General features: G+C 38.5%; 1 protein-coding gene and 1 pseudogene across 1 annotated transcript; one reads left to right on the forward strand and one right to left on the reverse strand.

The window, feature by feature from the left end:
• Positions 1-6,087: 6,087 nt before the first annotated feature.
• ADSS2 (adenylosuccinate synthase 2) lies at positions 6,088-37,911 on the reverse strand. The gene is made up of 13 exons (XM_032466546.1): positions 37,613-37,911; positions 28,799-28,901; positions 27,757-27,825; positions 25,802-25,852; positions 19,006-19,072; positions 18,625-18,732; positions 17,354-17,435; positions 16,531-16,657; positions 15,084-15,238; positions 13,788-13,912; positions 12,425-12,522; positions 8,579-8,728; positions 6,088-7,235 (listed from the first exon to the last, which is right to left on the reverse strand). The coding sequence occupies exons 1-13, from the start codon at positions 37,793-37,795 to the stop codon at positions 7,183-7,185; spliced, it is 1,371 nt and encodes a 456-aa protein (XP_032322437.1). The 5' UTR covers positions 37,796-37,911; the 3' UTR covers positions 6,088-7,182.
• A 6,972-nt stretch (positions 37,912-44,883) lies between these two features.
• Positions 44,884-50,375, forward strand: LOC102513979 (annotated as a pseudogene).
• Positions 50,376-57,552: the final 7,177 nt, after the last annotated feature.

The raw sequence follows: 57,552 nt of genomic DNA on the forward strand, positions 1-57,552 counted from the left end.
TTATAGCATCATGTCATTGTGATCAAAGAAGATATGTTGTAGGATTTTAATATTTTTAAATCTGAGATTTGCTTTGTGACCTAACATATGGTCTGTCCTGGAAAATGTTCCATGTACACTTGAGAAGAAGGTATATTCTATTTTTGGATATAGTGTTCTATTAATGTCTATTAGGTCTAGCTGGTTTATAGTGTGGTTCTATTTCCTTATTGATCTTTTGTCTATTCTATAAATTATTGGAAGTAGGGTATTGAAGCCTCCACTTATTATTATTGTAGAACTATTTCTCCTTTCAAACCTGTGAACATTTGCTCCATATATTTGGAGACTCTGTTGTTTGGTGAGAACATGTTTATAAATGTTACATCTCAATAAATTGACTCTTTTATCAATATATGTCTTTCGTCTCCTGTAATAGTTTTGACTCAGCCTATTTTGTGTGATATTAGAATATATTTTTCCATCCTTTCACTTTCAACCTATTTGTGTCTTCGGATTGAAAGTAAGTCACTTCCAGATAGCATACCATAAGATCACTTTTTAAAAGATCCATTCTGCCAGTCTTTTCCTTTTGATTGAAGAGTTTATACGTTTACACTAATTACTGATAAAGAAGGACTTACTTTTGCCATTTTGCTATTTCTTTTTTGTCTAATACCTCTTTTCATCCTTCATTTTCCTCCATTACTGTCACCTCTTGTTTAGTTGTTTTTCTGTAGTGTTCTGTTCTGATTCTCTTATCAGCTTCTTTTGTGTATATTTTAAATATATGTTCTCTTAAGGATTTTTATAGTTTCATTCTTACATTTAGCTCTTTAATATATTTTGAGTTTATTTTTGTGTATGGTGTGAGGAAATGTTCCAATTTCATTCTTTTACATGTAGCTGTCCGGTTTCCCATCACCACTTCTTGAAGACACTGTCTTTTCTCCATTGTGTATTCTTGCCTTCTGTGTTGTAGATTAACTGACCATAAATTTATTTTGGGGCTCTTTATTCTGTCCCATTCATCTATCTGGGTTTTTTTTTTGCTGGGGTGGGGTGGGGGGCAGTTGATGTATGCCAGTACCATGCTATATGCCTCCACTGTAATCATTTATCCTAGACAGCTGTGGGTCTTCACTTGTCTTACAATGTCTACTCTACTTTCCACCCTAGTTGAGTTCCAAGTTAGGCAAAACAGAGATGAATGCCTTGTGTTAGTCCTTCAGATTACCTGACAGGTTTAAACAGAAACACACAATAACGTACAGATAAGGTCTGCTCTACTCCTTTCCAGAACCAAGGTCCAGGGTCCCATGCTAGAAACACAGGTTGCTGTCTTCAAGACTGTCACTTAGCTGGGGAGGAAATGGGACAAGGGCAAGTAAAAACACTACAAAGTTCTCCTATTTTTAATTTGCCTTTTTCCTGATTCAGTGTTTTCTTTGTTGCTTTAAATCTGCTTTCCATGTTCTGAAAAAGCTCTAATAGCTTTTTTTTTTTAATGTTTCTGTGGATGTTTGGAGCTGTGTGTTCTGCCATTTTATTGACATCACTTCTAATCCTAAAATTTATATGGAATGCAAAAGACCTAGAATAGACAAAATAATACTGCTAAAGAACAAAGTTAGAGGATTTATATATCCCAATTTCAAAACATACCATAAAGTTAAATTATCAAAACAGAGTTGCCAAAGCAGATCAATGGGATCAAGAACTGGTATCCAAAATATTTAATAATCTCTTACAACCAAAAAACAAATAACGTAATTCCATAATGGGCAAAATCTTTGAATAGACATGTCACCAAGAATATACATGAAGAGATGTTGGAACATCATAAGTCACATTAGGAAAATGCAAGTTAAAACAACACTTCACACCTCGAATAGCTACAATCAAAAGATACAAGTATTGACTAGGATATGAAGAAGCAGGAAGTCATAGACATTTGCTGGTGGGCGTGTAAAGGGCTGCAGTCACTTTGAAAGTTTCTTCAAAAATGTAAATATAAATGTACAATATGATCCAGAAATTCCACTCCCGGATATCTACTCAATACAAATGAAAATGTATGTCCAAAAACTTACACACAAATGCTCACAGCGGCATTTTCCATAAGAATCAAAAACTGGAAATAATCCAAGTGTCCCTGAACAAATGAAGAAATACATATAATGAAAAACTATTCAGTAATAAAAAGAAATGAAGTACATGGTGCAGGCTCAAAACATTATATTCAATGAAAATCGCCAGATGAAAAAGACTGCATATTGCATGATTTCACTTATGTGAAATGTCCAGGAAAGACAATTCTATTGAGACAGAAAGTAGATTTGTGAGGTGGAAGTAAGAAAGAGGAGTGACTGCAAATGGGCATAAAGGATTTTTATGGGATGATGAAAATGCTCTATAAGTGGAGATTACGGTCATGGCTGCACCATTCTGTAAACTTACTAAATCATCAAGTTGTATTCTTTAAACAGGTAAATTTTATGGTATAAATTAGATCTCAATAAAGTTGCTTAAGTAAAAATCATATGTATGTTTTGATAAAAAATAAAACAAAATCAGGAGACGAAGTCTCCTAAGGAAGGCAAGGAAGAAAGATGGACTGATGCTGGGCATAGAAGTGATACAAATCTTATTTTCCTTCTTAGGCAGATACTATGAAGGCGGATGCTGTTCTAAATGAACATCAAGGCTAATGGTATATGTTGGTGCTTTCAAACAAAACTATTCTTTAAGTGAGTGAACGAATGAATAAATAAACAAACAGTGGGAAACTAGTTACAGAGCTAATAGTCTCCCCAAAATTCCAGAAGCAGTTTCCAAACAGGCAGCTTATATAATATGTAACTGCCGAATCTAATGAAAGCATAGTTTTCCCTTCTTTCACAACCTTTGTGTTCACTGTGGTTGTTCACTCACAGGGTTTCTAAGATCAAGCCTTTCAAATGATGTCGAATGCCAGCATCCCAATTGTATTTATGTAAAGTGCTGATACATACTGATTACAATGTGTGATGTGGACTTCTAAAATTATTAATCACTGAATATACTCAGTTCTCAGGTATACTTGAAATGGCAATTTATTCTCAGTAACTGGTAAAACTCATTTCTTGAGAATACTTAAAATTAGGGGAGGGTATACCTCAATGTTAGAGCACACGCCTAGCATGCATGAGGTCATGGGTTCGATCCCCAGTACGTCTGTTAAATAAAAAATAACACAAACAAACCAACCAACCTAATCCCCCCCAAAAAACAAACAAAAAATACTTTAAATTATACGCTTAAAAAAATCAAAACAATACAAAGATGTATAAGGATAATCACAAAGTCCTCTCTTAGTGACCGGTGTTGACTGTTTGACATATAGCCTTACATACTTTGTCTTAGATTTAGACCAACAAATATAGTTTAAAATTTTCCTCCTCCCTCCCCCACTCCTTCCAAATGGTGTCATACCTAGAAAACTTGCTGTGTTCGTGTCAACATGTCATGGTCATCTTTATAGTCAGTATGCATATATGTCTTAAAGGTTTCATAGAAGACCTTGCTACACTATTAATGGATATTCATATGATCTAATTACGCTATTACATGCTAAATAGGGGGTTTTCTCCCTTGAAGTGGGGTGGGGTGGGGTGGAGTGGGGTAGTGGGATTGCTGGTGGGTCGAAGGATTTGCAAATACAAATTGTAATAGAAATTGCCAAATTGCTTACCCGCAAATAGTAGTGATTCCATTCTCACTAGCAGTTTATGAACGTGCTATTTCTCCGTACCCTTGGTAGTACTGATTTTATTTTTCACACTTACCAATCTGAGGGATGAAACGTGGCATCTCATTGCCTTAACTTAAATTTTCCTGCCTGTAAGGGGAAGGTGAACACCGTTTCATGTTTTGGGCCATTTACATTTATTTTTCTTTGGATTGACTGCTGTAATTTTGCCCATCTTTCTGTTAGTTGTCATGGTCTTATCTGTGCCAGCTCTTTGTGTTTTAAGGTTATGTGTTGAAATATTTTTCCCAAGTTTGTCTTTTGCTTTCTCAGGTTGGCTTTTTTTTTTAAACTTTGTCCCTAGTATTTTTAAAACTTTGAATTTGGTTAAATCTGTACATTTTTCTTTAGGGTTTCCAAGTTTCCTGCTCTTCTTTAGAAGGCTCTTCCTAAGATTCTATATTTACCTACATCACTTTTATTAATTAAAACTGTTATAATTTAGATTTTTATTCTAGGTTAAGTTCATATTTTGAGATTGTTTTGCTATCACTTTTTAATGTATTCTTTTTCCAGTGAAATGAAATATCCATTATTAAGTTCCCCTATATACCGCATCTATTTCTGAAATGTCTAGTGCATTTCCTTTACATATTGTTCTTCCCCATGACAATCCACATACTTTGATTATAATAGCTTTACAATGTTTTAATATACCTAGTGGGGAAAACCCCATCTCTCCACATTTCTTTTTCAAAGATATCTTAGGAGTTTTTGCTCATTCCTTTTTTCACCGAAGCTTCAATATAATTTTGTCCAGTTACGAAGAATCTGACATGGTAATTCTGATTGGAATGGCATTATATTCATATACTCATTTGTGAAGTACTGGCATCCCCATTCAACTGTACACTTGATTCATATATGAGACGTATATACTAACTAGGTCCGCTCCCCACTGAAATATCTTGTTCTGTCATTCATTTCCCTCCCACTAAGTTTCACGGGGGAGAGTGCACATTTTGTTTCAGCAGTTGTTCCGTGCTCTTGCTACGTCTCCTGAGAATACTTACACGTTCTGGCCTACAGTCCTCTTCTTTCATGCAAAAAACATGGTTTGGTTGTTTGGCTTCGCCTTCTTCCAATTTCTTGCCAACCTCATCGGCCTCACCAGCCTCACCAGCCCCTCACTCATTTTGCTCAGTTGCTCAAACTTCCCAAATTCTTTGCAGCATCTGGGTCTTTGCATATTGACTACTTTGTACTTCGAATACTTATCCTTTTGGTCTCTTCAAATGCTATTTCCACGAAAGGCCTTCTTTGACATTTTCTAAATTTAGATTAGTTTCTTCACAGCACTCTGTACTTTACCATCATAGCCTATAAAATGTTTGTTCAGCATGCTGTCCCCACTACCATAAATTTTAGGAAGACTGTATTTGTCACTACCACATACACAAAACCTAGCAGAATCTAGCATGTATACTTGTTCAACAGAGATTATTTTGTTGTCTATGATTTTAAAAACTGAACTGTATCTGAAGAACAGAGCCTCTCAACCAACTGGCAAATAGCTCACTTTTACAGAGAAACAGGAGAATCACTCAAAATGAAAATGTGTAAATGTCTATCAACATCAATAGGAGAGTTACCCATTTTTGGTACAAAAATAAGACCACTTCTAATCTGAAGAATGGGTTTTTTGCATTTACTTCTGGGTCATTATTAAAAGTATATTTCAATAATGCAATGTTTAATAAGAACGTGAACTTTAAGATACTTGCTTCTTGGGGGAGGGTATAGCTCAGTGGTGTAGAGTGCATGCTTAGCATGCACGAGGTCCTGAGTTCAATCCCCAGTACCTCTAATAAACAAACAAACAAACAAACAAACCTAATTACCCCTTCCCCCCCAAATTAAAAATAAAACAAACAAATATATTTGCTTTTAATAGAGCTTTAGCTCTGGGTAGCTAATCTAATTTGAAGTCCAAATAGGAAGATGAAAGAGTAACGAGACATAAAACCCCCTTCACTTTCCATTAGAATAAATAAAAATTATTTATTATATATTAAATATAAATTATTATTTTACATAAAGGTCATTATTGATCAGTAGTAAGCTTGTAAGATCATCTGTACTATCCTTTTTATTTATTGAATCCAAGGCTGCTTCTATTTTATACTTTTTCTTAAACTAATTATTAATAAAAATATATCTAGTGAAGATAAAAGGTATTTAGATCCTTTCAAAGATTATTTTTGATCTCTCCACACCTTATCCCCACAGACTCTTTATGGGATAAAACTCCTCCTTATATATGCTAGTAGTATTACTATTACTTCTCTTATCAGAATAAAAACACAATACACAAAACATACTAGAAATAGTTGGTTCTTTTTAATCAGCTATTGATGGCATAATAAAATAAATTTAAGTGGCACCTAATTTAAACATTTAAAATAGTTCGTTGAAGGATAATCTACAACACAATATGTTAAGCCTAATTGTCAAAATAACACCTTTTTTCAAGAAAGACAAAATAAAGGCATGATCAAAATTATGACCAATAATTTGGGTTCATCTGGACACTTATAGATGACTTCATAGGCATACTGGCAGGCACAATGTTGAAAAATCAATCCACTTGACTTTGAAATAATGGTTAAGATAAAAAAGGAAAACTATACATTTCAGAATATTAACGTCTGAAATTAAAGAAAAATATCCACCAAATATCACAACAGATCTTTTAATGATGATTTTTTTTTTTAACATTAAGCTTGTTGTTTTAGGGAACATCTTTTCTCTTTGAACATTTAACTAAATGTTCTATGTGTTAAATAATTTACAGAAAGAAATAAGTTTTGTGTTCTGTACAAATTAAAGGACCCATGAACATAACCCCCTCCCACCACCAAAGCTCAAATCTGCAATGGTCTCAGCAGAAAATAAACAGTTCACAATTTAAACAGAATTTATAGAATTACAAAAGTTTACAGGACTCCTCTCTTACCACTTTTTTCTAACAGCAGAGGTTACAATGACAGAATTGAATGATCAGAATGTAAAAATATTTGTGCAAAACTGCATTCATTGTTCTTACCATTTAATAGAGGTAAAACCTATGAATACACAATGACAATAATGAAGAAAAACTACATTGAAAGTAATTCTATTTTAGATTTCAAACAACATTGATTATACTATGACTAAACATTAAAAGAAAATGTGGCACCATGAGCAGCAGGAGCAACAAATGATTTGGCAATTCTGCCAGCTAAGGAAGCTGACACTGGAAAATGCCAAAGTTTATCTCCACACCAGCCATCCGTCTGAAAAGACTGGAAACAACTGTAGGGCTGAAAACTCACTTCAATGTCTTTATTCTTGAAGTTCATAGATCATAAATGAAATATTTAAGAAAGTCCTTTCCCCCCTTCAAGGAGTGCTTCTTGCATCACTGGAAATCCTTAAAAAAGCTGAATCATAGACTCTCTGGATTTACCTACACCAATCCATCTAACTGGGAGTGGAAAAAAAGCATAAGAATAGTATTAATTCATTTATAATGTTCAAACTTTGGGATTAACAGATCTCACACTTTGCTTAGTGTCACCATTTAACTTTTCCCCATGTGCCTTTTGCTATCTTTTTGCTCTATTAGCAGATTATGCCAATTTCTAAACAGAATATACAGTTAACATCCAGTACAGGGTAGTTTGCCTTACTGTTTCCTGTTTTAATCACACAATATTTACAATTCTGTAATTCCTAATAATTAGTAGAGTAAAACACTGGCCCAAACCAGCAAAGATCTAAGGCACTTTTGATCAAGTTCTTAATAACTAGAAAAAATAAGCATGTTTGAAAAACGGTTGATGCTAAGAGGACACTGAAGTGTCACTGCAGCTTTCATATCTCAAAAAAGGTAGAAATTATCTGGAAGAGAATACTGCTTTAACTTGCACAGCCTTAGGAACTGGCTACTGTACCAGCCTATGGGAATCTCTAATCACCTGCACCACATGGGTAAGCGTTTAAGGTATTTTACAGATGTCATTGTTAAATTCGCTGTTGTTTGTATTTCAAAAGATGTGAAAAGTGCAGTGAGCAAACATGCTTACAAAATTTATCAAGCTGGGAAGCGCAGCTAGCAATATGGAAAACAAGATTCATGTTTGGAGATGAACCACAAACACAAATCAACCACAATACAAAATCAGATTAAGTGCGTAATAGATTTATACAGAATACACTTGCCACTCACTTCACTTTTTGTCTCTGAAATCTCCAACAGCACAAATAAAACAAAAACAAGCAATGTGTTAAAAGACCTCATATAACTAGTCATAGCCATAACTTGGTTATGCCTAACTCCTTGGCCAGCTTACATTTATTTTTTAATAAAGAAGCTTTATTCTTTATTCTTTTATTTTTTCAAATTGGATTTCCTATTTTCTATACCTATTACTTCCTAATATCTAGTCAAGAAACTCCTCTAACTCTCAAGGGTGGTTTAACCCCAAATAAAAAAAAACACAAACCATTTTTGGTGGTAGTAAAGATACAAAGGATTTGTTAATGAAGAGGGAGAAAGAAATAAGAATGAATGTCACAGGGTAAGAAACAGACTAACAGAAAATTAAAACAGGGTCAAAAGTGTGAGAGGTCTCATGCAAGTGAAGGATTAAAGAGAGATGATTATATTTACTCTAAGGGATAAAATTATTTAATAGTTTTCTGGGAATTTGTTCAAATCAAGCACTCAATACAAAATAACCTGTTTTTCATCCTATTTCAAAGGTAGACAGTTAAGTCAAAAGTAGAAAAAGTAAAGATGGTTGTTCATAAAGTATTTATATTTACCTGGAATTTGAAGCTCATCTTCAATAAATCGAACATAATTTTGTGCATTAACAGGTAGTTCTTTAAAAGTCCTTGCATTTGATATGTCTGTGTTCCATCCTGGGAGAGTCTTATATTGAACTTCAACTTTATTTAAGACTTCTTGGTTTGCTGAAAGTTAAAGAATAAGTATATTTGTTTGTGGTGTCCACTGTCTATTGCCAAACAACTTTTTGATATGTCATAGGTTTACAACGTCTCATACTTGGAATTTTTCAAAGTTTAGAAAGATAAAGCAGTACATATACCATCTAGTTTTTTATAATCAAACATATTTCTGCAGCAACAGGTTTATTCAACCTAAGTGGGTAGATTATTGTTCTAATAACATCAGCTCAAGTCAAGTTTTGCTGTCAAATGAGTTTTGCTGCCAAACTTACAATTTGCAATTTTTAGAGCTTTTTAGATTTCCACACTGTGGATTAGGGATTGTGAATCTGTGTAATGGCAGCAATCTCACAGAAAGGTTTGCAGACTTGCTCCCATCTGAGAAACCTTCTATTGTTTTTGTGACTACATACAAAGGCTTAGCTGGAAATTTTCTTCATTATCTCAACTAACCATTTTCTCTGTATTTCCTAAAAGAAACTGAACATGTACAGTTTCTTTGACTAGAGACAGATAGCTGGATGCTGTAGTACAGTCCAGATTTCCTTCTTCATGATTCAGACCCTCGTTCCCCACCTATGGGAGTACTGCCTGCGGAGAACGCACAGTTCAGAATCCCCTAGGAATTGCTCTCCACTGAAGGGAGCTGTCACCCTGGTGCAGCCCATTTCCAATGACTTGCCAACATGGTGATATAAAGGACCTGGCCACTTACCTTAGTTGGGGACAACTCTGAATTCAGCCCTATAGCTCCCCATGGCATCAGCTGAGAGCTTTTTATGAAACTACTTGGCAGGTCACCTTGTCCCTCTGCCTCGCCCTGCTTCTTCTCTCACTCCCTTACAGATACTGCTGTTCAGAGCACTTATAAACTACCTACCCGCAAATCTCTGTATCAGAGTGTTTCCCAGGGAATGGAAAGTGAGACAGTTGGTGCCAGGAGTGGCGCGAGGAAGAAGGCTCTAAGACGAGATCTTGGAACTGGGTCACTGCATCACTAGTGGTGGAGAGAGTATGGACAGTCTCTGGCATGCTGTAATAGTGCAACTATTAAAACTTTCTCATGGGAGGTGAATTGGGATGCCAGGGTGCAAAGTAAGGCTCTGGCAATATCTGAAGCACTGAGAAATGAGCACAATGGAGCAATGGAACTGAGTGACTCTAGATCAACGCCATTCATGAACTGGAGAACGACAATGAAAGGCAAAGTGTGAAAGTCAGAGGGCCTCCTTGGCAGCAGCATCCAGAGAATCTCACGTCCTACAGCAGGGAGCAGGAAGAACCGAGGATCAGGCTCAGGACTCAGTCATACAGACAGCAGAGCTCCAGGGAGAGCTGAATTCTCAGATCCAGCAAATCTGCTAAGACAAGGCCAGATCCCTTTTTGAGAAAAAAGTGGGACCCTGAGACTTTGGATGAGACATCCAGGATGAACCCCTAGATTTGCTGATGGCCTGCAGAATGGCCTACTACTTCCTGTTAAAGGTTAGGGCTTCCCTTCGCTTGAGGACAATGCAGAGGCCTCTGCTTTACAAGGCAGGACCTACCTCTATCTCCCCTCCTGACCAGCGAAAAGTATCTAGGGTCAAGGTACAACATAAGTTGGCTAAGGAAGCACTGGGCCTGCTATAGGAGGAGAGGGACTACACTCTGAAGGATCTGCGGGATCAAGCCAACATTTACCAGTAGGAGCCAAGGAGTATGTATGGAACTGGATCCTTAAAGTACTCGATCAGGTGGAGCTGTGGGTGGTGGAACAGAAAGTTTAGTAAGAGAGTACATTGATATGGGAGTGCTCTCCCATTATTCATGATCCAAACGTGATAAAAACATGACACTAGGTATGTTCTTGGACTCTTATAGAAAGTGATGGACCACACTAAGCAGGTATGTCAGAGCTGCTTGTGGTAGACAGTAGAAGAATGAATCAAGACACTTCTTGGGGCTTCTACTTCCAGCCATAATGGAGTACATGGTTCTAGACTAACTCTCCTAGCATAAACAACCATAAAACTGGACAAAATATATGACAACTCTTTCCAGGCAGTGGACCATAGGCAGTGCAAACTATGGTTTCTGAGTGAAAGAAAACTCACAAGCAATTTTTGAAACTACTCCACTCTCTGCCTCGGGACAATTTCCTGATCAATGAAGTCAGGACACTGGGGTCAGCAGAGAATGGTGGTCCCACTGACCTTAGACGGCAGATATCAGATTTCATCAGGAATGCTAAAGCAGCTAGAATCATCGAGGTCAAGAGTCAGAGAGAAGGGAGCTATATAAAGAGGTTACTCCTCTCCCAGAAGTCTGTGTGAAAGTCCATGGTTAAAGCTCATCCATATATGCAAAGAACTGGACCATCAGAGAAAATGACCAGGTAGCAGCTGTCAAATGGTTGAGTGGAACAAAGATTCCAGAGGTCAAGCAATGCTGGTAAAAGGGACGGGACAGGGGACATTGGAGCTCCAGCACTGCCAGATTGCCAGGAGCGGTCTCTCTATACCTTGTTAACTCTTCTGGCATCCAGCTGAGACACCAGAAAGCCTGCCCATTAAAAGTAAAAACCACAACTTAGACTGAAATCTACTGCAGACCACCCATAATGAAGCCTAAAACCAAGCTCTGCCAAGACCCACAGAGGAGACAGAATTTGGAGACTGTCTCATGCTACATTAGACAGGTGCAGGAAATACCTTGAGCTCTCCACATAACTATACTAACAGAGCATAAAATCAAGCTATACAAGGTTCAAGATGATCAGTCAGTAATTCAGTTGTCCCCTAAAACAAAAACCAATACTCTGCAGAGTAAGACAACAGAATCCAAGTCTCTACAACATATTATCCACAATGTCCACTATTCAACAAATAGTCATTAGACATAGAAACAGTGATCCACAATCAAGGAAAAAAAAACAAAACCAAACTGGAGACGGCTCAAATGTTAGACTTAGAGATAATGACTTTAAACATCTATCTAAGAACTTGCAGCTATCCTCAGTTCAAGGACTGGTCACCATTAGCAAGTTACAAAACCTACCAGCCTACCAAGTTCCATCAAGCTAGTCAACATTCCTTCATTTGGCATATTCCCAGTCTTAAGGATGATTAGACAATTTAACAGTTTCTATTTCTGGAAGCTGGAAATATTTTTGGAACTTCCTGAGTAAATGAAGAAATCATTTAACTAAAGATACTAAAGCTATGCCTGAAAAATACATCGCCTCAAGTAGGAAATCTCCCTACATCCACCCACTTTAGACACAGAATAGAAGTTAGGAAAAAAATCATTCCTGTGGCTTGAAGGACAGAGTGTGTTAATGTATTAACAGCCTGCTTACCCTGACAGGCAAGGGGCTCTTTTCTCCTATCCCACATTTCTCAAGGAAGGGAGAAATACCTACATAGAAGTTACTTTCAAAGTAGGGAAGATGAGATTCAGGAGCAGCATAACTGGGCTCAGTGGTACCATGTTTCTTTCCTATTTTAAGTTTGAGCACATGATTGCTGCAACCCAGCACCCAAATGCATAGCAGCTATGGAACAAATGCTAACAGTAAGTGAATGTACTTGCCCTAGTCACAAAGGGCATATCAAGCCTATGACTATGTATAATTAATTATATAGAAGTGCTTTATAAATTGCTCTAAGACATTCATCTAATAATACTCTTTATACATAGCCACCCCTAAAAGAGTACCTGGGAAATGAGGTATGATTTCACCATCTAACTTGTATGCAACTCCAACTTTGATTTCCGTAAACATGTCCAAAATATCCAATTTGGTAAGTGCCAACCTAATTTTGGAAGAAAAGGCAACATTAAAACAGCAAATTCTTAAAGCCCTTAACAACTAACTTGATGAGGGAGTAAAGGAAAATTCATACAAAGCTAAAAGTTCCAAAGCAATTCTGAAAACTGATTAGAATTATATTTTAAAGCACACCATGCATAAACACTACAGGACAATATACTGATGTATTTTCCTCATTAAAAAAAAAACTTTACTGATCTACTAGTAAGTTATTTTTCTAATAATTAAATACATTTTCACTGACTGATCCACACCCTCCTGATTAGCTTTCTCAGAATCAATCAACACATATCCATACACATCCATAGGAGGGCTGCCTAGAGGAAAGGATACATTCTGCAGGGGTGGACACCGTAAAACTGGTCCACATGAATGACATTTACACATATCATCAACCCTCATTTCTTCACTCTGCTTACCATCACCTCCACCCTTGGTCAGAAACTCTCAAAGGAGAGTGAGGAAACTACATTAAGGGCTTCTTCATGATACAACAAAATCTCCCAATAAACTGACTGGAGAACAGTTTTAAGGGGAAAATCTATAGAAATTAGATAAAACCCTAGGTTTGGGATTCTTGCCCACAGATGATTTTTTTATCCTTTATTCTGTTATTTGCTAGAAGTTAAGCCTAATTAATACAAACATGAATGCATTTATTTACGTATTTATGTATATATGGTAGTAACTTTTCCTGAGCATTCTTAGCAAGCCAGTCAGCATGGTATATGCTCTCATCTAGTTTTCAAAATATCCTTTTGAAGTAGATAATACTGTTATCTGGATTTTAAAGATGAGGGAGAAAAAAATAGAAAGATTAACTTGCCCCAAGTCACACAGCCTAATGCATGGGTCTGAGATTTGAATCCACAAGTCAGCTCTCAATCAAGCCCATGCACTAAATCGCTGTTACATTGCCTCCCCTCTGTACACATACTCTGTGTTGCTCCGTCTATCTAACCACCTACCTGTCTTACTTCCCTCTATACTGTTTCGCATATATGAGTATCATGATTCTTTTCTCCCAACTTGGGATGCCTAGGACGATAACCTGGGTCCCTCTCCTTATGTACCCTTCCCTTATATCTTGGTCCACTTCTACCTTGAACTGCAATTTCATTCTAAGGCTAAAGAGTGAAATTTCTCTATTAGGGCCCTACCTCAAGTGTGCACTCCACAAAATTTAACCTGTGGTCAGGAATTGTCATTTATGTCATTTATAAAATAAAAGTTTCCAGAAATACTCACGCAGTAAATCCATTAATCATATGAGCATATTTGAGCAAAACAAGGTCCAGCCAGCCACACCTTCTTTTCCTTCCAGTAGTTACACCAAACTCCCTACCCCTCGTTTGTAATAATTCTCCAATTTCCTAAGGAACAGAAAATAAAACTTCCCGATTAGAATACCAAAGCTGTAAATCGAGTAGAATTATACTTAAGATAACAAGTCAAAGTTTCTTAGAGATTAACAGCTTTCAGAAAATAACTAAGTTGAAGATAGAATTCCACAGAGATGAAGGGTTTTATGTGAGGGAGGCATTATTTGAAAACATCCAACTTTTGGCTTCATTTTTTACCATTATTTTAAAACCAATTTTTTAATAGTATATAGATAACTTCTTAAAATTTAGATTAACATATAAAAATAAATGCTCTATATCAAAAAGTGTTATTAGTAAGAATTTATTAAAATAGACACATTAAGCTAATTTGTTTCAAGAACAGCTAATGGCTTGATGATTTTCCTGAAAACCATAAGGCAAACTCATCTAATAAAAGCAGTTTTTATCACAACATCCCTTTGAAGACAATTAAGACTGAAAACAATGCTCGGAAGTTCTAGGCTACAGCCATTCCCTAGAACCTAACTTCCCATCTATGATCTATCTATTCCTTAATTTACACCTTCCTGATTAAAGCCATCACTTTATTACCTCACATATTCTGACATCATTACAAGTATGTATTTTTCTAAAATACTACTCTGTGAGGTCTGAACCCCAGCCTTGTCTGTCTATGTGGCCTTGGGCAAGTTACTTCGACTCTCCGTGCCTCAGTTTCTCATGTGTAAAATGGGGCTGGTGGTGGTACCCCACTCCCTGAGTTGTTGTGAGGATCCAAAGAACTTCTAAGTTTACAGCAATTAAACAGTGCTGAGCCCAAGGTCACTACCATGTAAGTGTAAGCTATGATGAGACAACGTCTGGAGATCACTTTCCTCAAACATGGCTCCTAATAAGCTCTTAGTGAAAGGTAGTTGTTATTTTTAACTTCTTTCTCTTCCACTACCTTAATTCCCTTCATACACTCACCTTCACTTAGCCTTGCAATTACAGTTACCTTTGAGTACTAATCCCTCCTCTTCTGTTGCCAGTCTGCTGCCACTGACAACAAAGGGGTATACAATTTTTTTTTAATGTTGCTCTGATCAATTTTGTAAGTTAAGTGAAATGCACAGAAGACAAGAATTCATTAAGGGAAAAAAAGCTGAGTGTTTATTTTAAAACGTTTTCAATTAGATTTACTGAGAAAAAGGCTTACATTGTCTTGCTCTGTCGGAAAGGCACCAATACCAACTCTCGTTGTATAAGCTTTCACAACTCCATACACTTCTCCAACATTCTGAGGGGGCATACCCAAGCCAGTACAAACACCTCCAACTGTACAGTTTGAGGACGTTACAAAAGGATAAGTTCCTAAAAATAGAAACAAATGGTAAAATAGACACAAATGATATGCGTTATTTTAAAACAGAATTACTATGAAAATTTGAGTATATTTAGGTATTTGAAAGACTTGAGTATAACTGTAACTGCCTTTTCAAAGCCTCAATGGTTTATTCCTGATTCTTTTTGTCTGTAGAGAGGTAAAAACACCTCTAGATGGTTAGTGCTATTAACTGCAGTGCTTATGGTAGAGAGGCTCCTTGAGTACATGCCATTACTCAGCTGTCTGGCAGGCACTCACCTAATGGACTGCTAAATAATTTAATGTCAAAACTCTGGTGTTATTCAACTGTGTGGATTTGCAGTCTATATATTTTAACAATCACCTGTCAGCTTAAAACAAATTTACTTTATTCCCTTGATATATATATTTGAGGTGTATCAGCAACCTGGAGTGACAACAGTACACTAAGAATTCTGTGGCCTTTTCTAACCTCTTGATCTCTACTCAGGGAATAATCCCTGAAATGACAAGAGTAAGTGAAGAGCGGTGTACTTCCCAACCCTTGCCCCAAGATCCTCTTCATACTTAAACTATTCACTGTGCTAATTAGACACGGCTTTCTTTCCAGATTGGATATTATGGTATCAAAAATACATATCTACTATATAGATAGACTCTTTCTTTAATTGGCTTACTTGGAGTCAAAAGCCAATGAAATGTCAATAAGAGCTGAGAACAATTGGACTTATCCTGAGAGATCACGTTTAGATGGAAAGGCCAACAAATTAACGGGGGTGAGTTTGAAGACGTTAGGCATTAACTTTTTGAAGATGGATGAAATGCTCTAAATCCATTCAGAATCTCATGCCCAGAAATTAATTAAACAGATCCACAGATCTTAGAATGTGCATGTTTAATAACAATGTGTATTAGTTCTTGATATTTTAAAAAAAGCTGAATTAAAGGTCCTTTCATAGGATTCATCTAATCATCTTACAGTTCCAAGGAAATGAGGTTTGGAATTGAACCACAAACTAAACAATTTAAAAAAAAAAATCACAGTTTATACAACCCAAATCCATTGACCCAAATAGTGATTTCATTTTTCTGATGAACTACAGAACTTAACATATGTATTATGTTTTCCATAACGATCCTTTAAAAAAAAAAAAGTTAGTATGAGATGACAAACTTTCATCATTCCTGAATATACAAGCTAAAAGCCTTATTTTAAAATCCATTAATGCTAACATTAATTATTTATATCTTAAGCACTTTAGGGCTCAGTTAAGCTCCCCATAAGTCATACCTCACTTACCAAAATCAATATCTAGTAGCGCTGCATTTGCACCTTCTACCAAGATTTTCTTTGGTGGTCCATGGAGAGCCTCATATAGGAAATAAACTCCATCTCTCACCATTGGTTTAATCCTTTCCATATAACCCTAATCCAAAGACAAAAACCAAGGTCAGTGTATACTAACAAATTTACAATATAACCAATGTGTAAAAATTGCCTGATTTTGACCGTGAAAACTGACAAATGCAAAGTAGAAAGGGGCTGGTGATGGTGCTCACCCTACCGCAACATTTGGATTGGCTGTAGTCTCTCATGCTGATGAAGATTCTTAATAGACTCAAGAGTGTTGTGCTAAAGAGACTGACCCTATGGGGTACCATTCCTAAATGGGCTGGTTAGCTTTAAAACATATCATCTACCACTTGTCCCTTTTGTTGATCTATCCTCCAAATTGCTATGAGTCATATATTTTCAGGTACTTTACTCCTGCACCCTGCTCCCCACTCTGTATTTTGTTTAAGCTACATCATGTAAAGTTACTCAGACATGCCAAGTTTTTCTAGGCCTACATGCTTTTGGAGTTCAAAAGTACAAACAATTTACTTGATCAGTTCTGACCTATAATACGTTACACATATCTGTGTAGCACTTAGTATACTATTAAGCTATTAATGTGTATCTTCTGAGTCATAATGTAGCTCTATAAAGGAAATTAAAGACTACATGTTCTTCATTCTTAAATTTTCAGTCTCTAACACAAAGACTGAATCAATGAAAGATCTAGATGTCAATTTGGCAAACAAGCTTTTAAAAGGACATTATAAAGGTCAGAAAGCATTACCTTGAGTTTTTGTAATTCACCTTCAATGTCTATTTCCAAAGTGGGGTATATAGATTTGTACTGGTTAGCCAGAACTTTGAACCTGAGAAATATAGGTAAATCAAGACATCAGCTCTGTTTAAAAATATACTGAATAAGATCATTCAATTCAAATGGTTTCTGAAGATAAGTGGTCTCACTAACAACCCCCAAACTGAAGTTACACTCCGAGAAACAGAATCTAACAAAGGAGATCAATCATATGAATAAGCAATACACTTAAAATATTTTTTACTGAAGTTTAGGAATATCAACAATATCATTAAGGTGATGTGGGGAAGGGCGAGGAGCAGGGAATGAAAGAAATCTGTAACCATAAAACTTACATCTGAATTAACTATATTATACTGTGTGACAGACAAAAGGGGACGGTCTGCATGATGCTTTAAGAGACAGAGGCAGACATTAGCAATTTGTCTCTATATTCCCATGGAGGTACTGCGACAGTGCAGACAGACAAACTGCTGACTGAAAATGGATACAGAACATGATCTTTGATACCACCTGTTATTAGATGCAACCAACTAACTCCCCATCACTGAGTCACCATATAATTTTTTTATGATTATTAGGTTTCCCATAGAGATTTTTCTATAGAAATTAAGTGTTAATGTAGCATTTCTATATTTCAGGGTGAGTTTGATACACAATAGTTCACCAGTACCTGAGAGCCTGATTATTTCTAGGTGGGAGGGCACAATGGAGTCTTTGAACCTAAAAACCCGAGGATCAAGACCCCAGGATCTGGTGACCCCACCACAGCACTGCCATCTCCCCCTGGAAACATCTCTATTTCTCAGTAAACAAATCCAAACTCCAGTCCTTAAATAGAATTTTGGCTTTGTCTTAAGGTACTTACATAATATCATCATGTTACTTTTCATGCAGGTAAAGTGAAATTAAGGACCAATTAAAATGTAATAAAAGGGGGGGAGCATATAGCTCAGTGGTAGAGCACATGCTTAGCATGCACAGGGTCCTCGGTTCAATCCCTAGTACCCCCATTACAAAATAATCATAATTAAGAAATAAATAAACCTAATTACCTCCCTCCAGAATAAAAAAAAAATTTTAAAGAATGTAATAAAAAACAACTTTAATATTTCAATTGAAACAGAAAAGCCAACCACTACTACTCAACCAGAATACTGATTTTATCGATTTGTATCCTGGGTTTTAAAAATTCTAAAAATCCACTCACTTTTCCCATTTTTCAATCACAAGACAGTTACCTCTCAGAGAAGCCATCAAAGTCAGAAACAAGATCACACATCCTGAGTCCGCTCCGAGAAGCTTTGGAAGAATAAACTGGGCCAATGCCCTTTTTTGTAGTACCCAAACTTAAAAATGAATCAAAACAAGCTTTGAGTTAGAAAAGAAAGATACATCTTATGATCAGATCATCACAAACAATAAACACTGTGACTATTTTCTGTCTATGTTATTTCCTGGTTAAGTTTATTTTCACAATCTTACTGAGTTTCTCTGAAAACTAAACAGGATATTCTAATACTTATTTTTCTTAAACTCATGGCCTAGAATTTCAACATAAAAGTTTGGGCATGCTTAAACTGCACGCGCGCACGCACACACACACACACGAAAAATCATACTTTTTCCCTGCTTGTTCTTGTCTCTGTTGTTCCTGGATTCCATCAGCTGCTTGATGAAAATCAAATACTGAGGGGGAAAAAAAACAAAATTACAGTTATTGTTGAAACAAGTAATACAGGAAAACAAAAGACACTGCATTTTAAATTACTGAAGTTACAAATCCCTTCCGCGTAATTTATGACAAATTGAAGGTAGACATTTTAAAAAGCAACAATAATGGTAGGAGTGAAGGTTATAATGCTAGCTGGCATATTAATATGAAAAATATGCCTGATCATTCATTCATATCTATTGCAATATATACTATGTTTAAAATCAGTCCTTAAGAGAGTAATTTTGGAAAACCCTACCCTACAGTTCTGTAAAGCTCGTTTGCCAAGATACATTCTTCAAGTTCAGGACTCCAGGCCATCCCTCTCTCCCTCACTGTTCCCAAGCTTCCATCATCTCTCACTATAACTGTAGCCTCCTAGTGTCTTATTTCCACTCTTGGACACCTCTAATTCATACTGTTTAATGCAGCCAAAGCTATCTTTCCAAGACACAACTATGAGGTCACCACTCCCTTGTCTTTAAAACGCAATGTCTTTCTATCACTTAAAAGAAAAAGACAAAACTCTTCTACATGGCCTCCTTGCATAGTCTGCCCTTTCACCTTACACTATGCTCTGCCCCCTTTCTGCCCTCCCCCTACACAGGCATTCTTTTAAGTCCCTGGCTCCAAGGCACATGCTTCTCCTGTCTGAATATGCCTCTTCTATGCTTCCTCTCTCTTCTCTCTCCCTCTCCCTCCATATTGTTTCCCCTGTGGCTACACAAATTTAAATTCCCACCAACAGTGCACAAGGGTTTCCTTCTCTCCACATCTTCACCAATACTTGTTATCTCTTGTCTTTTCGATGACAAACATTCTAACAGGTGTGAGGTGCTACTTCATTGTGATTTTGATTTGCATTTCCCTAATGATTAGTGATACTGAGCACTTTTTTCATGTGCCTGTTGGGCAGCTGTGTGTCTTCTGTGAACAATGTCTGTACAATTCCTCTGTCCTTTTTTTATTTGGGTTTTTTTTCTATTGAGTATATGAGTTTTTCTTATTTATTTTGGGTATTAACCCCTTATCAGATATATGATTTGTAACTATCTCTCCCATTTTGTAGACTGCCTATTCATTTTGTTGATGGTTTCCTTGCTGTGCAAAAGATTTTTAGTTTGATGTAGTCTCATTTGTTTATTTTTGCTTTTGTTGCCTTTTAGTGTCAAATCAAAAAAATCACTGCCAAGACCAGTGTTAAGGAGCTTATTACTATTTTCTTCTAGTTTTATGGTTTCAGGTCTTATGTTTAAGTCTTTAATCTCATTTTGAGTTAGTTTTCATTTATGGCATAAGACAGCAGTCCAGTTTCATTCTTTTGCATTTGGCTCTCCAGTTTTCCCAACACCATTTATTGAAGACACCATCCTTTCCCCACTGTATATTATTGGCTCCTTTGTTGTAAATTAACTGATTATATATGTGTGGGTTTATTTCAGAGCCCCCATTCCCTTCCATTGATCTTTGTGTCCGTTTTTATGCTAATACCATACTGTTTTTATTACTACAGCTTTGTAATATAATTTGAAATCAGGGAACATAAAGCCTGCAGCTTTATTCTTCTTTCTCAAGATTGCTTAGGCTATTTGGGGTCTTTTGTGGTTCCACACAAATTTTACAATTTTTGGTTCTATTTCTGTGGATAATGCCATTGGAATTGCATTGAATTTTAATGCAGTTGAATGCACTTGATTTCAAATGCACTGAATCTGTAGATTGCTTTGGGTAGTGTGGACATTTTAACAATATTAATTCTTCCAATCCATGGGCATGGAATATCTTTCAATTTATTTGTGTCTTCTTCAGTTTCTTTCATCAGTGTCTTATAGTTTTCAGTGTACAGGTCTTTCACCTCCTTGGCTAACAGAGTAGCCTTTTAGGGAACTAGAAGGCTCTGCATAATAAGATTGATGGTGATTAAAGGGAGAAAACATGCATACTCTCTGTGTAGCACTTTGCTATATTATGTGGTACATTAAAATGTTCACTTATTTCTAACACATAGATTCTAAACCTTGGCCAATAAATAGCTATCACAAACTATAGGGTTAGTTTTTTGTCATGTTCCTATTTTGGTGCCCAGCCAACAGCCTTCCTTATCTACTTTTGAGAGGCCAGGATAGCTCTTGAGAGCTGTTTCACTAAACTCAAACACTGCAAATCAGTTACAGCAAGATTGAGATCTTGGAGTACTTATGTTACTTCTCTTAAATAAGAAAAAATTTGCATTTCAAAATCATTTTATTTTCTATGTTCAAAGAAGTTACAAAGGCAACGGGCAAACCACAAATAGTTGTTAGAAAGCAGGTGAGCCAAGTACCTTGTCATAGAGCCAATGTTTTCTTGGGTTTCTCTAGGCTCCAGGAAGCTATTAGCATAATCAAAATAATTACTTTCATAAAGCTTCATCATGACATGGAGCCTTAATACCTCCACAATTACTGGTTTTGAAAGAACAGTCTTTGTCTGAAGTTGCTGTTAATGCCTTTTACATTTTCTACAGCCTATACATTGAAACCAAAAAATGCCACCTTGGGGATTCAGTCTAATTTTTTAAATTAAAGATAATTGTGCACCTCCAGTAATTAAGTTTCATTAACATCATCTTATTATTTTTAATTATTACAGTTAATTTTTATTAACATTATTGTTATACTATATTGAAGTGTCCAGTATAAGCCTCAGGACATGTAATATCCACTTCGCTTACTTCTCATACCTCCTCAGGTCTTTATTTTATTTTTTCCCAAAGTTTTGTTTGTTTTTGTGGCCACTTAACATGAGATCTACCCTCTTAACAGATTTTTAAGTCAACTATACTTGAATTTAAATAAATAAATGAATAAATGGATGTAAAAGATCTAATAAGCTTCTAAGGAGACTAAAAAAGAGAGCAAACTAAAAAAGAGCAAAAAAGTAGGAAGAATGGCATAAGAAAGAGCTGAAACCAATGAAATAGAAAACAAATACAGAAAATAAACAAAATCAAATGCTTATTCTTTGGGGAAAAAAATCAATAAAATGGATAAAGCTTTAGTTGGACTGATTAAGAGAAAATGATGGGGGGAGGGTATAGCTCAAGTGGTAAAGTGCATGCTTAGCATGCATGTGGTCCTGGGTTCAATCCTCTAAAAATAAATAAGCCTAATTATATCCCAATTCAAATTAATAATACCAGAAATGAAAAAAAAATCCAAAAAACGGTTATCACTGCAAACTCTACAGAAATTACAAGGACAATACACAAATATTAAAAACCTTATGCCAATAATTTGACAAGTTGGATGAATTGAATACATTCCTTAAAAAAACATGAATTACTGAAACTGACAAGAAGAAACAGAAAAACCTGAATCTCTCCATATCTATTAAAGAAATGGAATTCATAACTAAGAACATTCCCTCAAAGATTCTATCCAACATTTAAGAAGAAATAATACCAACCTTACATGACTCTATCAGAAAAACAAAGGCACTAAAACTAAAGAAAACTACAGAGCAATATCCCTCAGGATGAAAAAGCAGTACCTCTTGACCACGTGGGCTAGGGCTGGGCATTTTTATGAACAGAACAGATAAACTTCTTTCCCTCATGGACACAACCTTGTGTAAGGTGTCGTGTTACTGTTGGGGGCGGCGAACTACTAATGCCTGGAAGATAAATAACTTGCGAGAAGACACACAACCAACATTTGGATCTAGATCCCTCAAATTCCAAAGCCTGTAATTCTATTAGACTGTACTCCGTATCACCCATCATACTTTGTACTGAATTAATCTCGTGATTTTATGAGAAATTTTTTAAATTCTTGAAAAGAATTAGTATTTTTAAGCTTCTATGTACCAGACTAGGTCCTGTACTTAGTCTGAAATGAGAGCTCTAATGCCATAATTACACCGGAGCTTAGAGAACTGTCCTTTCAATCCTATGGTAAGAGAAGATCCTGAAGAAAAAATTTCACAGCAATGATTCTCAGCAATTTTCTAGTTATTTGATTTTTTGATAACATTATTTACTTCTTTTCACCATTTTGTAATTGATAGTACTAAAAATACATATTTCTGAGACATTTTAATAGCACTTATTTTAAAGAATATGTATATTATTATACATTTTACTATTAACATCTAAATTTTAATCTGAGCTATCCTCTCTGGACTTATCCTCGATCAGAAATATTTTCTTTTAAGAACATAAATTTATAGAAAAAAATCATTATTAAAGAAATATAGTAAAATTATAAATAATATCATAGGGATAGATGGGATTTCAAAATTGTAGAATAGATAAACAAGATTATACAGTATAGCACAGGGAAATATACACAAGATCTTATGGTAGCTCACAGAGAAAAAAATGTGACAATGAATATATAAATGTTCATGTATAACTGAAAAATTGTGGTCTACACTGGAATTTGACACAACATTGTAAAATGATTATAAATCAATAAAAAATGTTAAAAATAAATAAATAATATTATAAAATTAACTCACATTTGCTATGGTTTAAACCATGTTACTTTGGTATTACTCTGGTCCTTTGACCCCCCTGCAATATTTCCTTTGGTCTTTGTACTCTAAAATACAGTTAAGTAACTTGCTTAACTACTGCACTATATTCAAGGATGCAAATTGTCAAGTAACAGACCCAAAGCACTTGTCATGAAGAAGAAAGGTGGAGAATCCAGACAGGAACACAGCCATCTCTTTTAACCCTATTTTCTTTCCAAAGATTGATTACCATCAGCATATATTTGTATCTACTCATTTGATTATGTACATTAAGGTTGTAAGTTACTCAAAGGGTCCATACGAAGTATTATCCTAATTTGCAATTCTAGATTGTGGTATTAAGATATTGAATTTCACACAGCAGATGACAGAGGAGCATGACAAAGTTCTGAAGATAAGTAGCGACTTTCACCATACAATGCTTTGCTTTATCAATAAGACAGAGAGAATGAATACCAAAAGGTTGTATGTAAAAATTATGAAGTTAAAAATGACTTATGGTTACAGAAAAAAAATCCGTATAAGGATAATGATTAGTGAGTACAAACAGACAAAAACACTACAATAGTAATGTACAAAAATAAAATTTTCATTACATACCTAATGGACTGTCAGAAAAAATATTAATAACACAGTATTGCTTTTTATAATACAGCATTATAGTGATTATACATAAATGTTTAAAAGTACCAAGATAAGGTAATAAACAAAAAATATTTTAAACTATATTGGTGACAGGATGAAAGGATGATTTCTTTTTTAATCAGAAGCTTAAAATGACCAATAAATATGACAGATTTACAACCGCCTTCCTCAGAAAAGCAAAATGAAACACTTCTGTCCTCACTCAAATGACGTGCTATTATTTGGGACTGCAAAGCTTATTTTTTCCTTTTTTTTTTTTTTTTTGTCTTGTTATACATCTATGCTATTAATCACTCTGGAAATATAAATTGCAGTTTTGCTATAAAGAAAAAACTATGAACTCTTCAAAGAAAAAGTTCAGTTTAAATACAAGTATAACGAGTAGTTAATATTTTCATAGTTTAAATACAGTCATGTGAAATACAAATGACTCACAAGCTTCCTGTGTTTTATGAAAATACAGAAGCATGTATCTACATATTTTGTCTAGTGACACTCACAACTGGCAAAGTCTTGAGCATGGAGAATACCAAACCTACTAATAAACATATAGGATAATGTGAATTAATGAAAAGTGTTTGCAGTGGTAATCACAAGCTGTTCTTTTCAGATTTTATAGATTAAGAAGCCCATAGCAAACTATGTAATGAGAAGGGACTTTTCACATAAAAGCTGTATGTCGATACAGTACAGTTTACTTCAATTAAGTTACTGTATTGGGTTCCTAAGATTATGCATAATATTCAAATCTGTGATTGTTATTCGGAGGTCCTGTTACTTGGTTGATAAACACTCTTAAGAATTTTGATGGGACAGCCTCTTAAATGAAGGTCAATGGGAAAACTACAGCAACTACTGCCGCATGAAACATATCCAAACACAATGCAATAGTTCTACTCAGTCACAGAAGTTTCTTACGTGGTTTATAGTTCTTTCTCTTTTCTGGTTATGACTTCTTAATCATGTCATTGACAATTAAAAATTCTAATTCTATCAGAGACAGAATTCCAATTCTAATTCTAATTCAGAGATAGGATGATAGGGGAACAAACTTCAAGTATGTTGGCAGTGGTTGAAATTCATTTTAGAATCCAGTTTATTCTAGCTAATGGAGGAGAAGGCTGGTCTGAGTAAATTCCGCATCACTTAAAAAGCAGCGCTATCACATTTTAGGTACAGAGAGTCACTCTATAGATTTGTCAGATGGTAGAATTACTTTTACAGGAGAATTAATATGTGCAAATAAATGCTCTCTGTATTTCAATATAGCTTTATTTTTTAATAGTAGTAGAGATGTCTTGTGAAATACTGTTTATTCATTTGATTAGCTAATTATTTCTTCAGAAGTCAGTAAATTTTAACCTAGCCCTTATCAACATCAGAAGAAAAAAATAAGATTTCATGTATTTGAACCCAATTACTACAATCCATCCTACTTAGCTTTCACTAAAATTAAAGACAAAATTGGCTACCAAATGCTTTCACATGATAAGTTTCTAATAAAAAGATGGTTATAAATAAATACATTATGTCCCCCTTACCAATATGAGCTCTGTCAGAAATGATAAGCCTTTTTTCCCAGCCTTCCAGACCTAGACGAAAAGGGAAAAAAAGATACATTAAATTGAATATTTTGTATAATAATTTTTAAATCTTAATTTCTTTAGAAATACAGTTTAAAATTTTTTTTCACTGAAGTAATCATTTCAGTATCTTTTCCTTGCACAGGAAATATGTTTAACAAGAATTTTCTCACCTGTCACTCTTTATACAAACTCATTTACAAATTCTATCTTTCTAAATGTTTTGCTCTAAAAAGCCAAAACTTAAACCAGCCATAGCCACGTAAAACACTTCTAAGAAATTAAAAATGCAATTGGTAGGAAATATCATTCTGATGGAGGCAATAGGTGGTGAGGGGTGAGGTGCCACACAAGGGGAGAATTTCAAGAAAAGGGAATTGATTTGGGAATGGCACCCTTTCACAAAAGACAATTATAAAAAGTGACTAAACTAAGATAATGTTCTCATTAATTCCTCCAAAGTAGTATCCAATACTATACTTATCACAATGAATTATAACAAAACATATGTAGCTCCCCATTTAAGTGTAAATGCCTGAGAGCAGGGGCCATGAGTTTTCATCGCATGGGCCCTGTCATCCAATAAATGTTCAAAAAAAATGTTGAATGAATAGATAAATCAATCTAAATCTTTTTCTTTAAAGATAGTACCTTAGTAGGTTATATGCATTCTAAGTATAAGCCACCAAGCCATATTTTCAAAACAAATATTCAGATATTAAAAATTAGTTGTTAATTTTGATAATATCCAAAGATTTGCTTTAAAAGTTATTCCTTATAGATTAAAAAGGAGAACTTTCCTGGTAAAGTGCTAAAAGATAAACTGGAATATTAAGCCTCCCGCTCTATAGCTGTTTTTGACATGTAAACACATACATATTCTAAAGTTAGTTTAGGGAATATTGTAAAGAAAATATTACAAAGAAACTCAGTAAAGTGGATTCAGCTGGGTTAGACAGGCCAGAAGGAAAAACAGTAGGGCAAAAATTGCAAAGGGGATGAAGGACAGCAGAGAGCAGCATGGGAGCCTCAAGCTGACCAATTTAAAAAGCAGATACAAGCAACACACAAGTAAAAATGAAGGGTGGACAGCAGAGATGGCAGCAGACAAGATTCTGTGAAGTCAGATTCAGTTGTTAGAACACTTGAGGATGGACTGCTACTTTTAAACCTGGAAAATAAACTTAACAATATAACAGAACTTAGTACTTTTAAATATGAGCTAAGGGGAAACTCACACTAATGATTTTCCTCAATTGTGTATTATTTGCATTGCCACATTCCCCTCAAACCCTAGCAAGGTACCCAAATTGAATGTAAACAGACTTCCAAAAATGCAAAAGAGATTAGGAAAGGCAGGAAATGAAGGCTTCTTTTTTTTTTTTTTTAAGATGGATGTGGATACACTGCATAGAAGGAGCATTTCCTTCATTTGGAGGCAGGGACCTACACAATCCTCTTTTACCCCTGGAATATAGCAACCAAGGGAGTCCCAGATCCTCTAGGAAACGAGACTAACAGTACACACAGTAGGCTTCACTGGCTTCCTGACTGCCTCAAGCTAACTTTTGGTTCAGGCAGAAGGGGATGCTAACTTGAGCACAAATGACAAAATAAACTCGTGAATTTCCTAGAGTTTTGCCACCAAATAAATAGTAATTCTAGCCACCCAAAATTTGCAGATGACCAATGTGCAAAAATTCAAGACTTACACAATGACCCTGTTATGTTCACCTTTTCATTAAAATACTGATGAATAAAATTTAGTAACTGACATTAAAAATATTGTCCTACAATAACCTGCAATTTTAAAGCAGAAGACAAAAATGTTACATTTGTCTGGAACAAGATCCCAGTAAAACTTAACAGAAAAATAACTGGTTACCAGACAAAGTAGACTCATTCTTTCATACCTTTTCCTTTTTGAACATTTTTCTCTGCTTCCTCAAACAATCCAGGTAGATGAATTACCACACCATTTCCTGAAAAAAAAAAAAGAAAGAAAAAGAAAAATTAAAATTATAAAATAAATTCCAAACTTAAACATGTATATTTATAATATAGACATACATAATGATATTTAAATAAAGACATTTACAAAATACCTTTATTTAGAATAGTAGAAGAGTGAGGTACTTTGATTAATAGGACATTTTGATTTATCAAGAAGTTACCACAGAAATGATTCCAAATTTTAAACAGCAGTATAACGTAAATACATAATACAACATAATACATAGAATATAAAACACTGTAATTTGAAATTTCTGTGAAACTGTTATTTTGAAAGTAACTAGTTATATAGTTTTAGGCAAATTGAACCAGATTATTGTATATTCTAAATCAATGTCCTTCAAATTGGGGAATCCCAACCTATATTAGTGGTCATAAACCCATTTTATTGGGTTGTGATTAGCATTTTTTAAAAATAAAAGACAAGGTGGGGAGGGTATAGCTCACTGATAGAGCACATGCCTAGCATGCATGAAGTACTGGGTTCAATCCTCAGTATTGCCACTAAAAATTAAATAAACCTGATCACCTCCCCTCTCCACCAAAAAAAAAAAAAAGAAAAAATTAAAGACTAAAATAAAAAATAACAGATTGCATCATATGTCCAGAATCAATCCATGAAACAGACTTCTTGTATTTTTTACCATGTGTCACAGTGTTTAGAAAACTGATTTGATGATCTAACATTTCATTATAGAATTAAGATTGTCAATGATCAGAAATAAATGCAAAGTAATCATTCCCAAAAGTATTAGTGCTAAAAGATCTGAAAGGGTTGTAAAACAGCCAGTTAGGTATATTCCAGAAGGTACCACTGTCAAGATTAATAAGCAATCAATGAATCATTTGATTAGTAAGAGATTAAATCAGCTTAGATAATGAGAAATGAACACTATTATCATTTGGCAGGAAAAAATCCCTAAGTTCAGTTTATATACTTACCAATGAATGCAGTAACATTTGGATTAATTATTCCACTGGGCAAAAGATGAAAATCATATTCCACAGAATCTACAACAACTGTATGGCCGGCATTATTCCCTCCCTGGAATGCAAGATAGGGAGAAATGAACCTGACAATCAATACGACAAATAACATATCTCCTTCCAAGGTGGATTAGTGATCTCTTGCTAAAATGTCAATACAACTTAAGTGTTTGCGATGAATACTTACTTTAGAGGCTTTACAATGATTTTCTATCCTCTCTCCTTCCCCACTATCGCACACTTAGAGTGGTTATTCCTGACAGGATACCTACAGGCAGCATAGTACTCGACAGTGAAAAACTCAAAAGCTTCCCACTAAAATCTGGGACAAGACAAAGATGCCCACTATCACCACTTCTATTCAACATAGTCTTGGAAGTCCTAGCCACAGCAATCAGACAAGAGAGAGAAATAAAAGGGATCCAAATTGGAAAGAAGAGGTGAAAGTGTCACTATATGCAGATGACTTGTTACTATATATAGAAAACCCTAAAAAGTCCACACAAAAATTACAAGAGTTGATCGAAGAATTCAGCAAGGTAGCAGGTTACAAGATTAACGTTCAAAAATCAGTGGCATTTCTTTACACTAACAATAAATCAACAGAAAAAGAAAGTAAAGAAACAATCCCCTTTAAAATAGCACCCAAAGTAATAAAATACCTAGGAATAAACCTAACCAAGGAAGTGAAAGAAATATATACAGAAAACTATAAACCATTGATGAGGGAAATTAAAGAAGACTTAAAAAAAAATGGAAAGATATCCCATGCTCTTGGATTGGAAGAATCAATATTGTTAAAATGGTCAAACTGCCCAAGGCAATCTACACATTTAATGCAATCCCTATCAAATTACACAGGACATATTTCACAGCACTAGAACAAATCATAATAAAATTTATATGGAGCCATCAAAGACCGAGAATTGCCAAAGCAATACTGAAGAGAAAGAGGCTGGAGGTATAACTCTCCCAGACTTCAGACAATACTATAGAGCTACAGTCATCAAGACAGCATGGTATTGGTACAAAAACAGACATATAGACCAACGGAACAGAATAGAGAGCCCAGAAGTGAACCCACAAACTTTTGGTCAACTAATCTTCAACAAAGAAGGCAAGAATATACCTGGAATAAAGACAGTCTCTTCAGCAAATGGTGTTGGGAAAACTGGACAGCAGCATGTAAAACAATGAAGCTAGAACACTCCCTTACACCATACACAAAAATCAACTCAAAATGGATCAAAGACTTAAACATAAGACAAGACACAATAAACCTCCTAGAGGAAAATATAGGCAAAACATTATCTGACATACATCTCAAAAATTTTCTCCTAGAAGAAATAAAAGCAAGAATAAACAAATGGGACCTAATGAAACTTACAAGCTTCTGCACAGCAAAGGAAACCATAAGTAAAACAAAAAGACAACCTACGGAATGGGAGAAAATCTTTGCAAATGAAACTGACAAAGGCTTGATCTCCAGAATATATAAGCAGCTCATACGACTTAATAAGAAACAACCAAACAACCCAATCCAAAGATGGGCAAAAGACCTGAATAAGCAATTCTCCAAGGAAGACATACAAATGATCAATAAGCACATGAAAAAATGCTCAATATCACTAATTATCAGAGAAATGCAAATCAAAACTACAACGAGGTATCACCTCACGCCAGTCAGAATGGCCATCATTCAAAAATCCACAAATGACAAATGCTGGAAAGGCTGTGGAGAAAGGGGAACACTCCTACACCGCTGGTGGGAATGCAGTTTGGTGCAGCCACTATGGAAAACAGTAGGGAGATTCCTCAAAAGACTAGGAATAGACTTACCGTATGACCCAGGAATCCCACTCCTAGGCTTATATTCAAAAGGAACCCTAGCTCAGGATGACACCTGCACCCCAACGTTCATAGCAGCACTATTTACAATAGCCAAGACATGGAAACAGCCTAAATGTCCATCAACAGATGACTGGATAAAGAAGAAGTGGTATGTTTATACAATGGAATACTATTTAGCCATAAAAACCGACAACATAATGCCATTCGCAGCAACATGGGATGTTCCTGGAGGATGTCATTCAAAGTGAAGTAAGCCAGAAAGAGAAAGAAAAATACTATAGGAGATCGCTCCTATGTGGAATCTAAAAAAAAAAACAAAACATAAATACAAAACAGAAACAGACTCACAGACATAGAATACAAACTTGTGGTTGCCAAGGGGGCAGGGGGTGGGAAGGGACAGACTGGGATTTCAAAATGTACAACAGATAAACAAGATTATACTGTATAGCACAGGGAAATATATACAAGATCTTATGGTAGCTCACAGAGGAAAAAAATGTGACAATGAATATATACATGTTCATGTATAACTGCAAAATTGTGCTCTACACTGGAATTTGACACAACAGCGTAAAATGACTATCACTCAATAAAAAAATGTTAAGAAAAAAGTCTGAGTCAGGAAATGTTGATAGGTATAAATTTCTAATTAAGAAGCTTCAAAGGTCAAGGGAGATTTTTAAAAGTTTAGAAGGGAATGAAACGGTATTAGTCTGCAAAAGTAACTCCTGACTCTTCACTTAGCTTGGTATTAGGTCTTCTTCCCAAAATCACTCTCCTAACTGAGTTCCCACTGTAAGAGAGGAGATGAAGGCAGTCAACTGCCCCTTGACAGTGTTACAGACCTGAACCAATGCTGTCTCTTTTCTAGCAACAGTGTTGAGATCTAAGAGCTTCATGCACATAGCCCAGAGGCATTTCTCAGTCCACTTAGTCGGGCCTATGTTTTCTCTTTGTCCTTTTTGCTCTGAATATATGAACACTGTTCTGTAATCATAGAGCTCAAAATGAACATCAATCAAGAAATCAGAGAAAACACTATGGATTATAGCAGAGAGCAGGAATGCCTCTGAACTACTCCAGCAACCAAAAAAAGGGCTCCCATTTCTTGTCTAGCCTTCAAGCTTCTTAGAACCCTAACAAGCTTTTGAGTCTATGCCTATTACCTGTGCTGTTTCTCGGTAAAGACTGTAAGGCCTGTGTCCCTTTCCAGATTAAACATTTCACTATTTGCCAAAACTAAAACACGTTTCAATCTACAGCAATAAAATAATTATAAACAAGGATGACTATTCTTTTATAAAAATATTCATATAATTGCAATTAGTTTACAATTTCGAAGGAGAGCAGGTTAAGTTAGCAGCAGTAAGTTGATCAAATTAAACTATTCAACAGTTACCAGACACACTAGATGGGAAGAGAAAACATATACAGGGTATCTGAATTTCTTTTTAGCAAACACATCCAAGTGCACTGCTCAGTTACCTTTTAAAGGCTTAAGATAGCCTCTTTACCTTACACTACTATGGTTACCTTCCAGTCTCATACACAGACAAATGTCACACAAATGACAAAAAGCTCAGGTACTTTATCTTTTATACCTTAAATTACCATTATAAAACAGCTTCTCACAATGAAAATGGAAAGGAACATTGCCTTGGGGCATTTCAGGCTCCTAATTAAGAAGCTGTAGAGTCGAGGTACCAAAATGTAATATACACACTTACTAACAAGGCTCAGAGATGACCAGGGTCATAGATGGGAGGATCAGACATGCAACTAAAAACTGCATAAACCAATAATGTTATGCAGCTCTTTGTAAATGCTTAATACAAATTCATCTAATCATTACATTTATGGAGATATTTTCTTTAAAATACACTGAAGTTGAACTGCAGATTTCAAGTCAAAAAACTTTTCTCTCATGAATAAATCCTTCCTTTAAGAGGGTTTTTTAAAAGCTTGAGACAAAGATCCCTTTTTTAAAATTTCATGGGACCTCCTATTTTTAAAGAGTTTTATTATACTGAATTAAATATAATTAAAAGTTGTTCAGTATAAAGAACCATTCCACCTTGGAGCCATAGTAGCCATGGGAATTCTCCTCTATTTACTGTTCTTTTTAATTGCTTTCTCCAGACCATACTGAATACCTCAATGTCCCTTTTTCCACTGACAAAAGTATTCTAACAGTCACCAATCTTCACTTATTGGTATGTAGGTCATCCACATTAACCTTTGGTGTCAAAATCTGACCTAATTCCTGAAAGATAATATAACTAGATTTGTATCCAGTTACAGTAAATAAGCTATTAAATACATATCAACTTACCAGTTCACTCTAGATTTGTTCTAGGCAATAGTTTTTCCTAAAGAAACATGAAAACACCCAAGTAACCCACCCATTTCCACCAAAATTAAAGAAACAGAATATTGACCAGATACTAAGATGATCTCTTATACTTTAAAATTTTATGTCTCAGAAATAGAGACAATGCTATTATATATATATGTGTGTATGTATACGTGTGTGTGTGTGTGTGTGTGTGTGTATATATATATATATATATATTTATATAAATATAAATCCAATAGGTTTAAATAGTGAACAACTTGTGAACAACTTGGGACATCCTCAATGACCAAACTTTGAGATCTATGTGCCTTCAGCAGAGAAAAAGTACTTACTAGAATCACATGGCATTCAACCGGAATATGCTGAGGAAATACACACAAAAAGATACAAATATCACTTATCTATTTTCTCACAGATACAAGAGATAAGACTTGAAATAAAAACTAGAGAAGTCTTTGAACATAATGGTACAATGTAAAAAATACTAGTTAAAAATATTAAGTAACAAATGTTAATCCAAGGAATGCTGGGGATTCCATGTTAAACTCGTGCCAACAGACAATTAAACTGTCCAGGAGTATATTAAAAATAATTTACAGGAAAGGGCTAAACTACTGATTTCAAAAAATTTCTAAGGGTGATCCAGGTCACCCAATAAATATTTTTTGAATATTTACTTCCTCTCTGCCTCACATAGTACTAGGTGCTGTGGAAGAAAACAAAAAAGGAACAAGTCCTCTTTTTGAGAAAATGTATATTCTAGCAGGGAAAGCACAGTAACCCAAGAAAGCAAGATTTAACCAACTCCACCACACACTGGTATATACACTCATGTACGCACTTGGGAAATGCTATGCATAAAAAGCAACCCTGATAGTCAGGAGACATAGAAACAGCAATCGTTATAAAGCTGGAAGAATGGCTTACCTTAAATGCTAATTCTCCACCATCTTCAAAATTATGGGAAGTGGTTTAGAAAACAATTTTAGCTGTATAAGGTCAAGGCATTAAATAACACTGAAATTATTCTCTTTTCAATTATCTTTCAACCTTTCTGATTATTTCAAGGAGAAAGTCTGTCTGCTGATGGTATGTCTTTTACATTTCTTTTTTTTAATATTTTATTTATTTATTACTGTATTATTTAATTACTTTATTTTTTGGTATAGGGGGAGGTAATAAGGTTTGTTTATTTTTTTGGAGGAGGTACTGGGGATTGAACCCAGGACCCTGTGCATGCTAAGCATGTGCTCTACCACTTGAGCTATACCCTCCCTCCTTGGTATGTCTTTTACATTTCTTTTATCACCTACTAATAGCTGGTTTCAGAGCCTTCAGCAGATACCAGCACCTAGCTACAAATTAACATTTTTGTCATTACTTTTATATTTAGCAAGTGACAGGATACACTTTCCCATTATAATTAATTTTAGTTAAATTTTCCTTTTATATTAACTTTAAAACCCTGAGGGGGAAACACAAAGAAAGGGAATAATGTACTGGCTATCCCTGATCACAGGGAACTTCTTGCCTGTCACTGTAACCACGACTACCAAGCTTTACTCTCTCCAAGAACAATAAATTAAGTCCTAATTACTTAAGGCCCAGTATAAACTGCAGTAATTAAAATCTTTGTAGTTTCTATTCAACAAAATAAAGTAAATAAAGTATAACAGTTTACTTTGAGAGAATTTATGTGGGGAAACTGGTAACAGGCTTCCTAACAAAACTACTTTTGTGCTGCCAGGAAGGGGTCTTCCTATTCTCATGCTTTAACTCTTTGAAAAACCTGTACTATTACCCTTCTCCATCCCAGCTCTGGCAATACTTGTTTAAGTAACAGCTGTCCACTAGATGGTAAGTTCCTTGTGGGCAGAAGCCCTGCCTTTTTCAGCTTTTAACTCTAGGGCTAAGTGGTCCCCTGCAGATACTCATTATGTGATTGCTGAATGAAAGAACTGTGCCTGGAGTTGGTCCTATACATAATTATTCTTCTCTTTCTCTTAAAAGATATATCGATTTAAAATTAAGTCATTCTTTCATGCACGTCCTACACACTTATCTAAGGATCGAGAGTACGTAACAAGTTATAAATAACTCCCTGTAAATCCTGAGTCTGAAATATAGGCCTTAAGTGCTATGATGATGAAAACGCCACTAGTTTTGCATCCATTCTCTCCAAAAGGGCATTTTATATATTAAAATATATAGTTAAATGCAATGTCAGGTTGTTTTTAAATTGTATTTTTACTGGAAAAAAAATTCTTTATTTTATGATTCCATTGTTGAAAATAGAAATACATTATGCATATACCTCTTCTGGAGAAACACTGTATATTTGATTTTATGAAATGAATATGACAAATACATATACACATACATATAAAACTCTAGCAAAATACATATTATTTTCAATAATGCACAAAACTTGAATCATCAAACAAGGCAATTCAAGCTCAAAATGTCTTTCCTAAAGATGACCTTTCCCAGCTCTCCATACTCATTAAGAATTTCAACATTTCATAACCTTCAATTTTATAAGCCAGGAGAACTTCATTAAATAGATATCAGCTCACTAGTACAAATAACAAAGTTACCAAGGTGAATCACAAGAGATAGGCTTAAATCTACTCATTACTGATCTACTTGCACAAACAAGACGTAAAAATCCTTGGAGTGATGAACTATTAAAAGACACTAGGAGAATATAAAGATTTTTAAATTGTATAAGGAAGGTAGTAAGTCAATAGTTTACAGGTGAGTAGTCTGCCTAACAAGTCTGCTCATATGTTTCTCCTCTATCTTCAGCTAACATTTTAAAGCCAAACGAGGCTCTTTCTCAATCACTTCTCTCTAGGTTTCCCAAGGGCATCAGAGTGGTCCATGACCTCCTTCAGGAGTACTTCTCTAGTAATACAGTAACACCTCCAATCAACAAACTAATTCTACTACTTTTCAGAGGGATATTAAAATTGAGGCTCTTTTAGAATAAATGCTATAAATGGTTACACTCCCAAAACCTTACAACCCATAATGTAGCTCAACCCCAGTACTACTATTTCCATGTAAGGAAGACCTCAGAAATGACAGTGAAGGAGACAAACAGGCCTCAGGTCCCTCCCCTCCTACCCAGAAAAAGTTAGGTATCCTTATACTTCTTTCCCCACAGCATGGCCAGACCTGATTTTAAGACAAAAGGAAGGTGAAGGCCAGCCTTCTGGAGCACTCCAGCTCCTAAGGCAATATGAGGCAGTAATTCAAAGACAACCCCTTTAGGGATGTTATTAAGTATGTGTGCTGCCAGAAAGGTGGAGGAATTACAGCCTAGAAGCGAGGTAGAGGTGGTGGTGGTGCTAACGGTAAAACTAAAAGGAAATTGGTGTAACAGCTATCTTAACCAAGGAAAGGAACAGGCAGGGTGAATTTCTGCACGCAAAAAACACCAGGTGTTTGCATTTAATGTTTGATGTACCTATGATTACCTTATTTCTGCATGTTCAAGTGGTATTCAATTTTAGGTAAAAAAAACTTCCAATCAAGTGGGCCTACTAACTTGTTAGAACATACACAGCATCATCATATTGCCATGTATGTTCAGGAAGAAGAAACGTTTTTGCAACCTAAACAGACAGCAGTTAACTTCAAATATTACATTACAATTTGTTTTGAAAGTGGTTATTGCTCAACTATTTCGAATTTTCAAATTGCTAATAGTTATCTAAGAGCCTTTACAGAGGCCTACCCTGTAGGCTGCTTCAAAGCAAACGACAAATAGGAAAAAAGCTTACACTGAAAACCACGTGCCTCCCAGTAGAAAGTATATTACCATTCCATTTCCTGAAAGTTCACTCTAGATGTGAGTGTGTAACAATGTAAGTATTTCTAGATATCAGATTTGACATCCATGTATTTACTTGCCTCACTCAAAGAGCTGGGATTCCTTCCTCTGGGACCAACAGGTAAACATAATCTCCCCTCCGTTTTCTGGGTACGGAGTGAAAAACCGGAGCCATTAAGAACAGTCCAAAGCCCCGAGGTGGGTTCTCATGCCAACAAAGTGGACCAGAAGAGGTTAAGCTCTGCACACTCGGTGCCTGCAGGTGGGGGAGTGGTGAGTCTGGATCTCAGGGCGTTTCGGCCCACTCGGTCTCCCTGGGCGGGTGGGTGATGATGGGGAGGGTTCTGCGGCCGCGCAGGGTCTCCGCCCGGAGTCCAGAACAGGCCTCGAGCGGTAGCTCCTCAAACTCGGACCGTATCCCACCTCCACTCCGGCCCTAGACCTGGGGTTGGGCACTGGTCCCCAGACGGAAAAATGCAATTCCCCAGGCATCGCGCATCTCGATGGCTTCATGTCAACCCGCATTTTCCTCCAGAGCTACCCCAAGCCCTCAACCCAGGACCCCAGGTCAGGGGTCTTCGACCTCCCGCCATTTCTCCGCGTCGCCGTGGCTCAAAACAAGAGGAGAGACCCTCAAGGTGACACCTTATTTTGGACAGTGGATGCGAGTTCTGGGCCCGAGCTCGCGGGCCGGCTTCCCGTCAAAGCGCGGCCGCCTCACCTGGCAGCGGCACACGATGTCGGCGTCCTGCGCCAGCAGATCCACCACCTTCCCCTTGCCTTCGTCGCCCCACTGCGCGCCGAGCACCACCGTCACCCGGTTCCCTCCGGGCCGCGCCCTGGGGCGGCCGCAGTCGCCGTTGGGCAAGGAGGATGCCGCCGGGTTGGTCTCGGCGAACGCCATGGCTCCAAAGACGCTAGGAGAGCCCGAAGGGGACGCGGGTGGCTGTGAGTGCGCGAACCGAACTGCTCTGCGGCCGCCAGCCACATGCGGAGGAAGAAGCAGCCAGATCCAACCCGCCCCCGCCCCGCCCCGCCCCGCCCGCCCGCCGGGTCGCCACCCTCCCGCCAGGCCCGCCCCGCGTCCTGCTGCCCTCTCAAGGGATACCAGGACCGCCCCGCGCACGCCGGCTTCTGCAGCACCGCCCCAGGAAAAGGCCACGCCCCTTCCGCGGCCGGGCACCCCTCCAGTGCGAACCAGATGAGCGGAAAGGGGCGGGGGCGGGGCTTCGAGCTCGCTTCTGCCTCAACGCCCCGCCCATCCGCCCTTCCTCCAGCTTTTCAAACTGGAGAGGCGCGGAGGTGCGTGCCGGTGCGTCGGACTACAACTCCCGGCAGCGCTCTGGCTGAAGCGACGAATTCCGGTGATTTGGTGTCTGCTGTCTGTACGTTTGTCTCTGAAAGTGATCATTTTTAAATTATTTTTTAACTTGTTTTTGTTAGAGGATGAGATAATGTGTGCACATACAAAGGGTGGAATTTCAAAATACAAAAGGGGTGAAATTGGAACTTATTATAGTTTTAAAATTGGAAAGTAAAGGTTTGAAGTGAGAACAGAAGGACAAGGATCAAACAGGGCAAACTCAAAAGGAAAGCCTTAAGCTTAATTCCTTTGATAACTATGTAAGTTTAAAAAGCTAAAGCTCTAAACTTTCTTAGAAACAATGAGCAGTGCATATATGTAAATTTTTTAAATATGTGTAATATATATATGCATTTACATGCAATATATTGTATATGTGCAGTCAAATTATTTTACCTAATAAAAATGAAAAATAAAAAGCAAAGCCTTAATGTAGAGGACATTGGGCCTGAAAATCTAGAGATCATGTAGAGTCCTAAACCTAATCATTTATATCAGTAACAGAGGCTTAGAGAGGAGGAATGAATTACCGGTATCATATAGTGTACAGTAGTGCACTTTTAATTCCCACAACCATATGAGGTAGGTAATACTATCTTATCCTTATTTTACAGGTTTTAAAAGTTAGTTAACTTCATCTAGTGAGGACTGAATTAGTACCTAGATGGTCTGAATCCAGAGCCCAGGTCCTTTTCTGTATATTCCACTCCTCTTAGTATTTCAGTTGTCGCTAGATTCCAAGGAAAATATGAAACTAGACAAACCTCATTTTAAATGGAGTTGGGGAGCCCCAAAGTGGGAGCTCTCATGCAGGTACCATCCCAGCAGACTGTAACAAGAAGGAAGGCAAGAATATTGCTTTTCTTCTGGTACAAGGAAGGACATTGTTTTTTACATAGGAACTTTATCACCTGCTTTTAAAAAAGGAAGGCAGATCCCTCCCTGCCCCAGCAACAATGCTCTAACCCTTGAAATCTTTTTGTCACTTTTACTAAATGAATAATTAAATATTATTTCATAATGATCTGTGATCCAATTTAATCGTGTCCAAAACTTTGGATATTTTTGACAAACTTCCCCAAAATCAAATTGTAAATGAAGTCTTTTTGACCTTAAACTAACTTTGGGATTTTTCTGGAGGGCCCCTGGAGCATCTCAAAGGGTCTGTTTTATCTCCTTATAAAAAGGGAAATATTAAACTAATTAGGCTTATTTGGGAAATTATGTGGGAAGCACTGTCAAATAAAAAATAACACTAAGCCTTCTTTATGTTGTATCTGTATAGATATATGTTATAAATGTCTCAGAAATTATATGACATTCCTAGAAATCTGATATGTCCTCATATATTATGATTCATAATTCTAGCTTTTACAATGTTGTATGTCACAGAAATAACCAAATTCCCTTGTCAATTCCATTATAATGAATTCTTATTGGATCTTTAATAATGGACATTTAAGTCTTTTGTCATTCACAGTCATTGTTTTGATCTAATGTTTTGCAAAAAGATTCCTACAAAAATGCTTCATCTTCAAGGAGATTCATGGAAAAGACCCTAACAAGTACTCTAGAATGCAGATTTCTGATAACTTTAAGATCATAACACTGAACTGGGTAAATAGTTCTAGAACTTTAATGGAAAATTTATTGATTCATAAAGCTGCTAACCCAAGATCAAGACCAACAAGAATTGCAGGGAACTAAATGAACAAATAAGGATGATTATAATTTTTATGATTTTTTATCTTTTTGTTTCTACCTGATTCCCCCAGAATTTGAAAACTCTTAAGTATTCTTTTCCTGACAATACAGTTAGTTATTTATGTGAATTCAATGAGAACATGTTCTGCTTATAACAGGATACAATTGGAAATATCGACTACATTACCAAGGCTTTGACTGGAATGTCATATTTGAGAGAGAGAGAGATACATAGACTCGGATATGAACAGACAATTCTAAGGAAGTGCTTGGAAAAATTAAACCTAGTACCTTGCTTATAAGGTTCCAGCAAAGAAGTCTTAAAAAGAGCTTTATTTGATCAATCACTATTCTTTCTATAATCAAGTTGAATTTAATACAAACAAATTAATTTTACTATGTTTTTTTATTAAAAAGGGGGATAATTATGGAGAGAGAAATTATTTTTGCACCTTTGTAGATATTAGATTCTTACCCTGTTAATTTTCTTCAGGGTTTTGTTATATACCTGTAAGCTGGACTGGATCCTAAACTCTCCTAGGAGTTTCCTCAATTATCTGACTACAAAGCTCCAGACTAATGTTTCTGATTTTCTCCCACCCTTCTGATTTGAAATCAATAAGAACAAAGACTGCCCTTAAATTTCCTTGGAAGGAACTACACCAAGATCCTCCTCACTGCCCAAATGCAGCCAGACTTCAGAGGCTTGGGCCGTGGGTAGACATGTCATGGCTAAAGAAGACTTCACCCGGCATCCAGTCCTATAACAAGTGCTGAATCAAACTGACTAGGAACTGAAACAGACAATAGCTGAAGGAGACATCTTTCCCATAATGACTGGACCAGGCCTGTATATCTTTTCCTGCTGTTAATGTCTTACCTTATCCTTTCCCTCTTCTTCTTGGAAAGACAATACTCGTTTCTGCATTTTCAACCTATTACACGACAATGGTGACTCTTTCATCTATTCCGTAAAAAATGTTTTCACTTTTCCCAAGTGCTACTGCTAATTTCACCCAGCATCCCCTTGACATCAGCTACAGGTTAAGATGTTGGAAGCCTCCCATTGGTCCACCCCATTAAGCCTCCTTAAGAGAGACCTTCAAGAGGCCTACCTCAGTCTGAGTTTGCCTCCATAAGGAGAGCCTTTCTCCTCTGGATCAGAATAAATTCCAGTGGATGCATGGTCAGAAATCTGTCTCTAACATTAGGAGAGCTTGCCAATTCATCATTTGACTTGTTAGCTAAGGCAGTTTTGCAATTTCTCATAGCCCTTGATTAGCTACTTGCTGAACAAGAAGGCATTTTCTTCAATAGCAAATACCACCTTCTTGGTTAAATGCCTCTGGAGGAAGAAAAACTCAATTAGACGAGATCGAGGAACTAACCCATTGGTTACAACAAATTTCACCTGATGACCACTCATCTTTTGACCTACCTTCAGGTTTGGGCTCCTGGTTTAGAACCAACATATAAACATAACTTTTCATATTACTTTTAACTCTGCTTTGCATAGTCCATTTTAAATTTCTTGTTAAATCTTTGTTAAAACGACATACCCAATAGGGTGATACTAGCTTAGTGCAATGTTTATGATCTTTAGATGGAAAATGCTTGGGAGTTATCCCTCCCACCCTTCCCTGTTACTCCAGCGTGGCCTCAGTGGTTTCCAGTCTGCTCTTTCCCTATGACATGGGCATGGGAACCAGAAAAGCGCCTTCCTGGCACCAAGGGACAAAATGCAGAAAACCTGACTCTTGATCAGCAGTGCTTTTGAGGAAAGTTCATGATCAGAAAGGGAAACGTGAAAATGAAGGCAACCTCATCGGAAGTGGAGTCAGGAAGCCAGGAAGAAGGAACTGTCACGCGTGCCACTTATTGCAGCCTACAGAGCCAGCAGCAAGAAGGAAGATAGAATGTCAATTTTCTTCAGCTATAAGGGAGGACATTTTTCACAGAGCAACTTCATCTCCTGCTTTTAAGAAAAAGGAAGGAAGATTCCCTCCTTGACCCAACAGCGATGCACTAACTACAACTTGCAGCCCATGAGAAACTGCTGCAACCCGACTGGCTCTTCTCCAACGGACTTTTGTTCAAAACAATCACCCCCAGCTTCTTCTTAAAACCTAATAAAAGCAAACCCCTCTCCTTTGTTCTCCTTATTTGCCTATGATTCACCATAGCTTACCTGTTCTGAACTGCAATTTTCTGCTATTCCCAAATAAACCCATTTTGCTGGTAAAATAGCTGGCTGTCTTACTTTTGAGGTTGACAGGTGACGTAGAGGAAAGAAGGAAAAGTTAGAAATAAAAATCTAAACTTGGAAGCAGTTTAGATAACAGAAATAAATCCAAATATCTTGAAAAAGGACTAATTTTAATTGGTGTGATGTAAAAAAGCATGTTTACATCAAGAGAGGGGGGTTTGTGTGATTTCAACAAAATAATACTAAGGATGTCACTGCTTCAAATGCATTTATAATCCCTTGGTTAGAGTGGACTCCATTCAGTAGAGGGATGGAAAGATGTTTTTAACTGGCAGACTCTACCAGCAGGTGAGATAGCTGCCTAATTTGGTGGGCGAGGATGAGATGATGGTGTTGAGTTTGACTTTTTTGAGTTTATGGCCAAGTAGCCTCATTTTAACCAGTGATATGCCCACCTTCAGTAGAACACAACATTTGAGCTGTTTTGTTTGGAGCAGTGACAGGCAGTGAATAACCATGTCTCAGCTTTGTATATGCAAGGGTTTTTTTCAAAGTACTTACTTAAATATTCACCCACACACTCACTTCTTATCCTTTGACCAAAGACATCCACTTTAGAGCTGGCAGCCTCATAAAACCCAAGGGTTGAGACCAAAAAACACTTTCCAGAGTTCGAAGTTAACCTAAGCAACCTGGACTTAAACCACCTGAGCATTAAGTTTTAAAGTATTTCAGGATACTTTTGAATGATGTGGCTCGAGTCTTGTTGGGGGAAAAGCAAACAAACAAAAAACCAGCTGCAAGAATTCAGGGGGCAGTGGCAAGCGACACCATAACTTTAGGTCTTCCTGCACTCTCTGAGCAGAAAGTCATTTATAGCTGCAGGTTTTCTAAGGCAAGAATTCGTCTCCAAGCCTAACCCGCATAAACTGGGTTTTCCACTGGGAAGTGAGAATAGGAGATGACAGAAGCTTAGGTTCCTCTGAACTGTGCTGCACAAATAGAGTAGTCATTGGGGGGTGCCCAATCACTTTATAAAAAACATCAATTAACCCTCCCAAACTAAGAAGTGGACTGATTTGCTATGCTTAAGTATTTAGAACTCAAAACCTCATCTCAGACAGCCGGGTGAGAAGCGCGTGGGGGGCCCCGGCACAATGGGAGCCCGGCGGGGAGGCAAGGCTGGAGGCTCGCGGGGACTCAGTCCCAGGAGGGTCCAGGGCCCTGTGCAGCCTCCACCCGTCGGAGCAACCACGGTGAGAGGCGCCGGGGATGCTGCGCGGGGCGTCTGGACTGTTCGCGGGGACCGTGGGCTGCGCAGAAAGGCCGGGCGGGCCGGCCTCGGAGCCCGGCTCTTCCCCGCGCCTTCCGGGCCAGAGGCGGACGCGGGCCAGCAGGGTCCCCGGCGCTGCCGGCGGGGCGGGAGACCGAGACCCGCGCGTTTCCCCGCCCGAGACCTTGACGCGGCGCCGCCTGCCCCGGAGACCACAGCCGGCGCGGCGGCCGCGCCCGGGACGGCGGGGAACCCCCCGCAGGTCCCTCCGGTTCGGAGCCTGGGCGGCCCGACGCGGGCCGGAGGTCAAAGGCGCACGACCTTTGGTCCGTACCTGAGCAGGGGTTCAGTGAGCTCCGGGACCCGGGGAGGTATGCCCTTTGCCCATCTGTCTCCTCTCTGGGTGCCCAAGGACGCGAAGTCCCTCAACGGAGAACTCAGGGTGTGTACACAGGCCCGGGCGCCTCCCAGGAATCTCAGGATCCCCACCTCTGGCTGAACCTTGAAGAGGCTCTGAGACTGTCTTGAAGGATGGTTCCTAACTGAACTGCTGAACTGTGAAACGGTTGCCCATCTCCTCGAAGACCGCCCTCTGCATCTGGGACGGTCTAGACTGGATTGGGTGAAGGAGCAGAGCCAGGAAATCCTCTCCATCACAGGCATTACCCCAGTGAGGACAGTTGACAGGTGGGGTGAGGCTTCTGCCTCCATTGTGACCCTTAAGCTGTTCTCATCTGGATTAACACGCATGTACTGGGGGTCAGGACCGGTGTCCAGAATAGGGGCATATTGGGGGAGAGTATAGCTCAAGTGGTAGAGTGCATGCTTAGCAAGCCTGAGGTCCTGGGTTCAATCCCCAGTACTTCCTCCAAAAAAAAACAAAAAACAAAAAAACCGAATAAACCTAATTTACCAAAAAAGAAGAAATTGAACAGAATAGGGGCATATTACTCTCCCTGCCAAAAGGGAGCTTTCAAAGTGCTCGAACTCTACATAGAGTCTCTGCTTCCATTTACCCACAGACCTGAACTCATCTGCCCTCTCAGGGTATGGAGGACACCCAAACGTGGAGGACTCCTCCTCAGGGTCCAGGGCTAGAAGCTCCAGAGGGCCCTGTCTTGGCATGCAGGGGGCTGAGCCTTCCCGAATCACCCCAGCCAGCAGACAGGGCACTAGGTAGTGAGGTTTGGCTACTTGGTATTGGATTTCTCTAGAAGATTTAGGATTAGACCCCTCTGTTCTCAAACCCTGAGTAAATGAAGAGAAAATGAAGTGGGAGAAGGCATGGAAAGGAACCCAGTCTTTTGGGTTTCAGACCAGGTAATGCACTGCCAGGCTTCAGCCTCCAGGGAGGAAGGATAAAGGATGCTCTCAGGGAAGGCTTTTCAGGCCCTCCTCCCTCCTCACACCACACCACTGCTCCACTTCTCCCAACAGCATGAGTGTGTCTCTGTCCCCGTGCACCAGGCTGGGGAGCAAATGGGCAGTGCCTGCTGGGAACCCTACTGACTGGAGCATGACATCCAGCCCTATGGCACCAGTGAGCAGGCCTGGGGAGCTACAATGACTCCTTCAACACTTTTAGTAAGAGAGGGGCTGGCAAGCACATGCTCAAGGCTGTCTTTGTGGACCTGGACCCTTATGTCGTAGGTGACTGGGCACCTGGTGGGGGAATGCCTGTCCCCAGCCCCTATTTTTTGCCATCCAAAGTCAGCTGGGACCTCTGCTTAGGGGAAAAGCTCTTGGAATGCAGGCAATTGCCTGACGAGAACAACACTGAAATCTGTTGCTTTTGTCTAGACTTAGTCTTCAGGGGTTCTTGGGACTTCCTGTGCTGAGGGGGCGATTAATCAGACAGCTCTGCCCAGAAACTGCTAGATATTTGAGTCAGGGGTCAGCCCTGGAACTGCAGAAAAGCCTGGATGTAAAAGCAGAAATTTCAAACTCCCTTTCCTTAGCCTCAGGTTCTTGGGGATAACATTGCCTGCAGAACTGGGTGCTGAGAACATTCACTATGTTCTCAGCCTTAACTGAAATGGGTTCCCTAATAGAATGTGGACCTGGGTGAACTTGGCTGTGTTGGCTCCCAGGAGTTCCTGTGCTTCCTCCTTTCTGCATCTGGGTTTCCTCACTTTCCTGTTCCTGAAAATGTCACCCCTCTCCTGTCTTTCTAAAGACATTGGTGTAAATGTTAAACTGTGGACTGGGTTTTTTGCATTAGTCTGTGTTCTTATCCCAATCAAAAGTCAAGTGAGAGTCCCCTAAACACCCTCTGATTCTTCACTAAACAGAATGAAGTGCCTATGATGCCAGGGAAGGGACTGGTAAAGGGACCCCCTAACCTTCCCCGTCACAGCCCAGGTAGGACTGGGCTTTAGAAGTGGGCTTGGAAGTGCTGTGTACCTCTCTGTTCAGTCCTACCTGGGGGAGCTCAGCCACAAAGGTCCTAGTGCCTGTGTCCCCGTGGGAGAGGAGACCTTTCTTTCTCCCAGGATGGGGAAAGAACTGGCAGGTACAGGCAGCTCTTCCACCTGGAGCAGCTGATACCTGGGGGGAAAGATGCTGCCAGCAACTCTGCCCAAGGTCACCACACTGTGGGGAAGGAGAGCCTCTATCTGGTGCTGGAGCGGATCCAAAAACTAGTGAGCAGACCTGGTGCCTTGGCACCTGCAGGAGATCAGTGCATCCTTAGGAAGAAAGGGGAACCCCAGGCCTGCGGCTGGTGCTGATGGTTCCTCTGGCCTGTCCATCCACTTGGCTTCCTCTGGAGGGAGCTGTGCATCCTGGGTGTGGATCTGGGGTTAGAAGTCTGATGAACCTGCTTCGTGGACTGGTCTGTGGCCTCGGGCTTTCTGCTCTGCTGTCCTCGCTTTGCCAGGCCTGACTGTCCGATCCAGGCGTTCTTTGAACTTTGATCCGTCAAGGGCCCCAGCAGGTGGGCGGAAGCTGCCTCAGCAGCTCGGCTTGTTGTTCTTAGACCCCTGCCACTTCACACACACAGCACTGCCCTCCTGGGTCCTCTGTGCCCCAGGACTCCAAGCCCCTTGGAGATATTTTCTTCTCACCTTTTATAGAGGTGAAGCATGAGAGAACTTTCTGCAGTGATGGAAATTTCTATATCTTGACTAGTTTGGAGGTTCTATAGGTATATACATTTGTCAAATTATTCATTGTACGTTCAATAGCATCTATATACTTAAGTATAAGTTATGCTTCAAAGTTTTGGGTTTTTTAAGTACACACGTGAATACAGCTGTAGTTAGGTCACAATACCTTTCTAGACAGAAAAGGGTTCTGCCAGCAGAAGAAGGCTGGGGGAGCTAATATGCCATCTGCATTGTGAGCAGTGTTCTCTCCCACCCCAGACAGACCAGTGTACCAGGCTTCAGGGTTTCCTCATCTTCCAGAGCTTTGAGTGGGCCACTGGCTTAGGCTTCACCCCCCTGCTGGTGGAGTGGCTTTCTCTTGACTATGGCAAGAGATCCAAGTTTGAGTTTGCTGTCTACCCAGCCTCCCAAGTATCAAAAGCAGTTGTGGAAACTTACAGCTCCATCCTGACCACTCACACCACCCTGGAGCACACAGACTGTGCCTTCACGGAGGACAACGAGGCCATCCGTGATATGTCACCACCCCTGGACATCAAGTGCCCTACCTACACCAACCTCAACTGGCTCATCAGCCAGATTGTCCTCTGCATTTTGCTGCGCCCTGCGTTTTGCTAGTGCCCTCAATGTGGACAGGCCTTGCAGCGCTCCAGACCAATCTGATGTCCTACCCCTGAATCCCCTTCCCCTTAGTGACCTGCTCACACATTGTCTCAGCTGAGAAGGCCTATCACGAGCAGCTCTCCATGTCAGAGATCACCAGCGCCTGCTTCAAACGCGCCAGTCAGATGGTCGAGTGTGACCCTCACTATGGCAAATACATGGCCTGCCGCCTGCTCTGCCATGGAGATGTGGTGCCCGAGGATGTGACGGTGTCACTGCCACTCTCAAGACCAGGCACACCATCTGGTTTGCAGGCTGGTGTCCCACGTGGTTCCAAGCCAAGTTGGGGAGGAAAGGAGGGGTCGGCATGTGTCCTGCATACCTGCTGAGAAGGGAGATTCCTGCAAAGCTGCAGGCATGAAAACATGCACCAGGGATGGGGAGAATCAGGCAAATAGCAGCTTTCGGGGCTGTCTTTAGCATAAGAGAGCTCACCTTGTCTAGAACCCAGGCCTGTGGCCTGTACTCCAGGGTCATTTCTACTTGAAAGTTTGCCTTTACGAAAGGTAAAGTGTGTTTCATGTCTCTTAGCCTGGAAAATAGGCATTCCCTAGGCCTCCCAGTCAGACTGGGGCAGGGCTGTCTTTGTTCACAGGAGCCAGGGACACGCCCACTTAATACGGCTCCTGCTCAGAACGGAGTGTTTTGGGAAGCACAGAAAGGCCTGCCATTCAGATAACGGGCAAAACAGGGGCCAGAAGCTCTATGTCGCAGAAGGTCTTCTGTCTCTTCGTTTTGAGTAATTCGTTTATGCCCCACCCTTTTATCAGTTCACATGCCCAGAGGGTACCAGACACATGACCTAGTTTAAAGTTTTATGGTTTTTGTTCCAGGGTGAGACTAGAAAGATAAAGGTAGCAGTTGTGACATTTAGAAAATATACAGCTTTCCTGCCCTATTACACTGCTGTGTATGTGACCACAATGGAGAGGAGGTAGGGACTTCTGGTCATAAAGATAGTAGAAACTTGCTAGTATTAAAGAGTCATCCTGCAGCTCAGAACAAAGGAGCAGGAAATGTGAGAGGCTGACTCTGTTTCTCGGCTCTGCATTTTAGGAAAGCTTAGCTACTCAAAGGAAGAACAGGTTGCCTTCAGGAGTTACTGGTAAGCTTTCTACCCTTGGAGGCATTAAGAGGAAGTTGACTTTTAAAAAAAAATTTGAATATGAAATGTACTTATACAGTCTGAATAGAGCAGTGTTTAAACTAGGTTAAGTTTAGATTCAGTTGGAGATCTTCACAAGGTTCTATATTTTGTTTAAACTGTTGATTTCTAAACTACAGGAAAGTGGGGAGACTTGCAGTTAACACTCACATACCCATTACCTAGATCCAACATCTAATTCTATGTTTCCTTTATTTTTGCCTTGCTGGCCCATTTAAACTCCTTTATAGCTATTATATAGCAAACATCTGTTTTTGTGCCTCACAGAATTAATAATACTTCTCCAAAATAAAAATACCGAGTCAATATTCAAACTTTCCCAGTAGCCACGAATTGTTTTTAGTCAGTTTTCAAAGTCAGGATATAATCAAGAACCAGGCATTGTATTTATTTGTCTCTTAAATATTTTAATATAAAGCAGTTGACCCTTTTTTTGTATGTGTGTGACTTGGAAGAGACTAGGCTCCTTGTCTTGAGTGTCCCACATTCCGAAATTGTTTCCCTGTGATGGTGAACTTGTTCTTCATAAACTGGCAAATATTGAACGCCAGGTGACTGGCCCTTCCCCAGTCATGGGACTCCTTGTACAGGCTCCCTCCAGGGAACACAGAACCAGGCATTCACACTACTTGCTGTTTCTTCACAGCCCCCCACTGTGAGGGGACCTGGCCAAAGTACAGGGGGTGATGCTCAGTGTTACTGAGGTCTGGTTCTGCCTCAACCACAAGTTGGACTTGATGTATGCCAAAGAGGCACTTGTGAGGGCATGGAGGAAGAGGAGTACTCTGAGGCCTGGGAGGTCCCAGCGCCCTAGAGAAGGATTATGAAAAAGCGGGCAGGGAGTCAACGGATGGAGAGGATGAGAGTAAAGAATACTGGGGGGGGGGGGGCCTTGGCCCCTGCAAAGCCTGTTCTCTCTCCCCAGTTTTGTATGTCTCATTCAACTGTTTCCCTAATGCCCTGCAAATACAATCAGTTTTGCAAGGGGTGTGGAACTATATGACGTGGAACTCTGCTCAGGCAATGCGTCTTCTCCAACTTTCCCAAATTCTTTGTCCTCCTTCTAAGTTGATGGGCAGGGTGGCCTCTGCCCCCCAGTGATTACAGCCAGAGGATGTCCGGTGGAGGACTGGCCCTTCTGTCCTATGTGGGCAGACCACCCTGACAGATATTTGGGGCTCAGGACCTGGGCACTGGTGCTCTGACTTCATGTGGTGGTTCCTATGTACCCCCTTATCTCCAGCCACCTTAAGGAAAGGTAAGCCTTCTAGAGGTTCTGGTGAAAGCTGCTGAAAGTGTATCTGCCTCAGCATTCCGGGACAGAAAGTCTGTCTCAATTCCAGCACTTTACCCATTCTCCCTCCTCATGGCCAACAGAGGGCAGTAGAGGTGAAATCCACATGGACTCACAGCCCAGTTGGCTGCAGCCTTCTTCCAATTTAGGGCTTTACCCTGATGCCTTATAAAGGCACAGGGTTGGAGAACCAGGACTCTAAAAGATGGGGCTTTTTTAGCTTGGGGCTTGGACCAGAGGCAACATAGGAGTCTCCAAGCATCCCAGTCTGAAACTTAATGATGGGGTTCCTCACATTGTTCTCATTCCAAGAAACTGGTGGGGAGCTGTGTAAAGAGTAAGTAGAACAAGGGTGATAGCATGACTGGGAAAGTTCAGATTCTGTATTCTTTATGTTCTCTTCCACTGCAGCTTTTCTGACCCTCCATGAGAAAGAAGCCCACTCTGGCTGATGGCAGCATCTCTTCCCCTGGAGCACTGGCTGGTTGACATCTTCGTCTTTCAGGACGTGGGCTTCACCAAGGACATGGACAACATTAGGTTGCTGGTCTGTGCAGACTGTGGAGTCAGACCAATTGGCTACATTGTCTGGATGACAAGACCAGGTTCTCTGTGGCCATGGAATGGGTTTCCCATGAGTAGTGAGGAGAGGGGAATCAGCTCCACACCCCACTATAAAAAGCTGCTCCCCTCAAGAACTGGCATTTAACCTGGTATAACTGTTCTGCTGCTGCCTTCCCTGCAGTAACAGAAACTATGAGTATCAGCCTGCTCAGCTGACATGCAGAGGGAGAATCCTGCTCCTCCAAAGCCTCAACAGCATGTCTCTTGTTTAGGCCGCTTTGCATCACAGCATTTCCCAATTCCCCTTTCCTGCCGGTTTTAGGACACTGGGACACTGCCACAAAACTGTTCTCCACCCTGGTATTCTGCCTGGGCTCTCTTTCACCCAGAGGCTCCCTTGTTCCTTGCTCTAGAACAGCAGTTCTCAGCCTTTCAGCCACAGTGACCTATGACTCATGCTCATGTGCTGGTAGTTGAAACGCCCCCTCCTTTTTCTCTCTCATTCAAGAAAGCATGTGAGTGTGTGAGAATGCCTTTTTTGTATGGCTCACTTTACCTACAGTAATTAATTCTTTTTAAAAGCAAAGCATTCACAAACTTCAGTATTTAATAGCTAATCAGAAACACATTGCCTAGGACACACCCCCAAGACTACGTCCAATAGTCTCTACTCCAGGTTGACAGTAATTTTTATTGTGAAGATGAACATAGTGGCCCCTCTTTCCTTCAAGTCTCAATGTAGATAAATGCCTTCCTGCTGTAGCCTGTAAGTTGAGAATCAGATTTTCACCCCCAAGGAAAACTCAGCCCTGGTTGTTTTCCTAGGATATCTTAGGATTAGAGTGGAGGGTGTGGGATACAGGAGGGGTAGGCCTTTGCCGTGTTATACATGAGTTTATAGGTTTGTCTTATCGGGACAAGTAACTCTTCATTTGCTCTTAGGAAAGACTTCTTTACTGGATAGTGTTATCATTTACTGGACATGGTCCTCTCTGAGTTTTGGTTCAGCTGGAATCTCTATTCCAACCAAGAATACAAACTTTCCATCCAAATACCTCTACTTCCAGCTGTGGAGTTGCTCTGTTTGATGATGGCACCAGTTTGATCTTCAGTACCATCTTCAGTTGTTCTATCGTTTCTCCTCTGAATGACTCACCATCTTAGAGGGAATCTGTATAACCAGGTTTCAGGTATCCTCTGATCATCCCTACCTCTAAGATTCAGGGGACCTAGAAATGAAATGCGAACTAAATAGAGACCTTGCCTTCTTCAGTCCATTCCTTGACATCTATTTGCAGGTTGCTTCCTTCTTCCTTCTCCCCAGAACTTACTCTAAGGGCTCCCCAGTTAAAGTATGAGCCTTTTGCATCCAACCTACTCCCCTAGAAAAGCGGCTTCCTTCCCCAGTCATAGCCTCAATGTGTTCTAGGAGAAAATGAGAGAACTGTTTCCCAGAAAATCAAATGTCCATGATTATGGCATTTGCAGAAAGAAACAAAAACAAAAACAAAAAACTCTGAGAATTATCCACTCAGGTCAGAAGGAGCAGAACCAAGATGTCTCTAGGGGCATTGGTCTCTCATATTACAAGCCAAAACCTAGGGAAGGCTTTTTTTTTTTTTTTTTTTTTTTTAATTAGGCTTTGGCCTTTACCTCCTTCTCCTTCTTCTTTTTTTTTGTTGCAAAAGATTTTAAAAGACTTATTTAAAAAGAAGGGAAAAGTACACCCCCAAGAACGGAAGGCAGTCTGATCCAAGGGAGGAAAAGCTATTTCTTTTTTTAAACACAGACATAGTATATATTCATTGCAAGTAAACACAAAAATAGGTATAAAAATCTTTTTAATCACTCATATTTCCACCACCAGAATGGTAATGTGGTGTATATCCTTCTCAATATTTTTCTATATGTAATATAAATGTGTATGGTTTTTTAAAAGAAATATGAGGCCATACTTTATTCTTTTATAACTTGTTTATTCCATTTAACAAAATACCAACTTCCCATGTCAGTTGACATCCATCTATGTACACCATTGTTTTTTGTATTCCATTGTATTTCTGTACTGTCATTTAAATAAGCCACTATTAGACGGTCTCCAGTTTCTTATAAACAATGTGATATGAATGCAACCTTATAGCTATATCTGTTTACACATTCTTGGCTACATCATTAAAAGTGGAATCACAGGGTATGCTCATTCCAAGGCTTTGCTGTATGACATAAATTCCTCAAAAACAGCTGTGCTGATTTATTCTCCTCCAGCCAGCGTAAAAGAGCAGCCATTTCTCAGAACCCTTCCTAACACTGTGTATTTATTATCATTAAAAGAATATTTTGCCACTTTGATAGAAAAAAATCTCATTTTTAATTTGTATCTATTGTATCTCTAATAAAAATTTTATCTACTTAGTCATTTGTAATTTTTTTTTGAGACTTGCCAAACATTATTGCCCCAGTAGCCAAAAATATCGAGTTGTTATTCTGGCTCTTCAGTTTTATCTGAAAGAAAGGCATGTAAGCAGTGGAAATTAAATTCTGTATGTCCCTGGGAAGAATACATAATTAGAAAAAGCAGAAGACAGATGAAACCAGGATTTATCTTGAGGTCTGTCAACTAATTAATTAGTCACTTAGTTCTGCTATAAAATGAGAATGTCATCTCTTCATTCCCCTCACATATAATAGGATCTCACTAAAGATGTGAGTCAGTTACCTGCTGTCCGCTATAAGTAGTTAGAGGTAACCCATGTTTGCTGCTTTCAGTGTAGAAACCCGCAGTTCCCGTTGGGGAGAGCAGTTCATTTTTCCAAGGCCTCATTGTTTCTACAAAATTCTTTTCTAACACAGAACCAAAGATGGACAATGGTGTCCTGCCATTTTATATACAGTTACCATGCCAAGTATGAATGAGGCTACTCAAGTAACTCAAAGTATATCAAATGAGGGTCTGCTCTTGGTGATAGTGGATAGGTAATTTGGACTGACCATCCCACTAAGGGCACTAGAAAGGCTAGAAAAAATATTTTAGAAATCTGAAGATACCAGAGAGCTAACATGAGTGTGAAGAATTACTGGACCAGAACCACTGAGAAGATGGAGGCTGTGGTAGGCGGGCTTGATGTTAACAGCCACTGCACAAGCACTTGTCAGACTTGGAGGAGGCAGTTCAGAGGATGATGGGTGATTTTGATGGCCTTCCAGAATTAGAGGGCGGAGCCTGTCAAAGGATAATAGACCTGGTGAATATTCTTCACTTTGGTTTGTGGCTGTCAGTTCTTTGCACCCCAGCAATGGGGTGAACCAGAAGTAGGAAAGAGAAAGGCCCTTGCAGGAGATTGCAGCTCAGTTTCCAATTCTCCCAGTCCTTGAAATTGGGTTATGGTGATCCTAAAGGGGAAGTGTCCCTAAACCCTTGGCCAGAACAAAAACTCTCTCTAGAGGGAAATATCATCATCCTAAACTTCAGGTTGTTTCTACAAACAGTTTCACTATTACAAGTATTATGAATACACTAAAACTATCACAGTATCCTGAATACACTAAAACAAGCAAGCAAACCAAGCATGCAGAACAAGAAGAAAACCAGTAAAACAAGATGATGGAAACAGGTCCATAGAGGATGGAGACACTGGAGCTTTCAGACATAAGCTATAAAATGACTCCTTACTCTGTTCAAGGAGATATAGAAGTTTGGGGAATTTCAGCAGCTACCTGGACATATGAATAAACAAGTGAATTCTACAATGTTTTTAAAAATCCAAAAGCCAAAATTAAGAGTTCAGTGGAAATGTTTTTTTTTGGGGGGGGGAATAACTAGGTTTATATATTTATGAATGGAAGTACTGGGGATTGAACCTGGGACCTTGAGTATACTAAGCAGGCACTCTACCACTGAGCTATAGCCTCCCCACAGCAGAAGGTTTTAACAGAAGATTAGGCACAGCTGAAGAGGGAACTAGAAAGGAAACTGGTAACTGGGAATAACTCAAAACAGGTCTGCAAGACTGTAATAATACAAAACCTTATATAGCACTGCTGAGACAAATTAAAAGAAAACGAATTTATGGGGCCAGAAAACCATAAGTCCACAGGCTAAATCCACTCAAGCCCAGCATCTGATTTATTGAGATTCAGGAGTCTGCAAGCTAAGAATGATTTCACCTTTTTAAATGGTTATGTAAGTTTCTACATAATACCCTCAATTTTGCCTCTAAGAGGCAAAGCCTAAAATATTTATTAACTGGTCCTTTAGGAAAAAAGCTTGCCAACTCCTGACTAATACTGTAAAGACGTCAACTTTTCCTCAAACTGATATATAAATTTAATAAAACTTCAGTAAAAAAGAGGACAGGTTTTTTTGTTTGTTTGTTTGACTCTAAAAGTTACAGGAAAATGTAGAGGACTAAGAATAGCCAAGGCAGCCATGGAGGAAAACAAGATGGAACAATTTCCCTATTAGATAGATATCATGGTTTGTCACAAGGATAGACAAAGAACAAAATTGAACAAAATAGCTCAGAAACAGATCCATGTATATGAATACTTGATTTATGACAAAAGTGGGATTAATGATTTGGAGGGGGCAAGAAGAGGGCTTATATAATGCCGGTGATTTCTACTTTCAAAAAAAATCCGAGTAGTGATTATGTGATAAATTATTAAGCATTGTACACATCTTTTGTGCATGTTTCTGAATATATGTTTTTATAATAAAAAGGCTTTTAGAAGAATGTAACCAATGGTCCTACTCAAAACTCACTCCTAAATATCAGTTGTCAGACCCTTCATAATTGGGTTACATTTCTTTTGTATTACCTCCTAAACCTATACACATTTAAAAATTAAACCCTTTATTCTGCCTGCTCACCTCTAAGGAAGGTAAGTTCCATAAATGTAGGGACCAAGAATATCCTGTTTACTGTTATACTTTTGGTGCCTGGCCCAATGCCTGCCACATTTAATTATTTGATAAACAGTTAAGGGAATTTAAACTTCGTTGAATGCTACTGCCATTTTAATGGGACTAATTTAAAGTATTCATGCAAAATTTTTAAATGGAGCTAGGGATTAGAGTGAATTATATTTCTGATGCAGGAATAGTGGGTTAGAGATTAGGTGCTGCAATTTTTTCCAATGCCTTTTGACAAAGACAAGGAAAACAGCTATGGTACAGGATCATGAACAGCGTACATCATTGTGGCCATGACCAGGGCTAAGTCTTCAGAAAGTAAGGAAATAAAGGAGTCTAACTTTGGTGCCAGTTTTTCAGTTGTGATCAAGGATTCCTGAAATGTGCCTAAATGTCAGAATTTAGGGTTAAGTGTCAGAAGTGTCTACCAAATTCATTTCAAGTCTATTGTAACTTGGGATGCATTTTGCCTCATATAGAAACAATTTTATCCACAAGTAGTTTGTAGCCTATGACATAAACTATGTGTACACAAAGCATAGTATTATAACAAATGATTTTAATTTGGTATGCTAGGAACATGTTCTCTGTTAAATTAGAGCAGGTTTCCTCCAAAATCCAGACCTGGTGGCCCCAGAGTCTATTTCTGATTGGGGGCCAGGATGAACTGTGACCCCAGGGAACTAGTGAGCAGATGGAATGTGGGCTGGGGACACTTACCTAAGGAGGTGAGGGGAGAGTGATCAACCCCCACAGGCTTGTACATTATCTCTTCCCCTCCACTTTGTCCTGAACGAGCTGTGGCATGAGATGTGAAATAGGGTTTGGATGGATAGGGGAGTTCCATCTCAGGAAGCATTTGCCAAGTCAAAGGGGAGGTAAATATCAAGATAAGACAATATGACTTTCAATAGAAAGTGAGCTCATGTAGGCACCCAACTTGGGCAACTACAGTAAGGTGACTATCAGTTGTAAGTAACTCAGTCATTTGAAAGCAGGTACCACCTGTACAGCCTTGGCACTGGCTCAAGAATGAATAGCTGAGGCACAGCCCTGGTGTTTCCCTGTTTACCTTGATTCTTTACCACCCCAGGAACAGGATATTCTTGTTCTCACAAAATCTCTCCATCTAAAATTGCAACCCCCCACCACAACACACACACACACACACACACACACACACACACAAAGTTACAGGCCAATATCACTGATGAACATAGATGCAAAAATCCTCAACAAAATATTAGCAAACCAAATTCAACAATATATTATAAGGATGATACACAATGATCAAGTGAGTTTTATCCCAAGGGTGCAAGGATGATTCAATATTCATAAATCAATCAATGTGGCACACCACTTTAACAAATTGAAAAATAAAAACCCTATTTTAAAGCATAAAAACATCTCCATAGATGCAAAAAAAGCTTTTAATAAAATTCAACATCCACTTATGATACAAACTTTCAACAAAATGGAGACAGAGGGAACATACCTCAACATAATAAAGGTCATATAGGACAAGCCCACAGCTAACATCATACATACTCAAAGAACAGGACAAGGATGCCCACTCTTATCATTTTTATTCAAGATAGAATTGGAAGTCCTAGTCACAGCAATCGGATAAGAAAAAGAAATAAAGGAATCCAAATTGGAAAAGAAAACATAAACTTGTCACTGTTTGCAGACGACAAGATACTATATGGAAAATTCTAAAGATGCCACCAAAAACAAACAAACAGAACAAAAAACTATTACAACTAGTAAATGAATTCAATAAGTTGTAGGATACAAAATTAGTACACTGAAATCTGTTGCATTTTCTATATGCTAACAATGAACTATTAGAAAGAGAAATTAATAAATTAATTCTATTTACAATTGCATCAAAAAGAACAAATTATCTAGGAGTAAATCTAAGCAAAAAGGTAAAAATCTGCACTTGGAAAACTGTAAGACTTTGTAGAAAGAAACTGAAGATGACACAAACAAATGGAAAGATTTACCTTGCTCATGGATTGAAAGAATTAATGTTGTTATAATGACCATACTATTATTCAAGGTAATCTACAGATTCAGTGCAAGCCCTATCAAAATACCAACGACATTTTTCACAGAACTGGAACAAATAATTCTAAAATTTGTTTGGAAACACAAAAGATCTTGAATAGCTCCCCCCCACACCCCCCCCAATAAAAACCCAAAAAAACCTTGAGAAGAATCACTCCCTGACTTCAGACTACACTACAAAGCTACAATAATCAAAACAATATGGTACTGGCACAAAAACAGAACACAGATCAATGGAACAGAATATCGATCCCAGAAATAAACTCACACTTACATGGTTATTTACCCTATGATAAAGGAGCAAAGAATATACGATGGGGGAAAAACAGCCTCTTCA

Source organism: Camelus ferus, chromosome 23 (assembly GCF_009834535.1).
Source record: "Camelus ferus isolate YT-003-E chromosome 23, BCGSAC_Cfer_1.0, whole genome shotgun sequence".
NCBI lineage: Eukaryota > Metazoa > Chordata > Mammalia > Artiodactyla > Camelidae > Camelus > Camelus ferus.

Excerpts from the sequence above, each read along its gene's own strand:
- ADSS2 (XM_032466546.1), bottom strand. The coding sequence starts at position 37,795 with ATGGCGTTCGCCGAGACCAACCCGGCGGCATCCTCCTTGCCCAACGGC. Across the intron at positions 18,733-19,005 it reads CAAGAACAAGCAGGGAAAAA|TTTGGGTACTACAAAAAAGG; the intron begins GTATGATTTTTC and ends TTCATTTTTAAG. Across the intron at positions 17,436-18,624 it reads TTTGATGGCTTCTCTGAGAG|GTTCAAAGTTCTGGCTAACC; the intron begins GTAACTGTCTTG and ends TATATTTCTCAG.